This window comes from Lolium perenne, chromosome 3 (assembly GCF_019359855.2).
Source record: "Lolium perenne isolate Kyuss_39 chromosome 3, Kyuss_2.0, whole genome shotgun sequence".
NCBI classification, from domain to species: domain Eukaryota; kingdom Viridiplantae; phylum Streptophyta; class Magnoliopsida; order Poales; family Poaceae; genus Lolium; species Lolium perenne.
The window spans coordinates 7,595,577-7,667,178 of record NC_067246.2 but is presented as its reverse complement, the minus strand read 5'-3'; the positions used below and the strand labels follow the sequence as shown (position 1 = coordinate 7,667,178).

General features: G+C 47.1%; 4 protein-coding genes across 4 annotated transcripts; 1 reads left to right on the top strand and 3 right to left on the bottom strand.

The window, feature by feature from the left end:
- Window positions 1–33,688: 33,688 nt before the first annotated feature.
- Window positions 33,689–51,831, bottom strand: LOC127325630 (uncharacterized protein At2g39795, mitochondrial-like). The gene is made up of 3 exons (XM_051352437.2): window positions 51,818–51,831; window positions 51,473–51,611; window positions 33,689–34,118 (listed from the first exon to the last, which is right to left on the bottom strand). The coding sequence occupies exons 1-3, from the start codon at window positions 51,829–51,831 to the stop codon at window positions 33,741–33,743; spliced, it is 531 nt and encodes a 176-aa protein (XP_051208397.1). The 3' UTR covers window positions 33,689–33,740.
- Window positions 51,832–52,617: 786 nt separating this feature from the next.
- Window positions 52,618–55,215, top strand: LOC127325574 (multiple C2 domain and transmembrane region protein 6). Its single transcript, XM_051352358.2, has one exon. The coding sequence runs from the start codon at window positions 52,678–52,680 to the stop codon at window positions 54,934–54,936; it is 2,259 nt and encodes a 752-aa protein (XP_051208318.1). The 5' UTR covers window positions 52,618–52,677; the 3' UTR covers window positions 54,937–55,215.
- A 1,752-nt stretch (window positions 55,216–56,967) lies between these two features.
- LOC139830046 (uncharacterized protein At2g39795, mitochondrial-like) lies at window positions 56,968–59,760 on the bottom strand. Its single transcript, XM_071827043.1, has 3 exons — window positions 59,654–59,760; window positions 57,551–57,984; window positions 56,968–57,361 (listed from the first exon to the last, which is right to left on the bottom strand). The coding sequence occupies exons 1-3, from the start codon at window positions 59,735–59,737 to the stop codon at window positions 57,202–57,204; spliced, it is 678 nt and encodes a 225-aa protein (XP_071683144.1). The 5' UTR covers window positions 59,738–59,760; the 3' UTR covers window positions 56,968–57,201.
- Window positions 59,761–61,242: 1,482 nt separating this feature from the next.
- On the bottom strand, window positions 61,243–65,052 carry LOC127325607 (uncharacterized protein At2g39795, mitochondrial-like). The gene is made up of 3 exons (XM_051352418.2): window positions 64,768–65,052; window positions 61,861–62,237; window positions 61,243–61,749 (listed from the first exon to the last, which is right to left on the bottom strand). The coding sequence occupies exons 1-3, from the start codon at window positions 65,050–65,052 to the stop codon at window positions 61,554–61,556; spliced, it is 858 nt and encodes a 285-aa protein (XP_051208378.1). The 3' UTR covers window positions 61,243–61,553.
- Between the last annotated feature and the right edge of the window lie 6,550 nt (window positions 65,053–71,602).

Here is a 71,602-nt window from a genome sequence, read left to right as displayed (position 1 = left end):
AGCTTAAACATGAGCACAACAATTGCCAAGTATCACATTACCCAAGACATTTATAGCAATTACTACATGTATCATTTTCCAATTCCAACCATATAACAATTTAACGAAGGAGAAACTTCGCCATGAATACTATGAGTAGAAACTAAGGACATACTTGTCCATATGCTACAGCGGAGCGTGTCTCTCTCCCATAAGGTGAATGCTAGGATCCATTTTATTCAAACAAAACAAAAAACAAAAACAAACCGACGCTCCAAGAAAAAGCACATAAGATGTGATGGAATAAAAATATAGTTTCAGGGGAGGAACCTGATAATGTTGTCGATGAAGAAGGGGATGCCTTGGGCATCCCCAAGCTTAGACGCTTGAGTCTTCTTGATATATGCAGGGGTGAACCACCGGGTGCATCCCCAAGCTTAGAGCTTTCACTCTCCTTGATCATGTTGCATCATACTCCTCTCTTGATCCTTGAAAACTTCCTCCACACCAAACTCGAAACAACTCATTAGAGGGTTAGTGCACAATATAAATTGACATATTCAGAGGTGACACAATCATTCTTAACACTTCTGGACATTGCATAATGCTACTGGACATTAGTGGATCAAAGAAATTCATCCAACATAGCGAAAGAGGCAATGCGAAATAAAAGGCAGAATCTGTCAAAACAGAACAGTTCGTATTGACGAATTTTAAAATGGCACCAGACTTGCTCAAATGAAAATGCTCAAATTGAATGAAAGTTGCGTACATATCTGAGGATCACTCACGTAAATTGGCTTAATTTTCTGAGTTACCTACAGGGAGGTGGACCCAGATTCGTGACAGCAAAGAAATCTGGAACTGTGCAGTAATCCAAATCTAGTACTTACTTTTCTATCAACGGCTTAACTTGGCACAACAAAACACAAAACTAAGATAAGGAGAGGTTGCTACAGTAGCAAACAACTTCCAAGACACAAAATAAAAACAAAGTACTGTAGGTAAAAACATGGGTTGTCTCCCATAAGCGCTTTTCTTTAACGCCTTTCAGCTAGGCGCAGAAAGTGTGTATCAAGTATTATCAAGAGATAAAATGTCAACATCATAATTTGTTCTAATAATAGAATCATAAGGTACCTTCATTCTCTTTCTAGGGAAGTGTTCCATACCTTTCTTGAGAGGAAATTGATATTTTATATTACCTTCCTTCATATCAATGGTAGCACCAACAGTTCGAAGAAAAGGTCTTCCCAATATAATGGGACAAGATGCATTGCACTCAATATCCAAGACAACAAAATCAACGGGAACAAGATTATTGTTAACGGTAATGCGAACATTATCAACTTTACCCAAAGGTTTCTTTGTAGAATGATCAGCAAGATTAACATCCAAATAACAATTTTTCAGCGGTGGCAAGTCAAGCATATTATAAATTTTCTTAGGCATAACAGAAATACTTGCACCAAGATCACATAAAGCATTACAATCAAAATCTTTAACCTTCATCTTAATGATGGGCTCCCAACCATCCTCTAGCTTTTTAGGAATAGAGGCTTCACGCTCTAGTTTCTCTTCTCTAGCTTTTATGAGAGCATTTGTAATATGATGCGTGAAAGCCAAATTTATAGCACTAGCATTAGGACTTTTAGCAAGTTTTTGCAAGAACTTTATAACTTCAGAGATGTGGCAATCATCAAAATTCAAACCATTATAATCTAAAGCAATGGGATCATCATCCCCAATGTTGGAAAAAATTTCAGCAGCTTTATCACAGGCAATTTCAGCGAGTTTTAGCAAGTTTCAGTGCAGTTTTTCGCTTTGCATTAGAAGTGGAAACATTGCTAACACCAATTCTTTTATTAGTATTAGTAGGAGGTGCAGCAACATGTGTAGCATTAGCATTACTAGTGGTGGTAATAGTCCAAACTTTAGCTACATTCTTCTCTTTAGCTAGTTTTTCATTTTCTTCTCTATCCCACCTAGCACGCAGTTCAGCCATTAATCTTATATTCTCATTAATTCTAACTTGAATGGCATTTGCTGTAGTAGTAATTTTATTATGATGATTCTCATTAGGCAAAACTTTTGATTTCAAAAGATCAACATCAGCAGCAAGACTATCGACTTTAGAAGCAAGTATATCAATTTTCCCAAGCTTTTCTTCAACAGATTTGTTAAAAGCAGTTTGCGTACTAATAAATTCTTTAAGCATGGCTTCAAGTCCAGGGGGTGAATTCCTATTATTGTTGTAAGAATTTCCATAAGAATTACCATAGCCGTTGCCATTATTATAAGGATATGGCCTATAGTTGTTACTAGAATTGTTCCGGTAAGCATTGTTGTTGAAATTATTATTTTTAATGAAGTTTACATCAACATGTTCTTCTTGTGCAACCAATGAAGCTAATGGAACATTATTAGGATCAATATTAGTCCTATCATTCACAAGCATAGACATAATAGCATCAATCTTATCACTCAAGGAAGAGGTTTCTTCGACAGAATTTACCTTCTTACCTTGTGGAGCTCTTTCCGTGTGCCATTCAGAGTAATTGATCATCATATTATCAAGAAGCTTTGTTGCTTCACCAAGAGTGATGGACATAAAGGTACCTCCAGCAGCTGAATCTAATAAATTCCGTGAAGAAAAATTTAGTCCTGCATAGAAGGTTTGGATGATCATCCAAGTAGTCAGTCCATGGGTTGGGCAATTTTTAACCAGAGATTTCATTCTTTCCCAAGCTTGAGCAACATGTTCAGTATCTAATTGTTTAAAATTCATTATGCTACTCCTCAAAGATATAATTTTAGCAGGGGGATAATATCTACCAATAAAAGCATCCTTGCATTTAGTCCATGAATCAATACTATTCTTAGGCAGAGATAGCAACCAATCTTTAGCTCTTCCTCTTAATGAGAAAGGGAACAATTTTAGTTTAATAATATCACCATCTACATCTTTATATTTTTGCATTTCACATAGTTCAACAAAATTATTAAGATGGGCAGCAGCATCATCAGAACTAATTCCAGAAAATTGATCTTTCATGACAAGATTCAGTAAAGCAGGTTTAATTTCAAAGAATTCTGCTGTAGTAGCAGGTGGAGCAATAGGTGTGCGTAAGAAATCATTATTATTTGTGCTAGTGAAGTCACACAACTTAGTATTTTCAGCGTTGGCCATTTTAGCAATAGTAAATAAAACAAACTAGATAAAGTAAATGCAAGTAAACTAATTTTTTTGTGTTTTTGATATAGCGAACAAGATAGCAAACAAAGTAAAACTAGCAACTAATTTTTTTGTATTTTGATTTAGTGCAGCAAACAAAGTAGTAAATAAAACTAAGCAAGACAAAAACAAAGTAAAGAGATTGAGAAGTGGAGACTCCCCTTGCAGCGTGTCTTGATCTCCCCGGCAACGGCGCCAGAAAATATGCTTGATGGCGTGTATTTCACACGTTCGTTGGGCAACCCCAAGAGGAAGGTATGATGCGCACAGCAGCAAGTTTTCCCTCAGAAAGAAACCAAGGTTTATCGAACCAGGAGGAGCCAAGAAGCACGTTGAAGGTTGATGGCGGCGGGATGTAGTGCGGCGCAACACCAGGGATTCCGGCGCCAACGTGGAACCTGCACAACACAACCAAACTACTTTGCCCCAACGAAACAGTGAGGTTGTCAATCTCACCGGCTTGCTGTAACAAAGGATTAACCGTATTGTGTGGAAGATGATTGTTTGCAGAAAACAGTAGAACAAGTATTGCAGTAGGTTGTATTTCAGTAAAGAGAATTGGACCGGGGTCCACAGTTCACTAGAGGTGTCTCTCCCATAAGACGAACAGCATGTTGGGTGAACAAATTACAGTTGGGCAATTGACAAATAAAGAGAGCATGACAATGCACATACATATCATGATGAGTATAGTGAGATTTAATTGGGCATTACGACAAAGTACATAGACCGCCATCCAACTGCATCTATGCCTAAAAAGTCCACCTTCAGGTTATCATCCGAACCCCCTCCAGTATTAAGTTGCAAAGCAACAGACAATTGCATTAAGTATGGTGCGTAATGTAATCAACAACTACATCCTTAGACATAGCATCAATGTTTTATCCCTAGTGGCAACAGCACAACACAACCTTAGAACTTTCTGTCACTGTCCCAGGTGTCAATGCAGGCATGAACCCACTATCGAGCATAAGTACTCCCTCTTGGAGTTACAAGCATCTACTTGGCCAGAGCATCTACTAGTAACGGAGAGCATGCAAGATCATAAACAACACATAAGCATAACTTTGATAATCAACATAACAAGTATTCTCTATTCAATCGGATCCCAACAAACGCAACATATAGAATTACAGATAGATGATCTTGATCATGTTAGGCAGCTCACAAGATCCGACAATGATAGCACAATGGGGAGAAGACAACCATCTAGCTACTGCTATGGACCCATAGTCCAGGGGTAGACTACTCACACATCACACCGGAGGCGACCATGGCGGCGTAGAGTCCTCCGGGAGATGATTCCCCTCTCCGGCAGGGTGCCGGAGGTGATCTCCTGGATCCCCCGAGATGGGATCGGCGGTGGCGGCGTCTCTGGAAGGTTTTCCGTATCGTGGCTCTCGGTACTGGGGGTTTCGTCACGGAGGCTTTAAGTAGGCGGAAGGGCAGAGTCGGGGGCCAGACGAGGGGGCCACACCATAGGGCGGCGCAGGCCCCCCCTGGGCCGCGCCGCCTTGTGGTGTCGCCACCTCGTGGCCCCACTTCGTGTGTTCTTCGGTCTTCTGGAAGCTCCGTGGAAAAATAGGCCCCTGGGCATTGATTTCGTCCAATTCCGAGAATATTTCCTTACTAGGATTTCTGAAACCAAAAACAGCAGAAAACAGCAACTGGCACTTCGGCATCTTGTTAATAGGTTAGTTCCAGAAAATGCATGAATATGACATAAAGTGTGCATAAAACATGTAGATAACATCAATAATGTGGCATGGAACATAAGAAATTATCGATACGTCGGAGACGTATCAGCCACTCGCTGCAATTGTTACTTTCGCACTTTACTTACTCGTACTTTATTCAACTGTTACATCTAAACCCCCTGAATACTTGTCTGTGAGCATTTACAGTGAATCCTTCATCGAAACTGCTTGTCAACACCTTCTGCTCCTCGTTGGGATCGACATTCTTACTTATCGAAAATACTACGATACACCCCCTATGCTTGTGGGTCATCAAGACTATTTTCTGGCGCCGTTGCCGGGGAGTGAAGCGCTATTGGTAAGTGGAATTGGTAAGGAAAACCTTTACTGTTGTGCTGATTTTATTTCTGCCTGCTACTATAAGTCATTATGGAGAGATCTTCTCTTCAATTTTTATTTGGGAAATCTACTACTACTGCAACGGTAGTGGATGAGGCGCCAGGTGAGGAAGTGATACCATATAAAATACCTATGAAAATTATTGAACGTGTTATGGATAACCGCTATGAAGGGGATGGAACTGTCCATCCTGGTGATCATTTACTGTTTTTGCATGAATTATGCGATTTATTCAAATGTGCAGGTATTGCTATGGATGAAGTGAGGAAGAAACTATTCTCTTTATCGCTGTCCGGTAAGGCGGCGCATTGCTATAAATTACTGGATAATGGGGATTCTCTTGAATGGAATGATATTGTGCCCCGGTTTTATTCGAAGTTCTATCCTCCAAGTGAAATTCATAAGGATCGGAATCGCATATATAATTTTTGGCCTCATGATGGAGAGAGTATTGCCCAAGCTTGGGGGAGATTGAAGTCTTTAATGCTCAAATGCCCCATTCATGAGCTTCCTGGTAATGTTATTATTGATAATTTCTATGCAAGACTTTCTTTTCAAGACAAGACCTTGCTGGATACTTCTTGTTCTGGATCATTTACACGCAACAAAGAAGAGTTTAAAAGGGATCTTCTTGATCGGATCCAAGAAAATACTGAAGGTTGGGAGAACGACAAGGATAGAGAATCAGGTATAATTTATGATTATAAATGCATTGATGCTTTTATGGATACTGATAAATTTCGTAATATGAGTGCTACATATGGTCTTGATTCTCAAGTTGTTGTAAATCTTTATAAAGCTTTTGCCTCTCATTATGAATTGCCAAAGAAGAATTTTGATAAGTATCATGAACCGTATAAAGATAAAATTGATTCATCTATTAATAAATGCGTTGTAGTTGAAACTGCTGATCATGTTATTCCTGAAGCTTATATTGAAAAACTCCTTTCCTCGCTAAAATGAAGGAGTACTGTTATAAATAGTGCGGTTCATAAAAGTGAAAAGAAACCTGTAGAACCTGAAGAACAAATAAAAGTTGAACCTCGTCGTTGCAATAGTTAAAGATCTTGTGACTGAAAATGTAGAGGATGGTCATATTATTTTCTGTGAAGATGCTTCTAATATTGTTTCACATCCTAATAAACCCAAACAAGCTAGTGTTCCTATGCTATCTGTTAGAATTGGTGATCGTTGCTATTATGGATTATGTGATATTGGTGCAAGTGTTAGTGCTATTCCTTATGAGCTTTACACGGAGATTATGCACGAAATTGATTCTTGTGAACTTGAAGATATTGATGTGGTTATTCAGCTGGCTAATAGAGAAACTATTTCTCCAATTGGTATTGTTCGAGATGTGGAAGTTTTATGCGGTAAGATTAAATATCCTGCTGACTTTTTGGTACTTGGTTCTGCTGCTAGTGATTATTGTCCTATTATTTTTGGTAGACCTTTTCTAAATACTTGTGGAGCTATTATAGATTGCAAGAAAGAGAAAATTTTGACTAAATTTGCTGGTGAATCTTATGAGTTTAACTTCTCTAAATTTACTAAAACTCCTTATAAAGCTGATTTGCCTAGTGATGATTTTAAAATGGAACAGTGTGCATCTATTGTTCTTGTTCCTAACAATCCTTTGCAGCAACATTTGGAGGATAGCGAGAGTGAAGTCTTCAGGAAAGAAAGAGATGAGCTTGAGGAAATTTTTCTCCGCCAACCTATTCTGAAGCTTGATTTACCGGTGGAAGATTTGGGTACAACACCACCACCAAAGGAAGATCCTGTTTTTGATTTAAAGCCTTTGCCTGATAATCTTAAATATGCTCATATTGATGATAAGAAAATATATCCTGTTATTATTAGTTCTAAGCTTTCAGAGATTGAAGAAGAAAGGTTATTGGAAATATTGAAGAAGCACCGAGGCGCTATTGGCTACACTCTTGATGATTTGAAAGGGATTTCTCCGTCTATTTGCCAACATGCTATTAATATGGAAGATGATGCAAAGCCTGTTGTTGAACATCAGCGTCGTCTAATTCCAAAGATGAAGGAAGTGGTAAGGAATGAGGTATTAAGACTTCTTGAAGCTGGTATTATATATCCTATTGCTGATAGTAGATGGGTTAGTCCTGTGCATTGCGTTCCCAAGAAAGGAGGAATGACTGTTGTGCCTAATGATAATGATGAGCTCATCCCTCAAAGAGTAGTTGTAGGGTATAGAATGTGCATTGATTTTCGAAAAGTTAATAAAGTTACTAAGAAAGATCATTACCCTTTACCATTTATTGATCAAATGCTAGAAAGATTATCTAAAAATACTCATTTTTGTTTTCTTGATGGTTATTCTGGGTTTTCACAAATTGCTGTTAAAGCTAAAGATCAAGAGAAAACCACTTTCACTTGTCCCTATGGAACTTATGCTTATAGACGTATGCCTTTTGGTTTATGTAATGCTCCTGCTACTTTTCAAAGATGCATGTCTGCTATTTTTCATGGTTTTTGTGAGAGTATTGTAGAGGTATTCATGGATGATTTTTCCGTCTATGGGAATTCTTTTGATAGTTGCTTACGAAACCTTGATAAAGTTTTGCAGAGATGTGAAGAAACTAACCTTGTTCTTAATTGGGAGAAATGTCACTTTATGGTTAATGAAGGAATTGTATTGGGACATAAAATTTCTGAGAGAGGTATTGAAGTTGATAGAGCTAAAGTTGAAGCAATTGAGAAGATGCCCTATCCAAGGGATGTTAAAGGTATTCGTAGTGTTCTTGGTCACGCTGGGTTTTATTGGAGATTTATTAAAGATTTCTCCAAGATTTCAAAGCCTCTTACTAATCTTCTTCAAAAAGATGTACCATTTGTTTTTGATGATGATTGTAAGGAAGCTTTTGAAACTCTTAAGAAAGCATTAACAACTGCTCCTATAGTTGAACCTCCTGATTGGAACTTACCCTTTGAGATTATGTGTGATGCTAGTGATTTTGCTGTAGGCGCTGTTCTTGGACAGCGAGTAGATAAAAAACTGAATGTTATTCATTATGCTAGTAAAACTCTTGATGCTGCTCAAAGAAATTATGCTACAACTGAAAAAGAATTATTAGCTGTAGTCTTTGCTTGCGATAAATTTAGATCTTATATTGTTGATTCAAAAGTTACTATTCATACTGATCATGCTGCAATTAGATACCTTATGACAAAGAAAGATGCTAAGCCGAGGCTTATTAGATGGGTACTTCTTTTGCAAGAATTTGATTTACATATTGTAGATAGGAAAAGTGCTGATAATCCTGTTGCTTATAATTTGTCTAGATTGGAAAATATTGCTTATGATCATGTTCCTGTTAATGATAGTTTTCCAAATGAACAATTGGCTGTAATAAAGGTGAGCTCGCGAGACAGTCCTTGGTATGCTGATTATGCTAACTTTATTGTTTCCAAGTACTTGCCTCCAACCTTTTCAGCTCAGCAAAGGAGGAAATTCTTTTATGACTTGAGGCATTATTTCTGGGATGACCCACACTTATATAAAGAAGGAGTGGATGGTATTATGCGAAGATGTGTTCCCGAATATGAACAACAAGAGATATTGAGTAAATGTCATGGTAGTGCTTATGGAGGACATCACGCCGGAGAAAGAACCGCGCAAAAGGTTTTACAATCAGGTTTTTATTGGCCAACTCTCTTCAAGGATGCGAGGAAATTTATTTTATCTTGTGATGAATGCCAAAGGGTTGGTAATATCTCCAGACGTAATGAAATGCCTATGAATTATACTCTTGTTATTGAACCGTTTGATTGTTGGGGATTTGACTTCATGGGACCTTTTCCGTCTTCAGAAGGTAACACTCATATACTTGTTGCTGTTGATTATGTTACTAAATGGGTGGAAGCTATACCTACAAAAAGTGCTGATGGTGAGACCTCTTTAAGAATGCTTTTAGATATTATTTTTCCTAGATTTGGAGTACCTAGATATATTATGACTGATGGAGGTTCTCATTTTATTCATGGAGGTTTTAGAAAAACTCTTGCTAAGTATGATATTAATCATAGAATTGCTTCCGCTTATCATCCTCAAACTAGCGGTCAAGTAGAATTATCAAATAGAGAGATTAAATCTATTTTGGGAAAGACCGTTAATAAAACTAGAAAGAATTGGGCTAGTAAATTGAAGGATGCACTATGGGCTTATAGAACTGCTTATAAAAATCCCATGGGAATGTCACCATATAAAATGGTTTATGGGAAAGCTTGTCATTTACCTTTAGAACTAGAGCACAAAGCTTATTGGGCTGTTAGAGAATTAAATAAAGATCCTAAACTTGTCGGTGATAAGAGGTTGTTGCAATTAAGTTCTCTAGATGAATGGAGAAGTGAAGCTTATGAAAATGCTAAACTCTTTAAAGAGAAAGTTAAAAAATGGCATGATAGAAGGATTATCAAAAGAGAATTTAATATTGGGGATAAAGTCCTATTGTATCGGTCTCGCCTCAGATTCTTTGCAGGGAAATTACTCTCGAAATGGGAAGGACCATATGTTGTCGAGGAGGTGTATCGTTCAGGAGCAATCAAAATTAGCTCTCTCCAAGGCAATGCCACGCAAGTGGTGAATGGACAAAGACTCAAGCATTATATCTCGGGTGATTCTTATAATGTTGATGTTGATATTATTCAAGTGGAAACACCGGAGGCTTTCATCAAAGGGCAAATTGACAGTCCGCCAGAACTCGACTTTGAATAGGTAACAGTACTGGTAATGAAAAGTACGCAATTTACTTTCCGAACAATATTTTTGCTGTTTTTAGAAAATATGAAAAATTATGAATTCGAAACGGAGTGGAAAGGACGCACGAGGGGGTGCCACCATAGGGCGGCGCGGCCTGACCTGGGCCCGCGCCGGCCTATGGTTTGGCCGCCCCGTCGCCCCTTTTCGACTCTGGTTCGATCTGGTACTTTCCGTTTGTCGCGAAAATTTTTGCTATATAATACCCCGGATCCCTGGAGGTCCGTATATCGTGTTCTCGACGTATTTTGTTTCGAGCTGTTTCTGCCAGGATCTGTTTTCGGTCTAGAAGCACCATGGTCTCCAAGAACAAGGGCAAGGAGTTTCCGGATGAAGATGATCGAGATCTTGGGTGGAAAGAGGAAGACAAGGACGTCAAGGAAGAGGATGAAGAAGAGGTGGAGGAAGATTCGCGCGCACACCCGCGTGCTACTATCGCAAGCATCAAGGTGGTGGACAACCCTTTTAGTGCAAACAAGAGCGCAAGAATTCGCACTGGAGGAGCGGTTCCACGTCATTACCTAGCTCCGAAGTCATCCTTATCAGGCACTCATCACCCCTTCCACAATCTAATTTTCAATAATCAAATTGAAGGGACTCCCAAGGCAGCATTGCCTAGCCAGTGGGATATAGATCGCTCTAACACTGCAGGAGAGAAGGAGCCTGAGGCTGAAGAGTGGAGAAATAACTCCAAGAGCTGGGACTCGCCGTCGGACAGACTCTTTAACCACGTCGAGCACAATTCAGAGATGATTCGCAATCTCATATACAAGATTGATGAGCTTCAGGAGCTTATTGAGAAGCTTGTCAGGAATTCATCACCACCATCGCCGAAGGAGTAATTCATCATCGGTATTGGCATCCCCTTGGTTTGTTCCAAGCTTGGGGGAGTGCCGCGGTATCACATTATCACTACCTTTTACTTTTATTGTCAAGTAGTGTCATATCATGAGTAGGGAAGTTATCATATAAGATGGGTTGCAGTTTGGAAGTATCTCTCCTTTAGTTGGTTATCTATGTATCCCTTGGTGTGAGTTATCGTTATGGAATATTAATGAGAAGTCTTATCATTTACATATTGCACATCTTATTCTAGTTTGCAATCTCTATCATATGATTTACCTTGTTGTTAGTATTGGTATCACTTTGGGAGCATTGAATAAATCTATTTGGTTTTGGCAAACTTAGCATTGGTCAATAGCAACAACACTTTGAGGTTTAAGTAGAAAAGAGAAATACATGTAGATGTTTCATTGTCTTTCTTGTTAGCTCATAGCTTATTATTCTAAAGTTAAGATTGTTTGTGCTTACAAGGAAGATGCATGATTGTTTCTATCATATGTATATTTGTTTGTTTCCCTCGACTCTTATGCTTGCTAATTAACCTTGCTAGCCAAAGACCTGTACTGAGAGGGAATACTTCTCGTGCATCCAAACCTTAAACCAAACCTATGCCATTTGTGTCCACCATACCTACCTACTACATGGTATTTTCTGCCATTCCAAGTAAATACTTCATGTGCTACCTTTAAACAATTCAAAACTTGTTATCTCTTATTTGTGTCAAGGTTTCATAGCTCATGAGGAAGTATGTGGTGTTTTATCTTTCAATCTTGTTGGGCAACTTCCACCAATGGACTAGTGGCTTTATCCGCTTATCCAATAATTTTGCAAAAAGAGCTGGCAATGGGATTCCCAGTCCCAAATTAATCAAACAAAATAGACACTCCTCCATGGTATGTGATTGATGGACGGCACCCGAAGATTCGGTTAGCCATGGCTTGTGTAAGCAAAGGTTGGGGGGAGTGTCATCATCATAATAAAACTAAAATAAAAAGGCACTCCTTCATGGTATGAGATTGTTGGAAGGCACGCGAGGATTCGGTTAGCCATGGTTTGTGAAAGAAAAGGTTGGAAGGAGTGCCACACAAAATAAAAATAATATGGGAGCCGCTCTTTGAAGGTTGTCTGGCAAGGGGGTTAGAGTACCCGCTATCAGTCGTTGACAACAACAGACAGCTCTCAAAATGTTACTTTTATTATCTTTATATGATTGCAAAACTGAAAAAGCTCTAGCACATGATTTAATCCCTGCTTCCCTCTGCGAAGGGCCTGTCTTTTACTTTATGTTGAGTCAGTAAACCTATTTCCCTCCATCTCAAGCAAGCATTTGAGTAGTTGTGATCAAACCATTACATTGTGATTTGCTTCATTATGTCTTTTATTCTTCTTTGTTTAGTACAAGTTTTATCTGAATGAATATAGCTTTGCACGTTATCAATGATTATGAAGAGACCATTATGATTGAGTATGCAAGTTGTGCCTTATAAACTTTAACATGAGAGCGCTGCTCAATGAGATAAGTATAATCCGTTAATTGTTCTCCGACCAAGAACGAAGTTTGCCATCACCAATTATGATTTCTTATGCACCTTTACTTGTGATTACCTTATACTTGTTTCAAGTTGAGTTATAAGAGGTTGTTTACTATAATGTCTTGTGTGAATGAATATGATGCTTCTTGTCCGTATTTTATTTATCGACTCTTCACTCCATAAACATGTGGTCCTGTTTATCGAGCTCAGTTTCGCTTGGGGACAAGCGAAGTCTAAGCTTGGGGGGAGTTGATACGTCCAATTTGCATCACTATTTTATATCATAATTTGCTGTTATTCATTGATATATTTCATATTGGGACACAATACTTATGTTATTTCATCTATTTTGCATGTTTCATCATTATTGGAGGATCAAGCACCGGAGCCAGGATTCTGCGGGAAAAAGCACCGTCAGAACGCAATATTTCGGAAGATCAACTGTGGAAGGAAATTATACCAAAAATCCTATTTGTCAAGATGACGAAGGAAGCCAGAAGGAGGAGCCAGGAGGACCCAGGGTGGGCCCACACCCTAGGGCGGCGCGGCCCATGCCCTGGCCGCGCCGCCATGTGGTGTGGGGGGCCCACGGCCCCTTTCGCCTCCTTTTCTTCGCGAAATCCTTCGTCCCGAAAACCTAAGCCACAGAGTGTACCTCGCGAAGAGTTACAGCCGCCTCTGCGGGGCGGAGAACACCAGAGAGAAAAGAGCTCTTCGGCGGGCAGGAATCCGCCGGGGAAATTCCCTCCGGGAGGGGGAAATCGACGCCATCGTCACCGTCATCGAGCTGGACATCATCACCATCACCATCATCATCATCTCCACCATCATCACCGCCGTCTCCACCGCTGGACACCGTCATCGCCGTAGCAATTTGGGTTTGATCTTGATTGTTTGATAGGGGAAACTCTCCCGGTATCGATCTCTACTTGTTATTGATGCTATTGAGTGAAACCATTGAACCAAGTTTATGTTCAGATTGTTATTCATCATCATATCACCTCTGATCATGTTCCATATGATGTCTCGTGAGTAGTTCGTTTAGTTCTTGAGGACATGGGTGAAGTCTAAATGTTAGTAGTGAACTATGGATGAGTAATATTCAATGGTATGATATTTAAGTTGTGGTGTTATTCTTCTAGTGGTGTCATGTGAACGTCGACTACATGACACTTCACCATTTATGGGCCTAGGGGAATGCATCTTGTATTCGTTTGCTAATTGCGGGGTTGCCGGAGTGACAGAAACCTAAACCCCCGTTGATATATCGATGCAGGAGGGATCGCAGGATCTCAGAGTTTAAGGCTGTGGTTAGATTTATTCTTAATTACTTTCTTGTAGTTGCGGATGCTTGCAAGGGGTATAATCACAAGTATGTATTAGTCCTAGGAAGGGCGGTACATTAGCATAGGTTCACCCACACAACACTTATCATAACAATGAAGATTATTTAGCCGTATGTAGCGAAAGCACTAGACTAAAATCCCGTGTGTCCTCGAGAACGCTTGCTCATTATAAGTAAACAAACCGGCTTGTCCTTTGTGCTAAAAAGGATTGGGCCACTCGCTGCAATTGTTACTTTCGCACTTTACTTACTCGTACTTTATTCAACTGTTACATCTAAACCCCCTGAATACTTGTCTGTGAGCATTTACAGTGAATCCTTCATCGAAACTGCTTGTCAACACCTTCTGCTCCTCGTTGGGATCGACATTCTTACTTATCGAAAATACTACGATACACCCCCTATACTTGTGGGTCATCACTCGCTCCATTGTACCAGAGAATGGAGTCCTAGTCATTTTTCCCATTAGACATGCTTCGCATCTATCAAGTGACTCAAGAAGTCCATCAGAATGGAGTTTCTTCATGCGCTTCACTCCAATATGACCAAGACGACAGTGCCACATATAAGTAGAATTATCATTTAATTTAATTCGCTTAGCATCAATGTTATGAACATGTGTATCACTACTATCGAGATTTAACAAGAATAAACCATTCATCTCAGGCGCATGGCCATAAAAGATATTATTCATATAAATAGAACAACCATTATTCTCTGACTTAAATGAATAACCGTCTTGCATTAAACAAGATCCAGATATAATGTTCATGCTCAACGCAGGCACCAAATAACAATTATTTAGGTTTAAAACTAATCCCGAAGGTAGATGTAGAGGGAGCGTGCCGACGGCGATCACATCGACCTTGGATCCATTTCCAACGCGCATCGTCACCTCGTCCCTCGCTAGGTTTCGTTTATTCCGCAGTTCCTGTTTCGAGTTACAAATATGAGCAACCGAACCAGTATCAAATACCCAGGCACTACTACGAGAACCAGTAAGATAGACATCTATAACATGTATATCAAATATACCTTTCTTTTTCTTGACAAGGCCGCTCTTCAGATCAGCCATGTACTTGGGGCAATTCCGCTTCCAGTGCCCCTTCTCCTTGCAGTAATAGCACTCAGTATCAGGTTTAGGGCCAGCCTTAGGCTTCTCAGGAGGCGCAGCAACTTTCTTGCTACCCTTCTTGAAGTTGCCCTGCTTCTTGAAACTAGTGGTCTTGTTGACCATCAACACTTGGTGCTCTTTCTGTATTTCCACCTCAGCAGATTTTAGCATGGAGAAGAGTTCAGGTAACTCCTTGTTCATGTTCTGCATGTTGTAGTTCATCACAAAGTTCTTGTAACTAGGTGGCAGTGATTGGAGTACACGATGAATACCCAGCTTGTTAGGAATCACTATCCCCAAGTCACTGAGCTTCTTCGCGTGCCCAGACATAGCGAGCACATGCTCACTAACGGAGCTACCCTCTTCCATCATACAACCAAAGAAGTGTTTCGAGGCCTCATAGCTTTCCACGGCCGCATGAGTTTCAAAAATAGTTTTTAGCTCATGGACCAGCTCATAAGGGTCGTGGTGCTCAAAACTCTTTTGGAGCTCCGCCTCTAGGCTGCACAGGATGGCACACTGAACTTGAGAATACCGAGTTACCCGAGTCTCGTAAACATTCTTTTCGTCCTCGGATACTGCAGGTGGTGGTGGGGGACCTAGCGGTGCTTCGAGCACAAATTGCAGATTTCCACCATTGAGGAAAATCCTCACATGACGGAACCAGTCGGTGAAGTTGCTACCATTGCTTTTAAGCTTTTCTTTCTCTGGGAACTGGTTAAAATTGATGGAGGGGGACCCCATGATCTACAACATATTTGCAAAGAGTTTAGACTAAGTTTATGATCAATTGAGTTCAAATTTTAATTCTTAAATTAACTAGGTGAACTCCCACTCAAAACAATATCCCTCGCATTGTCTTAGTGATCACACGAACCAAATCCACTACACCAATTCCGATCATCACGAGAAAAGATGTAGCTTCAAAGGCGAACACACAAAGTGTTCATCATATCATCCATATGACTCATGCTCTACCTTTCGGTATCCCGTGTTCCGAGACCATGTCTGTACATGCTAGGCTCGTCAAGGAAACCTTAGTATCCGCGTGTGCAAAACTGGCTTGCACCCGTTGTATGCACATGTAGAATCTATCACACCCGATCATCACGTGATGCTTCGAAACGACAAGTCTTAGCAACGGTGCATACTAAGGATGAACACTTTATTATCTTGATATTTAGTGAGAGGGATCATCTTATAATGCTACCGTCGCGATCTAAGCAATATAAGATGCATAAAAGGATTAACATCACGTGCAATTCATATGTGATATGATATGGCCCTTTTGTCTTTGCGCCTTTGATCTTCATCTCCAAAGCACGGACATGATCTCCATCATCAACGGGCATGATCTCCATCATCGTCGGCGTAGCGTCAAGGTCAATGGCGCCGTCTTCATGGTTGTGCTCCCATGTAGTAACTATTACAACTACTTTGAAATAATACTTCAACATGAAATTTAAAGACAACCATAAGGCTCCTGCCGGTTGCCACAATACAATAATGATCATCTCATACATATTCATCATCATATCATGGCCATATCACATCACCAAACCCTGCAAAAACAAGTTAGACGCCTCTAATTTGGTTTGCATATTTTACGTGGTTTAGGGTTTTCGAGTAAGATCCAATCTACCTACGAACATGAACCACAACGGTGATACTAATGTTGTCAATAGAAAGAGTAGATTGAATCTTCACTATGGTGGGAGAGACAGACACCCGCAAAGCCACTTATGCAATCCAAGTTGCATGTCAAGCGTGGAGCAAATCTCATGAACGCGGTCATGTAAAGTTAGCCCGAGCCGCTTCATCCCACCATCCCACAAGATGCAAAGTACACGAACTAAAGACAACAAAAGCATCAACGCCCACAAAACCATTGTGTTCTACTCGTGCAACCAATCTATGCATAGACACGGCTCTGATACCACTGTTGGGATTCGTAGCATAGAAAACAAAAAATTTCCTATCGCAAGAACGAAGAACAAGCCAAGATCCAATCAAGAAGATGGTAGCAACGAGGTGAAGATCAACATACCCTTGAAGATCACAAAGTGTTAACGAGATCAGATCTTGTGGTGGATGTAGACGATCACTTGCCGCTTGCAAAAGCGTGTAGAAGATCTTCGGTGCCACGAACGGGCAGCACCTCCGTACTCGGTCACACGTTCGGTGTTGATGACGACGTCCTCTTTCCCGTTCCAGCGGGCAGCGGAAGTAGTAGATCCTCCTCGAAATCCCGGCAGCACGACGGCGTGGTGGCGGTGGTGGTGGAGATCTCCGACAGAGCTTCGCCTAAGCTATGTGGGAGAGAGAGGGAGGAGGGAACCGCTAGGGTTTCTGGGAGAGGGGGCTCTTGGGGGGCTGCGGCCAAGGTGGTGGTTGGTGTGGCCGGCCAGCCCCTCCCCTCCCCTCTTTATATAGGTGGAAACCCCCAAGAGTTGTAGTCCAAGTCTTCGAATAAGACCCCAACAACAAAACCTCCCATAGGTGGGAAACCTACTCAAGGGGGGAGTCCTACTCAAGGTGGGACTCCCACCTTTCCTTGAGGGGGGCTGGCCGGCCACCTAGGTGGAGCACACCTGGGACTCCTCCCCCCTAGGGTTTGGCCGGCCATGCAAGGTGGAGTCCCTCCGGGACTCCACTTTCCATGGTGATTTCTTTCGGACTTTTCTAGAACCTTCTAGAACCTTCCATAAATGCACCGGATCATTTCCAAACTTGGAAAGTGACTTCCTATATATGAATCTTATTCTCCGGACCATTCCGGAACTCCTCGTGATGTCCTGGATCCCATCCGAGACTCCGAATCAAAACTTCGAACTCCATTCCATATTCCATATCTACTTAAACGATATCAAACCTTAAGTGTGTCACCCTACGGTTCGTGAACTATGCAGACATAGTCGAGACTCTTCTCCGACCAATAACCAATAGCGGGATCTGGAGATCCATAATGGCTCCCACATATTCAACGATAACTTAGTGATCGATTGAACCATTTACATATGATACCGATTCCCTTTGTCACGCGATATTTTACTTGTCTGAGGTTTGATCATCGGTATCTCCATACCTTGTTCAACCTCGTCTCCGACAAGTACTCTTTACTCGTACCGTGGCATGTCATCTCTTGTGACCAAGTCACATGCTTGCAAGCTAATCAGATGACATTCCACCGAGAGGGCCCAGAGTATATCTATCCGTCATCGGGATGGACAATATCCCACTCTTGATCCATATGCCTCAACTCATACTTTCCGAATACTTAATCCCACCTTTATAACCACCCATTTACGCAGTGGTGTTTGATGTAATCAAAGTACCCTTCCGGTATAAGTGATTTACATGATCTCATGGTCGAAGGACTAGGTAACTATGTATCGAAAGCTTATAGCAATTTGAACTTAATGACGTGATCTTATGCTATGCTTAATTGGGTGTGTCCATTATATCATTCATCTAATGACATAACCTTGTTATTAATAACATCCAATGTTCATGATCATGAAACTATGATCATCTATCAATCAACAAGCTAGTTATACAAGAGGCTTACTAGGGACTCCTTGTTGTTTACATAACACACATGTATCAATGTTTCGGTTAATACAATTATAGTATGGTATGCAAACATTTATCATAAACATATAGATATATAATAACCACTTTATTATTGCCTCTTGGGCATATCTCCAACAGCCCAGACCAGAACGCGCTCGCGACACCCCGAAATGCGCCAGAGCGTGCATGGACACGCCCTGGACACGCCAGAGAACGCGCTCGACCCGTCGCCTCCGTCCACGCCTCGCCATCCGCTCCCGCCCTGAGCATCACCCCGACACCAGGAGTCCGCCAGACACGCTCCCCTGCCCGCTCGAGCCCGGTAGCCAGCATCCTCGTCGACGACGTCCGCCGCAGTACCACGGTACACGCACATGACGCCATCGACCCAGACCCCCCTCCACGGCGCCCTGACGCGCGTTAGGTCCGCTGTGACATCGCCAACACGATGCGCCCCCTTCCTTGCTTTCTAGCGACCCCTAGCGCCATAGCCACCATCGACCTGCCCCGTGCGCCTCGGCCACCCCTCGCCCCTATAAATAGAGGCCACCCCTGGAGGACTTCTTCACCCCACCTTGCTCCCCTCCTTCCTCTCGCTCTCCTCGACCACTTCCTCGTCCACATTATCGCCGGAGCTGCTCCAATTGCTCGCCGGAGTCTGCGGAGCCGCCGCAGAAGGAGTCGACGCTAGGAGCCGCCCCAGGAGCCGCCGTTTGTACCAGGAGAACCACCGTCGACCGCAACATCGCCCTGCCTCCTCACCGACGATCGCCGGAGCCCAGGTGACCCTCTGACCCCCTAGCCTCGCCGCCAGTAGGTTTGCCTCTCGCCGTCGACGACGACGACTGTGCGCCGTTCGATCTGATCCTAATCCAACGGCCAGCAGCGCGTACCGTTTCGGTAACGTGAAATAGCCGCTGATAGGAGGGACCCCCCGTCAGGCCTCCAGCGCATGCGAGACACGCAGCTGGGCCGGCCCATTCACTGCCTCACTGGCCCATTTCCTTTTCCCGGGCAGCCCACGAATTTGAATTCGTTTAAATTGATTTTTACCCAAATTCAATACTGATGCTTTGCTAGAATTTGAATAAAACAAAATCCACCAATCCAATTTGAGTGAATCCAATTTTGTTGGAAAGCTTATGAAATTATCTAGCCAACCCCACCGGTTTCAAACCCTAATTCATCATAGATCACTTGCCACAAAAATAACAAAGCAGGGCCTTTTCAACCTTCAAACAATTATTAAAAATCAACCATGAATGATTTTGAGTTGATTCCAACTCTCAAAAATCACATTTCTTATACTATAATTGTTTATGCAAAAATATGACATGGTTGCTGCATATGATCATGGGCTAGAATAAAATAATGGCTATGTAGCTATTTCTAGTCCATTAAAATTACCCAAATTTATTTAATAAATAGTATGAGAGGTTTCCTCTCATTTAAATCTTTGTCTCAAGTAATTCAATATGAGGTAATGACCTTGGTCTATATAATCTCATATTGTATTATTTGGTGATATTAAATGGTTACCAGGTTAGTGTTAAATTGCATGAGGGGTAGTACCTCATTTAAATCATTTTCCCAAATGATAAAGATGAAGTGTTGACCTTGGTCAACATGTGTTCATACTTTATTAATTGAGGAGATTAAATCTTAACAAGATTCAATGAGAGGAAATTATTTCTCCAAAGAACTAAATGGAAACCCTAAGAAATACTTTCAATTAGAGGAAATTATTTTCCTTAACAAGAACACCAAGTCAACCCACATGTTAATAACGTGGTGGTGCTAGAATAGCTTATGTGAACCATTTGTGTGTTTAGTCTAGCCCCTAAGAATTGTATGGTGATTATATGCCTCGTATCCGTTGATAGACGCTAGTACCGAGGACTACCAGGAGGAGGAGGTCTTCTACGAAGAAGAAGGAGAAGAAAACTTTGATCACTGTACCAATCAAGGCAAGCTATACTCTTGCAAGTCACTCTAATGCCAAGCTCTACTAGAGCAAGGCACCTTTGCACTCTTACTTTATGCTTACTGATCCAATCCCAAGATTTTAACCTTACAGGTTTTTACTTTGTTTCTCAAAGCTTACTTTTATAGTTAACTTTGGTCTAAGTATAGAGTGGTACAAGAGTATCAAACTTAGCCTAGATAGCTAAAACTTAGTTAGCACCTCTCATGACTAGTGGCTACTGCTAAAATTAAAATTGACTACCCTAGGTGGAGCTAGTGTTTTCAACTGAATTGAAAACCTTGGAATGATGAGGCATTCCATTGAAAAGTTTTGTAGGTGAATATGACCACTGAATGACCCGGTGTTTCTGACAAAAACTGATGGTTGGGTTCGGATGCGATACCATTCCAATTTTAGAGTACCCCCACAATACCTGATTATGGGTAGGGCTTAACTGGAAGTTTATGTACTTTAGTATGGGTTCCCTCTGAACAAGCGTCATAGGGGTTACACCGAGGCTGCCTCCGTGGAATGGGAAATGATGTGAGATTGAGGTGAATATCCTACCCAAGCCCTGTGCAGTTCCCAGGATAGCAGATGGTTATCACTGGGAGGCCAAGCTCATGGGGAGAGGTGCCTGTACTATGGTATGTAAGTGAAAGGTTATGGTTGATGATCCGCATACTGAGTATGATTATTCAGGGCTATCCCTGACGGATGAAATCAAACGTTGTGGCACAAGAGTACAACCTCTGCAGAGTGTTAACCTATTCGAATAGCCGCGTCCGCGGTCATGGACAGTTGGAAATGCCATATTGTTCCGTCATCAGAACTTTTCAAATGGTGATTGGTGATTTGTGACTTGAACTTGAAAGGTGACTTTGACTTGAGTCAACAGAGTGGTGGGAATGACACTAATGTTCCCACTTGAGTTAAGTTAGGCAAATGAAGAGTCTTTGATTATTAAGTGCTTACGAAATAAAACTAGCTTTTTGCAAATAAACCTAGAGCTTAGAATCCTCTTGCTAAAACTGTTAGTACTTACACTAGTATTAGTTTGCGAGTACTCTAAAGTACTCATGGCTGTGTCCCTGACTATTCAAATGGCCAGACTATGAAGAAGAGTAGCAGTATCAGGATGACGGGCAGCAGGACGTCTACGACAACTAGGATCGTCTTCTAACGTCAAGCGTTGCCTGTGGATTAGATGGACTACTACAACTTCGCTTCCGCTATGTGTTGTGTGTGTGTTGATCATTAGATCAACTATTATTGTAAGTGTGGATCATGTGATCTATTGTTGTAAGACGACTATGGTTTGTAATGAATGATGACTCTATGATATTCAACTGTTATGTCTCTCAAAAACAATCTTCCTGGGATTGCGATGTATGGCATAATAGGCATCTGGACTTAAAAATCCGGGTGTTGACAGTGGTGGTGTTGGTTTGTAAAATGGACAAGGTTTTGTGAAATCCAAATTTGGTATAATCTGAAATCTGATTCAATGTTGCCACTTGGCCTCCTTATATTAAGCGATTGAGAAAGAATTTGCATGGTTGGTTAACACCAAAAGTTTTCACCTTGATGTGCTCTTGGATGAGGAGAAAAGAGTTGGGAAAGTTTAGTTTAGGAATTTCTTAATACAAGGGCTCAAAGTGGGTATCATGTTAACAATGGCAGATTTGACCATTATCACATGTAACTTGTTTTTGAAATTTCCTTTGATTTGTTTTGTGTTTCTTTGAGTCAAAAGGTAGTATTTTGGGCTTAGTAAGGTTTCCAAACCATTTACACAAAGTAGAATGGCCTAGGTTAGGATTTTACCAAAAATGGCCATAGGCTCATATGTGATGTTATTTTGATTTTCTTTTCTTTTTCTTTGTCCCTCTTTGATTCCATTTGGCATGGTTTAGGGTTTAGAACATGGTTAAACACTTCAAACAATCATCATGGCAATAACACAATCATAAAAGCATGAACACTAAGTACCACACCATGAATTCAATTAAAGTTTTTGTTGGCTCCAAAATTTGGAAAAAGTGAGTTGATCTTCTTCATTGATTTGAAAAGTTGGGATGTTACAAAATGCCCGCAACAACTAGAGGGGACTAATCTATGTGGATACTACATTTGCGAGTACATCCAGAGAATTGTCAGCGAGAGAACGAATAATGAAACAAATAAAGAGGTACAAAAACAATATTCACAAATTTATTTTGTTACCATAAGTTGTGCTTAGTTTGAGTAATAATTGTTTGATTGTGATTAGATATATATATATGCACACACACATAGCTCATGTATTCATTTGTATCTCATTCTTTTACAGTTGGCAAGAAAGCGGGACAGGATCTCAATCGAGGACCGATTCAAAGCAATTGGCGATGAATTGGCGGGATTTTTCCTTCGGGACGTCATACCGCCATTCGGAGAGTTCCGCTATGAATGAAGATCTACATGTAACATATAGTTTGACTCGGAGAGTACCACTATGCTACATGTAATAGATAGTATGCCTCGGAGAGTACCACTATATATGCATGAAGATCGATCTTCATGCATGTACTACTTAATTTGTGATCTTATGCAATTACATGTGTTATATTATATGCACCAAGTTGATATGCATCACCTTTATCTTTATGTACTACCTAAACCCAAACGCGAAGCAGGCGCATCGACGCGATATGAAACGGTCTGATACCCCTAAACCCCTCCTAAAACCCTAAACCATAAATTCTCTGCCGCGGCAGAGATTTATGCATTTTCTCTGCCGTGGCAGGTAGCCTTTGGTACCGGTTCGTATTACAAACCGGTACCAAAGCTCCCTCGCCCTGTGCTCTCCTGCGTGCCCACGTGGAGGTGCCTTTAATACCGGTTCGTAAGGAACCGGTACCAAAGGGGGGGTCTTTTGTACCGAACCTTTTGTACCGGTTGCTTAACCGGTACGAAAGGCCCTCTGGAACCGGTACTAAAGGGGGATCCTCTACTAGTGCGATCGCTGCTAAAGCGGCGCCATAATCGGTGCGCCTGCGCGAGCAAAGGTTGTGGTTTGATAGAAAGAGTAACAATGTCTTCTGTAGCGACGATTGTAGGATTAAGTAGGAACGCAACAGGTTTGTGAGACTAGTAGATGAACTTTTCTAGATGCCAAAATGGGTAAACTACATTTACGACGTTGCCTATTTGGCAGTGCAGATAACAGTACCACACTTTGCAATTCGGAGCTTAATCTACATCATTTATTTTCACAATTTCCTGTATAAAATTGATCACAGTGATCAGCAAAAACAAGTCAACGAACACCATAATAGATCAAGTAGATCCCACAAACATGTTGGACAAACAGCACGAGGAAAGTCCACCACAATGCCATGCACACATTTGCACGTTGCCATGCCATCGTAATAATACCAGAAATATATTTCAAGTACATGCTGAAATAGAGTAAAATAAAGCACGGACTAGGAAAAAACCAAAGCAAACAGTATAGTGCACAAATATCTCGTAGAGAATAATTATTTATTCAGTGGCGGCATATTACTCAACGAAGTATTGTATAAGAACCTCTCTAAATTCTAACATCACGGTAGGATAAATTGAGATATGAATACTGTTAGCGTTGTATAGTCCCTTTTCTTGTATTCCCCAGTGTATGAGGGGCTTACCTGCACATTGTCACACCTGTACATGTACTGGCCTATGGCCCTATGTGAATACTAGTTGTCATTTCCTAACATGGTATCCAGAGCCATGGTTTAGCTCCTCTTGCACGTAGCAACTCCGTGCTGCCGCCGACGATCTTTCCGGCGAGCTTTCCGGCCATCTTGGCCTGCCTCTTCTTCTCTTCTCCCGGTCGGCCCTGCCCTATCTCCGGCCGACTCCGTCCAGCCCCGGTCGTGCCAGCCCGTGCAGCAGCCATCACCGGCCAGATCCGGCCGCTCCGGCCCTGCCCCGTCTCCGGCTGCCTCGGTCGGCCCTGCTCCGCCTCCGGCCGGCTCCGCCCTGCCCCGGCTGGCTTCGCCACCATCTCCGGCCGCCCCGGCCGACCCTGCCCCGCCTCCGGCCTCCTCCGCCCCGCCCAGGCCGGCTTCACCTCCGGCCGGCCCCTTCCCGGTCGCTGCTCGGGCTGCAGCTGCGTCTCTGGCCAGTTCTGCCAGATCTAGATCTGGTTCCAAAAAAAATGGCATCCTCCGCATCTGGCTATGTCAGTATTCCTCGGTGCCCAGTGATCTTTGACGGCACCAACTATGGGGAGTTTGCTGCCTTTATGCGCATTCACATGCGTGGTCTTCGGCTGTGGGGTGTTCTTACCGGCGAGGTCTCTTGTCCGCCGCACCCCACTGCTCATGTGCCTCCTACTCCACCGTCCGTGCCACGGGCCCTTGCTGAGGATGCTACTCAGGCTGATCGGGATGCAGCCAAGTCTGCTGAGGCTGCTACTGATGAGGCATATGAGGAGCAGGTACTTGCCTATTCAGAGGCTCTTGGCTCCTACCACGATAGTTAGGCTACTTTTACTCAGTGGTGTGATGAGGATGCTAGAGCTGCCGCTGTTCTTTCGCAGAGTATTCAGCCACAGTTTGCTTCTGAGTTTATGGGCCTCGCTACTGTTGCCGAGATGTGGTCTCACCTTCATCAGCGCTATCAGCCTTCTGGGGATTCTCTGTACTTGTCTGTGTTGCGTCAGGAACATGATCTTCAGCAGGGTGACTCTACTGTTGATGAGTTCAACACTCAGAGTGCGACGATCTGGCGCCAGCTCGACTCCCTTCGCAGTGATGTCTGTGGTACTTGCCAGTGTTGCCGGACAGTACGTTCAGATATGGACTTTCAGAGGATCCATGAGTTCCTGTCTAGACTTTGTCTAGAGTTTGAGCCCCGTCGTGCTCAGTTGTTTGCTCGAGGCCGTCTTCCTATCTCAGAGGTGCTGACTGAGCTTCGTGATGAGGAGACTCGTCTGCGTGGTGCTGGACTGCTTGGGACACCTTCTGTTCTTGCTGCTCGAGTTCCCACTGCACCTGCACCGCCGCTTTTACCCACACCAGCGCCGGCTGCTTCTGGAGGAGCCCGCCCTTATCGCGGTGGGGGTCGCCCTCGTCCTCCTCGGTTCTACACTCACTGTCGGAGGCCTGGTCACCTTGAGTCTGACTGCTATCAGAAGCAGCGGGGTGTGCCTCCTCGTGCTCCACCTTCAGCTCCTGTCACCACCGGCTTCACTGAGCAGGATATAGCGAGACTTTAGCGTCTTCTTGCCTCCTCCGGCTCTGCTTCGACGGGTACTGCTGCCTCCGCGGCTGTTTCCTCGACACCGTCAGGTACATCTTCGTGGGTTCTGGATTCTGGAGCTTCTTTTCACATGTCTCCTGATTCTTCCTCTCTTTCTTCTCTTCGTCCTCTTCCTCTTCCTGTTCGTGTTCTTACTGCCGATGGTACTTCTCTCCCTGTTGCTGGTCGTGGCACTCTTTCTACTCCCTCCTTTTCTGTTCCTAATGTTTCTCATGTTCCCCGTCTTACCATGAACTTATTTTTCGCTGCTCAACTTACTGATTCTGGTTGTCCGGTCATTCTTGATGTTGATTCTTGTTCTGTTCAGGACACTCATACTGGGCACTGGTTGGGGCTGGCGCTCGGTGCCGTGACTCCCAGGGACTTTGGGAGCTTGATTGGCTTCATGTTCCTTCTTCCACCACTTCACCACGTGTGCTTGCTGCTTCCACTACCGTCTCCTTTCAGCAGTGGCATCATCGTCTTGGTCATCTTTGTGGTTCTCGCTTATCGTCTTTACTTCGTCGAGTTCTTCTAGGGCCTGTCTCAGGAGATGTCTCGCTTCAGGGTTGTCATGGTTGTAGGCTTGGTAAACAAAATCAGTTACCCTATCCTACTAGTGAGTCTGTTTCTCAGCGTCCTTTTGATTTGGTCCACTCTGATGTATGGGGTCCCGCTCCCTTTGCTTCCAAGGGGGTCATCGCTACTATGTTATTTTTATCAATGATTTCTCTCGTCACACTTGGATCTATTTTATGACTTCTCGCAGCGAGGTTCTCTCGATATATAAGCGTTTTGCTGCCATGGTACATACTCAGTTTTCCACGCCTATACGTGTCTTTCGGGCTGATTCTGCTGGTGAGTATATCTCCCAGCTGTTGCGTGATTTTCTTGCTGAGCAGGGCACTCTTGCCCAGTTCTCCTGCCCTGGCGCCCATGCCCAAAATGGTGTGGCTGAGCGCAAGCATCGCCACCTGCTTGAGACGGCTCGTGCGATGATGATCGTTGCCTCTCTTCCTCCTCACTTCTAGGCTGAGGTTGTGTCTATTTCCACCTATCTCATCAACCTTCAGCCCTCCACAGCCTTGCAGGGTGGTATTCCTCTTGAGCGTCTTACTGGTCACACTCCTGATTACTCGACCCTTCGTCTTTTTGGTTGCGTTTGCTATGTTCTTCTTGCTCCACGTGAACGCACCAAGCTGACTGCTCAATCTGTTGAGTGTGCCTTCCTTGGCTACAGCCCCGAGCACAAGGGATATAAGTGTTGGGATCCTATTGGTCGTCGGATGCGCATATCTCGAGATGTCACTTTTGATGAGTCCCATCCTTTCTACCCGCGTCCCTCCTCCTCTTCCTCCTCGGTGGATGATAACTCTTTTCTCATGTTCCCAGCCTCACCTCCTCCTGTGCCTCAGGTCCCTGCTACACTGAGTCTCTCACCACCTTCTCCCTCTTCACCCACCAGTCCCCCCTCTCCACCTTCCCCACACTCCACACCTTCCTCTCCCATGTCACCTTCCTCGCCTACGGTGGTCCCTCCCTACCCCTTTCACTATTCCCGTCGTCCACGTGAGGATGATACTGCTCCTCCTGACATGCCCTCCACCTCTGGTGTGATGCCCTCTCCGTCCGAGCCGACTCATCATCTTCGTGCTCATCCTCGTCCCCCTCCTGACCGTTATTCTCCCACTCACTACGGTCTTTCTGCTGTCCTTGAGTTGACCTCTTATCGGGATGCTCTTGCTCATCCCGAATGGCAGTTAGCGATGGCTGAGGAGATTGCTGCTCTTGAGCGTACTGGCACCTGGGATGTTATCACTCATCCTTCCACTGTTCGTCCCATCACCTTCAAGTGGGTCTATAAGATCAAGACTCGCTCCGATGGGTCTCTTGAGTGCTACAAGGCTCGTCTTGTCGCTCGTGGCTTTCAGCAGGAGCATGGCCGTGACTATGATGAGACCTTTGCTCCCGTGGCTCACATGACCACTGTTCGTACTCTCCTTGCCGTTGCTTCTGTTCGTCGCTGGTCTGTCTCTCAGCTTGATGTGCAGAATGATTTCCTTAATGGTGAGTTACGTGAGGAGGTATACATGCAGCCACCTCCTGGCTACTCTATTCCCGATGGCATGGTCTGTCATCTCCGACGCTCTCTCTATGGCCTTAAGCAAGCCCCTCATGCCTGGTTTCAGCGTTTCGCCTCTGTGGTGACCTCTGTTGGTTTTGTCCCTAGCGCACATGACCCTGCGCTCTTTGTTCACACTTCTTCTCGTGGTCGGACTCTCCTTCTCCTCTATGTCGATGACATGATCATCACAGGTGACGACCCTGAGTACATTGCCTTTGTCAAGGCCCGTCTTCGTGATCAGTTTCTCATGACTGATCTTGGTCCTCTCCGCTACTTTCTTGGGCTTGAGGTTTCCTCTACCTCCGATGGCTTCTATATCTCCCAGGAGAAGTATATTCAGGACCTTCTCACTCGTGCCGCTCTTGGTGATGAGCACACTGTCGAGACTCCTATGGAGCTCAATGTCCGCCTCTGTGCCACTGATGGTGATCCTCTTCCGGACCCGACTCGCTATCGTCACCTGGTTGGGAGCCTTGTCTACCTTGCTTTCACTCGTCCTGACATCTCCTACCCGGTCCACATTCTGAGTCAGTTCATGTCTGCTCCCACTAGTGTCCACTATAGTCATCTCCTTCGTGTCCTCCAGTATCTTCGTGGCACTATCTCCCGTCGTCTCTTCTTTCCTAGCTCCAGCTCCTTACAGCTCCAGACCTACTCAGATGCTACCTGGGCTAGCGATCCAGAGGATCGCAAGTCTCTTTCTGCCTACTGTGTCTTTCTTGGTGGCTCTCTCATTGCTTGGAAGACCAAGAAGTAGGTTGCAGTCTCTCGTTCGAGTGTCGAGGCTGAGTTGCGAGCGATGGCTCTCTTGACGGCTGAGGTGACTTGGTTACGCTGGTTACTTGCGGACTTTGGTGTTTCTGCTGACGCCCCGACTCCTCTCTTATCGGATAGTACTGGTGCCATCAGCATTGCGCGTGATCCGGTGAAGCACGAGCTCACCAAACACATCGGTGTTGATGCCTTCTATGTGCGTCATGCTGTGCAGCATCAGGTTATGGCTCTTCATTATGTGCCTTCAGAGCTACATCTTGCTGACTTCTTCACGAAGGCCCAGACTAGAGCACAGCATGGTTTCTTTCTCTCCAAACTCAGTGTTGTTGATCCACCATGAGTTTGAGGGGGGTGTTAGAGTTGTATAGTCCCTTTTCTTGTATTCCCCAGTGTATGAGGGGCTTACCTGCACATTGTCACACATGTACATGTACTGGCCTATGGCCCTCTGTGAATACTAGTTGTCATTTCCTAACAAATACATCGGTGCATGTATACTCTCTAGAACATAGTTCAGAGGTCTCAAAACAGAATGTGCAAAGCACATTCATTGGCTCATCTTGTGCTAGGTGGACAGTAGTTCTAACTACCTCTACTGTTTGACGAAGTCCTTGAGCTTGTTCCCGGCTGATGTGGGCATAACCCTTCGGGTACTCGACATTACCATACCCGGTGCAAACTATGAAGCTGGAACAGCACAAGGACTCAACAAGCTGGACCCACAAGGAAAATCAACTTGGACTACAAGGAAAGAAGACTCCAATACGAATCCTACTAGGACTCTTGTAAACCCTAGCTTGGCTGATATATAAAGCCAGGCAGGGGCACCCCTTAGGGACACATATTGAGAAACATAAATCATAGAGGCGACACGCCTAGACATCGCAACCCGCAGATTAGAACTAGACTAGATACAACAACTCTGCCTATGGCGGCCCCCTGTACACATATATTCATATAGTGGATTGCTAGCGGGACGTAGCGATCATCCACCGCGGGGACGTGAACCTGGGTACGTCATGTCTACCCTCGCTCCCGGAACTTCCATCGTCGCCTTTATCTAAAACCCAAGCCCCTCATGGTGGGCGTTGCCGAGGAACCGCCTCGTCAATTGGCGCCGTCCGTGGGAAACGCGACGCTGGATTTCGTCATCCGGGCGGGATCCTTCATCAACAACAATCGGCTAGATTACATCTGCCGCATAGTTCAAAACCGACGATCAACTTGGAAGAACGGAAATTTTCAGTCATGCCGTGGTTCATGATCCAATCCATCCAAGATCGATCAAGCCGAGTTTGTACAGGACTCGGCTGCGTTTCACGTAGAAGAAAAAGAAGGCTGGACCAAGTAGACTGGAGGACTATAGGATCCAAAAGCAGCAGCCGCGGCAGATCAAGTCCCAAGACCCCGTTCCAGGAAGACAAGAAGGTCATTTACGTGAAGCTATTGCCATTGAATCTGTGTATGTGGAGCTGACACGGGAACAACACAAAAATATCAAGAACAGCGACTTGGCCGCCAGCCGAATACACTTCGACTCCACGATACGAACCAGATGGCAGTCATCCACCACCAGCGCTCCCAAGGAAAAGATGAATCAGGACTATCAAGATGAATCGGTCTGATGCGTAAGGCATGCAGGAATTGTCTGGTCTAAAGCGAGAGTGCAAGTCCCAAGGGAAAGCAATGTGTGAGGGACAATTCTGAAGAAAACTACACCTGCCGAGTCGATCGGAAGACGTGACGGTTCACCATGCTCGGGGACCCGTCAAGTTCGCGAGTCCGCCCATCGTTCACCCGATACAAATATATCAGGTGCTATTTTTCAATTAGCTACTATTTACAACATTTATTTCGCCAAATATCTTTCGGCTCGCACTATCATTTGCATGCAGGTTTTTGCACCGCAATATAACTGCAGATTGAAACGAAGTCTCAACTATTCTGCTCGGATGACCGCGCCCGCTGTCACGCACTCGTCATACTAGGGGCTCGCATGTCATGGACCCGATGGCACGGACTTGATATATTCGGGTGCTCTCCCGTGGCGGACATATCAACTACGTCTTCTTTATCGGCAACGCTGGCCAGGCGCCGCGCGGCTACATCAATTATTTCTGGCTGGGCGATTACTTCGACTATGCCCGCCACATCAATTATTTCTGGCCATGCTATTATTTCGACTGCGCCTGCCACATGGACTAACTTTGGTGGCGCCAACTATTTTGACTATGCCCGCCGCATGGACTATCTTTGGTGGCGCAACTATTTCGACTTCGCCTGCCGCATGGACTATCTTTGGTGGTGCAACTATTTCGACTGCGCCCGCATGGACTATCTTTGTTGATGCAACTATTTCGACTGCGCATGCCGCATGGACTATCTTTGGTGGTGTAACTATTTCGACTGCGTCCGCCACATGGACTATCTTTGGTCGGATGATTACTTCAATTGCGCCCGTCACATCAAATATTGATTACCTCGACTGCGTTCGCAATGCAACCCGCTTCCATATTGGCCTCGCCGCAAGCCGAGCTAAAGGATTTATCTTCTTCGGCTCTGGATATATCTTCTCCCAATAAACTCTCGGGTCAATGTCTTCATCACCTATGGTTAACAATGGATATCATCTTATATAAATGATTCGATGTACTCCCGGGTCGGTGGCTTCATCATCTATGATTCTCAATGGATTTATCTCCTATGGCTATATAATATTGATCTGTTACATTCTCGGGTCCATGGATTCATCGTCTGAAATATTCAATGGATATCAACTTATATAATATTGACCCGATGCGCTCCCATCGGGAGCGCTGGAATTACTCAGGGGCTCCTGGAATATCTTCGAACTATTGCATTTACTCCTATCGGGAGCACTGGAATTCAAGAAAATATGAAGATCTCCGACTATTTTTACTACTCCTGACGGGAGCGCTGGAAGACATGAAGATCTCCGACTATTTTTACTATTCCTGACGGGAGCGCTGGAAGACATGAAGATCTCCAACTATTTTTACTACTCCCAACGAGAGCGCTGGTTCGCTGGAATTCAAGCAAATTTAAAGACTCTTTATACCTAAAGTTATCATCTAAAAAAGCCTCTGAAAATACGAGCGCTGCAATAGATGGTAATCAACGGGACTTATAACATATAAATATCCTTTTGCTAAAGGCTCAAGATTACGAGAGTGCTGCGAATAGCAAGGATACACAATTATATACTTACAAACAAGGCCCATGCCGGTACTTTAAACTACAGAAGTACTAACAAGCGACGGAGTCGATGGCAGGCACAGTCCCTTCGATTTAATTCAAAGGCTGCCGCCCAAACATACATCATCGGTTGAAGCGAAGTTGCGCATTACTACGGGTTCAGCGAACCTGCAACGTGAGCTGATCACTCAAAGAAATTGCTCCCGATAACTTTCATACAATTATCCTCTGCTGAAGCCTCAAGAATAAGAGAGTGCTGTTAATGGCAAGGATAAAAACTACTTGCAAAAAGACCCATGCCGGCAGGCATAGTTCCTTCGATTCGTTCGGGGGATGTCGCCAAAACATACTTCATCGGTTGAGCAAAGTTGCACATACGACAGGTTCATCAAACCTGCAACGCGAAATTGCTCCCGATAACTTTCATACAAAAGCATCATAATACCGATGCCAAGCGAAAGAGCATCAAGGTTTGTTAAACAAACAATGTGTCTACGGCACCTGAAGATAATTATAACATCGAGTTGCTCGACTTGAGATTACACACGGTTGCAAGCATCCGTGCCTAGACTCGGGGGCTACTCCCATCGGGAGCACTGGAGGCGCACCCGATAAAAATTATCGACTCCTCCGGAATATCATCTGAATTATCGACTCCTCCGGAATATCATCTGAATTATCGACTCCTCCGGAATATCATCTGAATTATCGACTCCTCCGGAATATCATCTGAATTATCGACTCCTCCGGAAATCTATGGTATTCGACTCAGCATTTTTAACACCCTATACATGACTATTTCATATTCATCTACAAGCTCGGGGGCTACTCCCATCGGGAGCGCTGGTCGCGCACCCGATAAAAAATGGCAGCTTCGTCGACAAAGAAGAATAAACCAGAAGACGTCGGCACCAACATCAAGATCTTCGAGTAGTACAACTTGAGTCTATGCGCGGCTGTAAGCACCCGTCCATAGACTCGGGGGGCTACTCCTATCGGGAGCACTTCGCGCACCCGACCAAAAGCAACTTCGACTCGACATCAAGCACAAGATTCAACATCCAAGACATTCGGACAATGACAACTTTAGTCCCTGCCCGAAGCTTCACTTCGGCCAGACACTCGGGGGCTACTGATGTGGGCATAACCCTTCGGGTACTCGACATTACCATGCCCGGTGCAAACTATGAAGCTGGACCGGCACAAGGAAAATCAACTTGGACTACAAGGAAAGAAGACTCCAATACGAATCCTACTAGGACTCTTGTAAACCCTAGCTTGACTGATATATAAAGCCAGGCAGGGGCACCCCTTAGGGACACATATTGAGAAACATAAATCATAGAGGCGACACGCCTAGACATCGCAACCCGCAGATTAGAACTAGACTAGATACAACAACTCCGCCTATGGCGGCCCCCTGTACACATATATTCATATAGTGGATTGCTAGCAGGACGTAGCGATCCTCCACCGCGGGGACGTGAACCTGGGTACGTCGTGTCTACCCTCGCTCCCGGAACTTCCATCGTCGCCTTTCTCTAAAACCCAAGCCCCTCATGGTGGGCATTGCCGAGGAACCGCCTCATCACCGGCTGTCCTTGTTGATCATGTACTCATGCAGGAAGTTAGTAGTCAAGGGTGAGATTGCACGCAGCTCCAGGTACTTTGTGGAATGCCCTCTGAAGGTTCTCGTCGAGGTCGCTGCACAAGACAGACCAAGTGGAGTACAGCACCAGCAAAGCAATTCTTAATCAATCAGTAGGGTGTTCGGTTAATCAGGAAAGTGAAAACAGAGAAGTGTTGTTTCCTCAGCAAGTTTGGTTATAGCATGAGCAAGCAGTTGTTAGCTGGGAAATTAAAATGGTTAAGCCATGTTTTTGTGTTCTTACTTGAAATCGGGGCCCTCATATGCGATCAGCTCCTCCTCATCGTTCGCTGCAGGCTGCTTCACGGGCAGTGTGTCAATCATGATCTCGTCAGGGTAGGCGGTGCAGGTGAATTCGAGGCTCGGGCCATCGCTCTTGGAGACGGTGACTGTGAGGGGGATGGTGGACTTCGGAGCCTTCTCGCCATCTTCCTGATCATCGTCTTTCTCTTTGTCATCCTCATCCTGGTCATGCTCCACCTCATCTCCGGTGACTAGGCTGGGCATGGAGACCAATACCTCGATCTTCTCGCCCTGGTAAGTTCTTGTGAGATTGATCTCATTGAGCCCCTTCTTGTCGGTGATTTTGAAAGGGAAGTTCTCTGGGATCTCCTCAACCTGTTTAACATGGAAAGAATGAGGTTCTGGATGATAACTCAAAACTCCTAAACTGAACAGAAAAGATGCTCATAGTAAAATCAGAAGGAAAATAATAGTGTTCGCTGCAAGACAAGCATCCCAGAAACCAATTATTTTCCAACCCTCATGTTTGCCCTTTCAGTCCGCACCACTTAGACTAAATCATGCCAATTCATGGAATAGATACCAAGCAAAGACAGAGCAAGTTGCTTGAATTCCTTCGAACCCTCATGTTTCCCCTCTCATTGTGCACCATTTATTTTTACTAAATCATACCAATTCATGGAATAGATAACAAGCCAAGACAGAACAAGTTGCTTGAATTCCTCAACCTTTAGACCCTATACCTTCTGTCCTACTACATCTAAAGACAACATCTTGGTTTCTCAAGCAGGATTTAAGGAATAAGTGAATCCTTGCTTTTTTGTTGGAACCCAACTCAAATGACCAGGAAGTAACTAGACCACCGATTCATTGTCCCATAAACTCGACTCACTGTATGAGTTGACTGGTTCAGGAAAGCAACCAGTACCCCTTATCATAACAGAGAAAGACATAAAACCATTCAGAGCATTTAACAATTCATCATTTTAAACAGCAGAACATAGATGGTTTGGTATGGTTAGCATGCGAGGTGTACAGTGACAAGGTAAAAAAAAATGGTAAATAACATTCCACGCAAACATATCACTCAAATTGTACTGGCATAGAACCTTCTGAATGGAGTGGAAATGTGGGACGGTTGAGGAAAGCAACCAGTACACCTCATCATCTCATACAAAGAGATAAAACCATGCAGCGAATTTAACAGTGTGTCACTTTAAACAGCAGAGGCCAGAGGCATGCGAGCTGTGAAGTCACAAGAAAAACGACATTTGAAGTGCGAAAATTCAGTCCAGCCAAGCACATACACTGTAATACAAATGGTAAATAACATTCCACGCAAACATATCACTCAAATTGTACTGGCATAGAACCTTCTGAATGGAGTGGAAATGTGGGACGGTTGAGGAAAGCAACCAGTACACCTCATCATCTATACCTAATAATAAAGGGAGGATTGTTTCCGTCGTCCAACACTTTTTTGGATAACTTTACCCTCCCACCACCGAGAACAAAATTTGGTACGTCAAAAAGACTGGTCGTCTGTGTTGCCCCTACATCGTCGCGCACCTACCTATCTTGCCTCCTTCTCCTGATCGGTAACCACAGGCGTGTTAGGTTCGATCTCTCCCAAAAAGAGTCCAGATCGAAGTATGATTGCCGTATGTAACGTAGGCTATGTTGCCGGAGGCCAAGAAATCCAACTCCCTAAGGAGAGAAGAACTCCAGATCGGTTGCACAAGAAACAATCGTAGGCAATAATCACCTGTTCCAGGTAGGCGAGCTGGATGTCGCAGACCTGGAGCAGTGCCCGACGGCGGCCACGGTGCCATGCACTATCCACGTTTCTCCCTTTATGCTAGAGTCCGGCACTCCGGCGGGCAGCAGAGTCCTGCTCGAGACGCGGCAGCAGAGTCCAGTTTATAGGCTGTCGATATACTGCTCTCATATGAGAAATCAGTCGACGTCGGGATGCTCGAGGAGGCCACACAGCCGGGGGATTTCCTTGGGAAGCGGCAACGAGTTCTCAGACGAGCACAAATAGGGACTGGAGCCGGACACGAGGACGACCATGGGCTGCTGGACAAGGCCACAACGCCGGTGGCTCGCCATGGCAAGTGACAACGAGGATTCGATCCGGGGCGGCGCTGGCTCTTCGGATTTTCGCCGGCGGCGGAGGTGATAGCTACGGGAGAAGAGAACAGTACGGGCCGCATCCCGTGTGTGTATGTACGAGTACGACGGCAGCTCCCATGGAACCCGCGTTCGCATGCTTTACTCGTTGGCCCCGACCGCCCCAACGCCGATCAGCGGATGGCCCTCGCGGCGGACCGCGCTCTGGGGTGTTCTTCCAGATGAAACGTATGAGTCCTCGCTCGCGCACGTCAAGTACCGGCCGTCGGAGGTGTACACTGCAGCCATCGTTGCTCGATCGTGTTGTTGATTCCTGCACCATCCATGTGATTCCGGTTTAATGCTTCTTCAGAGGAATCGGATTTTACTATAGAAGAAATCCATCGACCATCGTCGATCATATTATAAGACGATCAATCGGCTATGCTCTTGTACAGTTGCATGCTGCGAGCCTCCAGGTCTGGCATTTTTCCGGCTGATGTGATTACAAATGTTGATGTAGGGTGCATCGGCAATTCGGCATGATTGCGTTTATGTTGGTGAAGATAACTCTGTCAAGTGTAGCTCAGAGTGCAGGTACCATCCCAGAATGGCAGAATCCATCTTCGGCCTAACACTGAACCAAGACCAGATTTCACAATTAAGGGTATTCTTGCCTAGATGCAAGATCCGGGACAGGTTAAGACGTTGCTGCTCATATTGATCGATACATTCTGCAGTGTGTACATGCAGGAACTCCCAAGATCTGAAGACTGACTGACTAGCTAGCTCTATGCGAAGGCCACAGGTTAGATTGAAATATTGAATTCATCGCCAGGCTATACAGGTATACCGGATAGTCCGATTTTTTTATTATTATCTGTTAAGTATCAAACATAATCACTTATTGGTTCTCTTATTATTAGGACTAGCTGTAAAGAACAGAAGACCTCTTTAGATAAACCTCTTCCATATTTAAAGAACTCTGTTAGCTACTGATTTATTATACTAAGGAGTAAATATATTGGTTCCGTGTAAAAGGTGTAGTAGTGAAATGCTGTTGGGGTTAAACTAAAACCATCATGTTCCACTCTTTTTATTTAATGCATATGTTAGTTTATATGGATTTTTTAAAGATATCTTGTTTTTCTTACTAATTATGAGATGCAAATATTGTCGTTGTCTCATGGTCACAAAACTAAAAATCACATAAATAATATATCCGTATTCCGTAGCAACGCACGGGTATTTTGCTAGTCTCATACAAAGAGATAAAACCATGCAGCGAATTTAACAGTGTGTCACTTTAAACAGCAGAGGCCAGAGGCATGCGAGCTGTGAAGTCACTAGAAAAACGACATTTGAAGTGCGAAAATTCAGTCCAGCCAAGCACATATACTGTAATACAACCTAAGCAGGATCAAAATAATAACAGCATCTCGACCATTAACAGAGCCATACTACAGCAGTAAGGCTACAGTAAGATGTCACAAGACCCAAAAGTAGAGAGTTCTCATGGTAGCGAAGGCAGATGCAGATGCAAATCCTTATGCAAGACAATTGAATTACAAAAACTAATCAACCCACCACTACAGTAGTTCATACGGACTCAGAATAACGCACACTAAAAGTGAAATCTAGCGAGATTGATAAGAATCGCAATCAACACGGTCAGCAGTAAACTAAAACAAATAGAACATAACCTATAATCTACCATGACCATGACAGGAATTGCAGTTGTCGTTGCCTATTCGATGGTGCTCCAGAGGAGGGATCCTCATGGAGGGAAGAAGAAGTAGGGACCATCGGGCGGAGAGTCCTCGGGACGGTGGTACGCGATTTACCTAGCTTCGGAACACCTGCACGATGACAGGTGATGTGGGCATAAGCCTTCGGGTACTCGACATTGCCATACCCGGTGCAGATGATGAAGATGGACCAGCAGAAGGACTCGACGATCTGGACCCACAAGGAATATCAACTTGGATTACAAGAAAGAAGACTCCAATACGAATCCTACTAGGACTCTTGTAAACCCTAGCTTGGCTGGTATATAAAGCTAGGCAGGGGCACCCCTTAGGACACATATTGAGAAACATAAATCATAGAGGCGACACGCCTAGATATCGCAACCCGCAGATTAGAACTAGACTAGATACAACAACTCTGCCTATGACGGCCCCCTGTACACATATATTCATATAGTGGATTGCTAGCAGGACGTAGCGATCCTCCACCGCGGGGACGTGAACCTGGGTACGTCGTGTCTTCCCTCGCTCCCGGAACTTCCATCATCGCCTTTCTCTAAAACCCAAGCCCCTCATGGTGGGCATTGCCGAGGAACCACCTCGTCAATTGGCGCCGTCTGTGGGAAAGCAACGATTGAATTTTGTTATCTGGGCGGGATCCCTCATCATCATCGACAACGTTCAGATTGCATCGTAACAGAAGATCTACTCTGACAAATTCTTCATCGTCTCGAATAGATGGGATCCGATCTATGCGACTAATGCTGTCATCACGCTAGAGCACTGCTATTTGCGGCCGACTTCAGCCCTGGATTGGAGCATCAGACTATTTCTCTTGGGCGGTAGTGGATACTCAACGAGATTGATTACCACGCCTCGAATTCCAAGGACAAGCAGAGACCCAGCGGATAGCTCTAGGATGGGAAATCCAGAATTCGTTTGGCTGTGTACTTTCATGAAATCGCCAGGTGCAGCAGAGACAAAATCAGACCATGCAGCAGCCGCTGCATTTCGTCCCAAAGAAGATTGCTACTTCACGTGAGCAGAAAATTGAATACTCATTGCTACTTCACGTGGAGCAAAGTCAGATACTGCATCTCTTGCAAGACAAAAGCAGTTTAATTGGATCAACGTTTTTATACTTCACCGACAAGTTACGGGTCTTCTCTCGGGAGCTCGCCTATCGAGGATCTGTCACGTTAGCTGTGCCCTCTTCATCGACTACTACTCCCCTTTATCCAATAAAAAAAATCAGGTGCTATATTTCCAACTTCTTACTATTTGCAAATTTATTTCGCCAAGTATTTTTTGGCTCGTACTATTATTTGCGCGCAGACTTTTTACGCCGTAATATAACTGCAGATTGAAGCAAAACTTCGATTACTCTGTTCGGTCGACCGCGCCCGCTGTCATGCACTTACCGTACTCGGGGGCTTGCGTGTCACAGACCCGACATTACGGACTCAATATATTCGGATGCTCACCCGCCGCGGATCGGCCATATCAACTGCGTCCTCTTCATCGGCCACGTCAGCTAGGCGCCGCGTGGCTACATCAATTATTTCTGGCCGCGCAACTATTTTTACTGCGCCCGCCGCATGGACTATCTTTGGTAGCGCAATTATTTCGACTGCGCCTGTCGCATGGACTATCTTTGGTGGCGCCAACTATTTCGATTGTGTCCGCCGCATGGACTATCTTTGGTGACGCAACTATTTCGACTGCGCCCGCCGCATGGACTATCTTTGGTGGTGCAATTATTTCGACTGCGCCTGTCGCATGGACTATCTTTGGTGGCACCAACTATTTCGATTGTGCCCGCCGCATGGACTATCTTTGGTGGCGCAACTATTTCGACTGCGCCCGCCGCATGGACTATCTTTGGTGGTGCAACTATTTCGACTGCGCCCGCCACATGGACTATCTTTGGTCGGATGATTACTTCAATTGCGCCCATCACATCAAATATTGATTACCTCGACTGCGTTCGCAATGCGACCTGCTTTCATATTGGCCTCGCCGCAAGCCGAGTTAAAGGATTTATCTTCTTCGGCTCTGGATATATCTTCTCCCAATGAACTCTCGGGTCGATGGCTTCATCACCTATGGTTAACAATGGATATCATCTTATATAAATGATCCGATGTACTCCCGGGTTGGTGGCTTCATCATCTATGATTCTCAATGGATTTATCTCCTATGGCTATATAATATTGATCCGATACATTCTCGGGTCAATGTCTTCATCACATATGGTTATCAATGGATATCATCTTATATAAATGATCCGATGTACTCCCGGGTCGGTGGCTTCATCATCTATGATGGATTTATCTCCTATGGCTATATAATATTGATCCGATACATTCTCGGGTCCATGGATTCATCGTCTGAAATATTCAATGGATATCATCTTATATAATATTGACCCGATGCGCTCCCATCGGGAGCGCTGAAATTACTCAAGGGCTCCTGGAATATCTTCGAGCTATTGCATTTACTCCCATAGGGAGCACTAGAAATTCAAGAAAATATGAAGATCTCCGACTATTTTTACTACTCCTGACGGGAGCGCTGATTTGTTGAAATTCAAGAAGACATGAAGATCTCCAACTATTTTTACTACCTCCAACGGGAGCGCTGGTTCGCTGGAATTCAAGCAAATTTGAAGACTCTTTATACCTGAAGTTATCATCTAAAAAAGCCTCTGAAAATATGGGCGCTGCAATAGATTGTAATCAACGAGACTTATAACATACAAATATCCTTTTGCTAAAGCCTCAAGATTACGAGAGTGCTGCGAATAGCAAGGATATACAATTATATACTTACAAACAAGGCCCATGTCGTTACTTTAAACTACAGAAGTACTAACGAGCGATGGAGTCGATGGCAGGCATAGTCCCTTTGATTTAATTCAAGGGCTGCCGCCCAAACATACATCATCGGTTGAGCAAAGTTGCACATACGACAGGTTCATCAAACCTGCAACGTGAGCCGATAACCTTCATATAATTATCCTCTGCTGAAGCCTCAAGAATAAGAGAGTGCTGCTGATGGCAAGGATAAAAACTATTTACAAAAAGACCCATGCCGGCAGGCACAGTTCCTTCGATTCGTTCAGGGGCTGTCGCCAAAACATACTTCATCGGTTGAGCAAAGTTGCACATACGACAGGTTCATCAAACCTGCAATGCGAAATTGCTCCCGATAACTTTCATACAAAAGCATCATCATACCGATGCCAAGAGAAAAAGCATCAAGGTTTGCTAAATAAACAATGTGTCTACGGCACCTGAAGAAAATTATAACATCGGGTTGCTCGACTTGAGTCTACACACGGTTGCAAGCATCCGTACCTAGACTCGGGGGCTACTCCCATCGGGAGCGCTAGACGCGCACCCGATAAAATTATCGACTCCTCCGGAATATCATCTGAATTATCGATTCCTCCGGAATATCATCTGAATTATCGACTCCTCCGGAATATCGTCTGAATTATCGAATCCTCCGGAATATCGTCTGAATTATCGACTCCTCCGGAATATCATCTGAATTATCGACTCCTCCGGAATATCGTCTGAATTATCGACTCCTCCGGAATATCATCTGAATCATCGACTCCTCTGCGACATCATCCAAATCATCGACTCCTCTATCTATAATATCATCAAAATCATCCCCGTCATCGAGAGCATCTAAATATTCTTGGAACTCGAGGAAATCTACGGTATTCGACCCAGCATTTTTAACACCCTATACATGACTATTTCATATTCATCTACAGGCTCGGGGGCTACTCCCATCGGGAGCGCAGGTCGCACACCCGATAAATAAATGGCAGCTTCGTCGACAAAGAACAATAAATCAGAAGATGTCGGCATCAACATCAAGATCTTCGAGTAGTACAACTTGAGTCTATGCGCGGCTGCAAGCACCCGCCCATAGACTCGGGGGCTACTCCCATCGGGAGCGCTTCGCGCACCCGACAGAAAGCAACTTCGACTCTACATCAAGCACAAGATTCAACATTCAAGAGATGATCAAGACATTCGAACGATGACAACTTTAGTCTCTGCCCGAAGCTTCACTTCGGCCAGACACTCGGGGGCTACTGATGTGGGCATAACCCTTCGGGTACTCGACATTGCAATACCCGGTGCAGATCATGAAGATAGACCAGCAGAAGGACTCGACGAGCTGGACCCACAAGGAATATCAACTTGGATTACAAGAAAGAAGACTCCAATACGAATCCTACTAGGACTCTTGTAAACCCTACCTTGGCTGATATATAAAGCTAGGCAGGGGCACCCCTTAGGACACATATTGAGAAACATAAATCATAGAGGTGACACGCCTAGACATCGCAACCCGCAGATTAGAACTAGACTAGATACAACAACTCCGCCTATGGCGGCCCCCTGTACACATATATTCATATAGTGGATTGCTAGCAGGACGTAGCGATCCTCCACCGCGGGGACGTGAACCTGGGTACGTCGTGTCTTCCCTCGCTCCCGGAACTTCCATCGCCGCCTTTCTCTAAAACCCAAGCCCCTCATGGTGGGCATTGCCGAGGAACCGCCTCGTCAACAGGGTCTACTGCTGCTTGTCTGGAATTATCTGGGCGCTTTCGTGTTGTTACAATGAGTTGTGGTTGTCCCTCTAGTGTTTCCAGGATCCAGCTTATAAAGGCGCACGGATCTAGGGTTTACAGGGAGAGTCCTAGCCGGAATACAAGTTGCCTAACTACGGTATATTACATTGCCGTGTACGTCAAGGATCCGCCTTTCCTTATACGTTGTATTGGATCTGGCTACCCCTGATGGGCCAGGCCGGATCCGACTTCCAGGTTCGGTCGGTGGATCCGGCTTCCTGTTCCTGGGCTGGACTTCATCCTTCTTGATCTACAGCAACTGGGCCGCCCGATGGGCCATATGCCACCATCACCGTCTATGGGCCACCCGGGCTTGCCGGATCTAGGCACTGTCGATGGTACACCTATGAAGTATACCCACAACAGTAGCCCCCAGAGTTATCTGAGATTCACCTCTTGTTTCCGCCTTGCTTGAATTCATCTTCACTTCCGACAATCCTTCCGGTAACATGAGGAATATTGAAGAACTCCAACTTCGTGAATTTTTTCCTTTCCAGCTTGCATGCCGGAAAAACCCTCATCACGCGGGACTTCATCCATCGACTTCATCTTTTCAAAGAATCTCCGGATTACTCCCCTGCTGAGACAATGGTTATTCGTTTCCCAATTCTTACCCGGAACCTTGAGCCGTTCGAACGGCTTCGCCAATCTTGGCGCCATTTTCGGGTAATTTGAGCGGAAACTTATCCTTAGCCATTTTTACCGTTAGGGTTTTTGACACGTGTTAGCCATCCAACGGCGCTACGCTTGCGTTCCGACCATAGGATGCGGAGCACGAATCTCATCTCCCGCCTATAAATATCTCACCGCTCACCCCTTAATCACCCATTCTCCCCCTTTTCACCTCTCCTTCCAGCGCCGCCTCGGAGCTTCTGCCCTCCGCCGCACCGGAGTCTGCCGGAAGTTCGCCGGAGTTCAGCGCCACCATAGTGAGTTCATCGAGTTCGTCGAGTTCTTAAGTCCGACGAGCCACCGCGGCAAAAACCTCACCGCCGGCGTCTCCGACCACCGCAGAAACCATTCCGGTAAGTCCTTCGACCTCGAGCATTTTCGTCGATGTTGGTAGGGATGACTAGGGTATAATGAGCGATTCCGGCTAAGTTTAGTTACTCTGCAACTTCTCAGATGTCTTTCTCGACTCCACCTCCATCGCAGTCAGAGCCTATTGCGGCGACCCCCATTTCCTCCGCTCCTCCCCCCTTCATCCCTGTTCAGCTGGATCCTTCCAAGGACTCCGGCAAGAATATCGAAGGGACATAGGCCAACCCGGAAGAGAGGGCCGGATCCAAACAGATGGAGAAAAATGTGGAAGAGGCCGCCGCCAAAAAGTCAAAGGCCTGATCTCACGAAGGCGAGGTCAAGGGGCAATGGTGGCCTTGTACTACTACAGAGAACGAGCTCCGCAACCTCGAGGCGGAAGGCTTCTTGCAACCCGGATCCTGGCGAATGGTTTCGGGTGCCCTGATTCCAGCGCCCGAAGCCAGAGAATGGGTGATGACCAAGGCGCTGATCGAGCGGGGGTTCTCGCTGCCGCCAAGTGATTTCTTCTCGGAAATCCTTAAGGCGTATAAGCTGCAGCTCCACAATATTTCTCCGAACAGCATCCTCGCCATCAGCAACCATGTCACCCTCTGCGTGGGCCATCTTCGGGTAACCCCCGATTTGCCTTTGTTTCAATATTATTTCTCCGTCAAGAAAGAGACGGTTTCGCAAACCTCCTCGCTAGCCACTTGTGGGAGTATCACCATCAAGCTCCGCCCCGGCCGCGTCTACCCACATACGGATCGCCATGAATCCGTCCGATACTGGTCCGGAGGCTTCTTCTACTTGAAGGATGTCTCCGATCCGACTAGCTCGAAGATGCTGCCGGAATTCAAGGATGGCCCCACTAGCGAGACCCCCAGCAGGTTTTCACTATTTTCTTAGCATCTTCTTTAGTTGTGAGCCAGTAAAATCCCTGCCGGAAAGCTTTTGCAACGAGGGATCTGGGAGCGGCGTGATGCCCGCAATCCCCTGCGTGGATCTCTCTGAGGATTTCGATGCCATCTTGGTTTGAGATGCATTTCAGAAATACCCCGTTTGCGCTTCGCTTGTAGAGCTGTCCATCAACTATTGTGTAGGAACTTGCTCGCCTGATGACCTATCGTGCGAGGACTTCATCCTCCGGCAACTTATTGCGGTCAATGAGGTAGTCCAGGAAAGGTTTGGTCCAAGCCGGAGTGATTACCATCACCTCCTTAGCCGGAGACACATCCACATCTGGATTTTCCGGGTTAGCGCCCTTTACCGAGGGTATCCGCAGATGCTCAAGAAAAATTCCGGGTGGAATGGGTTTCCTGCCGGATCCGAGCTTAGACAGCATATCTGCCGCTGTGTTATCATCTCTCCTGACGTACTTTACTTCATATCCGAGAAAGCACTTGGCGATCTCATCAACTTCGTCTCTGTAAGCCGACATGATGGAGTTTCTAGCGTTCCAGGTTCCGGCTACTTGTTGTGCCACCAAGTCGGAATCTCCACAGGATATGATGTGTTTGATCCCAATTTCCTTAGCGATGCACAGACTGTGTAGTAGAGCCTCATATTCCGCCATGTTGTTTGTAGCTTCGAAGTGAATCTGCAGAACGTACTGCAGTTCTTCTCCGGTTGGGGACTTCAGGGTAACTCCAGCCCCCGAGCCTTGATTTTGCTTGGATCCGTCGAAGTGCATGACCCAAGTTTCAGGTTCCGGCTCAGGTTCGCCATCCAGAGCCTCGGTCCAATCTGTGACGAAATCCGCCAAAATTTGGGACTTGATTGAGGTTCTGGCTTTGTAGTTGATGTCGAAGGCGGATAGTTTTATGCCCCACTTTGCTATGCGTCCTGTTGCATCAGCGTTGTTAAGAATGGTTGACAATGGAGCTTTGCTCACAACTGTCATGGGATGCTCTTGGAAGTAGTGTCTCAGCTTCCGGCTACCTAGGAACACACCGTAGGCTAGCTTCTGAAAGTGAGGGTATCGCTGTTTGGATTCCGTCAGCACCTCGCTAATGTAATAGACTGGTCTTTGGACTCCGTATTCATGACCTTCTTCCTTTCGCTCCACCACGATAACGAGACTGATGACCTTGTTGGAGGCTGCCAGATAGAGGAGCATGGACTCTGACTCTTCCGGAGCTGCTAAAATAGGTGGAAAGGTGAGTATGTCCTTCAACCCCTGAAGTGCTGCATCTGCTGCGTCATCCCAAACAAATTTGTCTGTTTTCTTCAGCAACTTGTATAGAGGTAGTGCTTTCTCGCCAAGACGGCTAACAAACCTACTAATTGCTGCAACACAACCAGTTAGTTATTGCACATCTTTGAGACAAGTTGGCCTTTTGATGCACAGGATTGCCTTGATTTTCTCCGGGTTTACTTCGATGCCTCTGTGAGACACGATGAAGCCAAGGAGTTTTTCGGCTGGGATGCCAAAGACGCACTTCAGCGGATTTAACATCATCTTGTACCGTCGGAGATTTTCGAAGGTTTCTGTGTGGTCGCTGATCAGATCGGATCCTTTCCGGGTCATGACCGCGATATCGTCGATGTATGCGTGTACGTTCCGGCCAATCTGGTCCTTCAAGCACCGCTGCATCGTATGCTGGTAGGTGGCACCTGCATTTTTCAAACCAAAAGGTATGGTGACGTAGCAGTAAGTGCCAAAGGGTGTGATGAACGAGGTCGCCTTTTGGTCGGACTTCTTCATCCGGATCTGGTGATACCCGGAATATGCGTCGAGAAAACACAGAAGTTCCGCCCCTGACGTCGAATCAATGACTTGGTCAATGCACGGTAAGGGGAACGGATCCTTCGGATAATGCTTATTCAAGCCGGAGTAATCGATGCACATTCTTAGTATTTCAGAATTTTTTTTGGGTACAAGGATGGGGTTTGCGACCCAGTCAGTATGGATAACTTCTACTACAAAACCTGCCTCTAGTAACTTTGCTAATTCCATCCCTATGGCGCAGCGCTTCTTGTCTCCAAAGCGTCGCATAGCTTGCTTCACCGGTTTGGCACCCGGATTTATGTTGAGGTAGTGCTCGGCGAGTTCCCTTGGTACTCCGGACATGTCAGAAGGTTGCCATGCGAAGATATCCATGTTAGCGCGGAGGAACTCGACGAGCGCGTCTTCCTATTTGGGGTCCATGCTGGCTCCGACCGACACCTGCTTGGAGCTGTCTCCTACCTTGAGGTCGACCTTCTTGGTATCTATCACGGCCTTGAACGAGTTTTTCTATTCGGAGATCTGCTTCTTGGTGGTATGCATCTCTTTTGGATCCACCGCGGCTCTGTAGCCTTGCAGCTCCTCTTCAGATATCACAGATTCTGCAAAGACGGCTTCGCCCACCTTGCACTCTCGAGCTTTCTTGTAGTCTCCGGATACGGTGATCATACCATTAGGACTCGGAATCTTGAGCTTATTGTAGATGTAGCACGCCCTTGCATGGAATTTGTGGTAGGTGGGCCTACCGAAAATGACGTGGTAGGAGCTCTTGAAGGGCACGACCTCGAACGTGATCATCTCTTCACGGAAATTATTAACATCGCCGAAGGCCACGGGAAGTCTGATGCTGCCAAAAGAATTTTTTTTTACCTGGAACCACACCATGAAACTCAGTGGTGTTGTGCTTATGTTGTTCCTTAGTGAGCTGCATCTTCTCCAGAGTCTCGAAGTACATGATATTCAGGCTGGCTCCACCATCCATAAGGCACTTGGAAAAGTCAAACCCGTTGATGCGGGGACTCACAACCAAGGCGTAGCACTCCTTTGGAATGATGGTCGGGTGATCCACCCTATCGAACGTGCAGGGAGTTTCTGACCACCTGACATACTGCGGCACAGCCGGAACTGTGGCGTTCAGGACCCGGAGGGCTAACTTGTTGGCACGGACTGTTGGTGTTCCAAGGAAGGTGTGGTATGCACCAGCACTCTTTTCGACGAAGGGGTTGGATTTGTTAGCTGCGGAAGCCTCTTTGGGATCCGGCGAAGCGTCATTCTCGTCCATCGCCTCGGAACTGTCCTCATCCTTTTCCTTATTCTTGCCCTTGCCTCCTTTGCCACGTGGGCGGTGCTTCCGAGCTCGCTTGTATCCTGCTTCCGGGTCACCTTTTAGGTCGTTGACCCACTTGTTAGTGTGTGAGGACTTGCCCGTAGCCGGATCCATGTGCGCCAGGCATGGCATGTCCCTATACTCTTCGTAGGTTTGGGGAGCGCGGAACCCTGCAGCTGTGACCTCGTCAGCGTGCTGCTGACCCCTGCCAGCTCCACCTCCACGTCCGCGGCCTCTTCCGCCTCCTTGACCTCCGCGTTGGAACGCCATGGAAACCATGTCGGATCCGCCGCTCTTCTGGTCATCGGGGGGATTTTTCCGCTTGTTGATGTTGCTGCTGCCGCCATTGTCACGGTTTTTCTTTCGCTGGTGCAGGGGTATGGCTGTGGCAGTGAGTTCTCCACCTGCGTCATCATCGGCGGCGGTGTGAGTACTTGCAATGCCGATCATGTCATCCAATGTCAAATTGTTTTCATTAATCAAGCAAGTAAGCTTGTGCCGGAGCAGTCCTCCCCTCTGGATGCCACCTATGAAGGCGTGCATAGCTATGAAATTATCCACGTTCTCGCACTCGTTCCTGGTTGCTAACCATCGTGTGAGGAAATTCCGCGATGTTTCGCCTTTTTTCTGGATACATGCTTGCAGGTCGCTTATTGTAGCAGGTCTCTTGTAGGTGCCCCTGAATTGTTTTTCGAAGGTGATCTTCATGTCAAACCAACAAAAGATGGAGTTCTCCGGGAGGTCGCCGAGCCAGGTACGAGCTGGACCAATAAGGTACAACTGAAGCATGCGGCAGGCTATTCTCTGGTTCCCTCCGGTGAAGCTTACTGCATTGAAGTAGTCTTCGATCCAGGTATCGGGCCTTTCGCTGCCATCATAGTGCTTCAGATTTCCGGGTAGCTTAAGGTTCAAGCCTTTTGGATAGGGCTCCTCTCGGATCATCCTGCTAAAGCATTTTGGGCCAATGTATTCAGATATGTACTCGTTAAGACGTTCCCTTGCGTCGCGTGGGCCGTTGCGGGGGAGACTTTGAGCGGGAGTGAGATCTCCGGCCTCCGCCTCCGCCTCCACCTCCTCCACTGGGTGGTGGGGAGGGAGATCTGCGAGGGGGCCTATGGGACCTTTTGCTTCCGCCTTCGGATTCGCCGCGTCCTTCACGCTACTGACTCTGGCTTCGGTGGCTACCTTCCCCATGATGGCGGTCGCCTCCATCATTCCAGCTTCTGCGGGGCTCAGGCTCACGTTCTTCATTCCGGCTCCGACGAGGTTCCGGCATACGCTCTGTGTTCCGATTCCTCTGAGGAACCACGTTGTCGCGGATATTGATTCCGCCAGGCCCATGGGGTCTGGTGTTTCCGACTGGACTACGATGGCGAGGAGGCGGAGGAGGTGGCTGGTTCCGCGGCGGAGGTGATAGGTTCCGGTACTTGTCTCTTCCAGTGTACATCGGATCCTTTCCCTTTCTTGGGTCCTTCGGAGGTGTTTTCGAGGGTACCGGGATCGGATTTGGATGTTCTCTGGTCCTCCTTCTGCGCTCCATGGATCCGGTGCGCGATTCATCGTCACGATGCTGTCTTCCGGAGGCGTCCTTTTGCGCGGTGGATACACATAGATCCGGGTTGAATTCCAACCTGCGAGAAGTGTCTGCCTTACTCTGTTGCTACATTGCTGAAGCTACCAGTGTGCGGAGGTGTGCGATGTCGACTTCCTCATCTTGCTTGGCCAAGATCTCCGCGGCTTTCTTCATATTGTCCTTTGGAGTGGCGAGTGGCTGCTGGTGGGGTTGCAAAATTGATCTTTCGGGGGCCAATGGGCTCTCGACGGATTCTATCTGCTTCCTTGCCAGCATCCTCCATCATGGTTTCCCATTGTGCTCGGAGTTTCTTAGCCTCTTCCAAGCATTTTGCGGCTTCGCGCACTCTCTTGAGGAAACTTTCCATCACTTCTCCTGCCTCCTGCCTTTCCTCCAGCATTGCTGCTGCAATGTTGGCAAATACTTTGGCTGTGGCCAGCAACTCCTTTCTTTTTGCTTCTAGAACTTCAGGATCTGCAGCGTCATCCGGAGTTATTGGTTTGTTGAGGATTTCCGAATGCGCGATAGCGCCCCGGCCTGCCTGTTCGACGAGCTCATCTGCGGACATGTACTCCTGGTGCCCGGAGATGTGTCCTTCTCCAGAATCCGGCACAACGCGGTAACGAGGACGCGAGGGCGGAGTCGCTGAAGTGGACGGGCCTAGGAGTCCGACGTCGGTTGGAGTCACTTCTTCGTCGGCTTCCTGCTCCAGCCCAGTTATGGTTGCGAGGACCTGCTTGGGCGGAGCGGATTCTGCTTCGGCTGCCTCCTCGTCTTCCAACTCCTTCATAGCGTGATTGTACTCTTCTGTGTTCATGGTGGAAACATCGCCTGAGGTTGGCCTTAGATTGCCCAGGATTGATTCCTCCTTGTCTCCGGCATCCTCTTGCTGATCCGAAACATCGCTGTCTCCGGCAGCATCCTACTGATCCGGGGCGTCGCTGTCTCCGGTAGCTTCAACCTGCATGGGTCCGGCTCCTTCCTAAGAAGGGGCGGTTCCTGCGGTATGTGCGAGGAAGTGCACGAAGTGGCACCTTTGCTTCTCTAACACCTGGGAGATCCAGGCGGATCTGCATTGGTCTTCCACCGTAATTTCCTGCTCATGGGCGGATTGGGCAGGTTTTGAAATTTCCAGATTCAAGGCGGAATCTTCCTTAGGAAGTTCCTGCATCTCAGATCGGATCTTCGCGACTGCATCTAGCTCAGCGGCGGTCGCGTCAGCGTGACTTACCAGGGCGTTTTCGTCGGAATCGACGGTCTCGCCGATGAAGATGTGAATGCCGCCGATTGGGACGATGGAGAGCTTGATGGGGTCGGTCTTACCGGAATCCAGCACTCGTCCTGAGGGACGATCGGAAAAATTCCGGCGTAAAGGACACGCCCCACAGCGATGGATTCGTCGTAGCTTTCCATGGCGGAACCCTCCTGGTTCCGGCCTCCAGACGCCGCTGGCCCCACGGTGGGCGCCAACTGTCGTTGCCTATTCGACGGCGCCCCAGAGGAGGGATCCTCATGGAGGGAAGAAGAAGTAGGGGCCATCGGGCGGAGAGTCCTCGGGACGGTGGTACGCGATTTACCCAGCTTTGGAACACCTGCACGATGACAGGGCCTACTGCTGCTTATCTGGAATTATCTAGGCGCTTTCGCGTTGTTACAATGAGTTGTGGTTGTCCCTCTAGGGCTCCCGGGATCCGGCTTATAAAGGCGCACGGATCTAGGGTTTACAGGGAGAGTCCTAACCGGAATACAAGTTGCCTAACTACGGTATATTACATTGCCGTGTACGTCAAGGATCCTCCTTTCCTTATACGGCGTATTGGATCCGGCTACCCCTGATGGGCCAGGCCGGATCCGACTTCCAGGGTCGGTCGGTGGATCCGGCTTCCTGTTCCTAGGCTGGACTTCATCTTTCTTGATCTACGGCAACTGGGCCGTCCGATGGGCCATATGCCACCATCACCGTCTATGGGTCACCCGGACTTGCCGGATCTAGGCACTGTCGATGGTACACCTATGAAGTATACCCACAACAGCAGTCAACTTGGACGGCGAGGAACTGAAATAAAGAGAACAACCTCAAATAGCTAGGTAAGCCTGCAGATCATACCACCAAAGACAACTCTAGACGTCGAACTAAACTAACAATTGCAGCAGGAAGATATGGGCATGACAGGACCAACGAAATTCCTAAATTACCTAAAAAAATCTTCCCTTTTGAATAGTGAATCACAAAAGGTAATTACCTATAAGAGAAAACTGCAGTTAACATGGACAGCTAGGAACTGAAAAAGAAACAAACACAACCTAGATTAGCCAGAACAATCTTCAGAACGTACTACCAGACTGCTCCTAACTTTGAAAATTACAGAACCAACTGCAGCAGCATTGTAAAAAGTCCCTCGTTTTTCGACAGAGGATATCGTATACGTGACCGTTTCCAATCCTACCGCTGCAGGCTGGACCCAACCGACACTGCTGCGAACTAGCTCCCTCTGGAAGGATGTGACTGAAGCAGAACAAGTGATGGGGATTGGGAGGAGGGTGGGCCGTGGGCGGAACGCTACCCGGTCCTGGTCATCGCAGTCCTCGGCGAACTTGATCTCGGACCTGATGACGCGGAGCAGCTCGTCGTCGGAGCTGGGCCTCGCCGCGGCGGCCGACGAGAAGGGCATTGAATTTGCGGCGGCCGCGGAGGATCCGTATCTAGACAAAGTAGAGTCAATTAATTTAGGTCGGAGGGAGTATTGAATTTTCAATTTTGTGAAGCGCGCTGTACCACCTAACCTAGTACTAGGTGCTCTCCCTCGGTCGGAAAATAAGTGTATATTTAACTTTATGCTAAGTTAAACTTTCTTAACTTTGACCAACTTCATAGAAAAAAGTATCAACATTTATAGCATCAAATTAACATCAATAGATCCATCTTGAAATATAGTTTCATATCAATTGATTGGTATGTTGTTTGCAAGGCATTTTTATTGTACCAGGGACCTATGTTTTGTTGTTTTGTTGCATGGATTCCTTTTGCTCTGTTGTTGGTGGTGGTTTCCTGTGACTTTCATAGCATGGATCCAATGGAGTTGCTCTCTCTCTCTCTTAACACACACGGAGTCATGCATATCCTGGTCCAAATGCAGGTCAGGCCAGGCCAACCGATCGATCGAGTAGGAGTGCGTACGAGGGAGAAATGTTCCTCACGGCCGGCCAAGTCTTTCTCAGTTTTTGTTTTTTGTTTTTGAAAGAAGTCTTTCTCAGTTTCCCCCGCAAAAGAAAAATTCTCTGTCTGTTTCTGGGCCAATCGCACCTGAGCAGTGTGAATGAGCAAGACGAGCTACAGCGTTTCGCGACGCGTCTGACGTGGCCACCTCGTACAGTATGTTGGTTGCAAGGCATTTATTGTACCAGCGACGTATGTTTTGTTGTCTTGCTGCATGCATTCCTTTTGCTCTGTTGTTGGTGGTGGTTTCCTGTGCCTTTCATAGCATCGATCCAATCGAGTCTTTCTCAGTTTTTGTTTTTTGTTTTTGAAAAAGAAGTCTTTCAGTATTTCTCTGTTTCTAGGCCAATCGCACCTCACCAGTGTGAATGAGCAAGACGAGCTGCAGCGTTTCGCGACGCGTCTGAGGTGGCCATCTTTCGCGCGCGTTTGCTTGTTTTATTTAATACTCGATCCAGTACGAGGGAGCTAGCAGGCATGCATGCACGCAGCCTCTTCTACTGAAAACCCCGTACGCACGTTCCTTCCCACTGGCCGGTAACCACACCAACCATGACGAAGATCGCTTGGACATACGACATGGTGGAGCCGATGTGGTACCTGTACGTGAGCGTGGTGAAGGCTCGCGACCTGCCCACCATGGACATCACCGGCGCGCTGGACCCGTACGTAGAGGTGAAGCTGGGCAACTTCAAGGGCGTGACGAGGCACCTGGTGAAGAACCCCAACCCGGTGTGGCGGCAGACGTTCGCCTTCTCCCGTGACCACCTCCAGTCCAACCAACTGGAGGTGGTGGTCAAGGCGCACAAGGACGTGCTGTGCGACGACTTGGTCGGCCGCGTCCTCTTTGACATTTCCGACGTCCCCAGCCGCCTCCCGCGCGACAGCCCGCCTGTCGCGCCGCAGTGGTACTGCCTCTCCGACGCCCACGGCAACAAGCTGCGACACGGCGAGATCATGCTCGCCGTCTGGGACGGCACCCAATCCGACGAGTCCTTCCCGGAGGCATGCCACTCCGACGCGCACTCGCTGCGCTCCCAGACCAGCACGCGCCCCAGGGTGTACTACTCACCCAAGCTCATCTACCTCAAGGTCTCCGTCATTGAGGCACAGGACCTGCAGCCGAAGAAGAAGAAGGAGGGCCAGCCTCTCGCACCCACCTTCGCCAAGATACAGATGGGAAGCCAGCAGGTACGGCGGACGAGGCCGCAGGTGTCGTCCAACCCGAAATGGAACGAGGAGTTCATGTTGGTTGCCAGCGAGCCGTTCGAGGACCCGCTGGTGGTGACAGTAGTGGAGGAGCGCGGTCGCGACGACGACCCCGTGGGCCGCGTGATCATCCCCGTGGCGAGCCCCTATGTGCCACGCAACGACCTGGCCAAGCCGGTGCCGTCCAAGTGGTTCTACCTGGCGCACGAGATGACCCTAGACAAGGCAGCGGCCGATGTCACCACGGGCGTCAACAGCAAGGAATCTTCAAAGACGTTCGCCAGCAAGATCCACCTCAGAATGAGCCTGGAGACGGCGTACCACATGTTGGACGAGCCGACGCACTACAGCAGCGACCTCCAGCCGGCAGCGAATAAGCTCCGGAAGAGCGCCATTGGCATCCTAGAGGTGGGCATCCTGAGCGCGCGCAACCTAGCAGCAGGCGTGAAGAACCCTTACTGCGTCGCCAAGTATGGCGCCAAGTGGGTGCACACGCGCACGCTGCTCAACGACACGGCGGCGCCGCAGTGGAACGAGCAGTGCATCTGGGAGGTGTTCGACCTCAGTACCGTCATCACCGTCGCAGTCTTGGACAACCTGCACATCTCCTCCCACGGTGACGCCAACAAGGACCAGAGGATCGGCAAGGTGCGCGTCCGCCTCGCTACGTTGGAGCTGGACCGCACGTACACACACTACCACCCGCTCATGGTGCTCAGCCCGTCGGGGCAGAAGAAGACGGGAGAGCTCCAACTGGCTGTCCGGTTCACCTGCACGGCGTGGGCAGACATGTTGGCGCAGTACGGCCGTCCCCTCCTCCCGAAGATGCACTACACGAACCCCATCTCCGTTCTGCAGCAGGACTACCTCCGGTTCCATGCGATGCAGATGGTGGCGACGAGGCTGAGCAGAGCGGAGCCGCCGCTGAGGAGGGAGGTGGTGGAGTACATGCTGGACGTGGACTCTCACATGTTCAGCCTGCGTCGGAGCAAGGCCAACTTCTACCGGATCACCTTGCTCTTCTCCGGCGCTGACGCAGTCGGGAATTGGTTTGACGGCATCTGCCAGTGGAAGAACCCGCTGACGACAATCCTCGTGCACCTTCTGGTCCTGATCCTCGTCTGCTACCCGGAACTGATCCTGCCGACCGTGTTGCTATACCTGTTCATGATCGGGGCGTGGAACTACAGGCGGCGTGAGCGGAAGCCGCAGCACATGGACACGGTGCTGTCGAATGCGCAGCCGGACGAGCTGGACGAGGAGTTTGACACCTTCCCGACATCCAAGCCGGGGGACATCGTGCGGATGAGGTATGACCGGCTGAGGAGCATTGCTGGCAGGGTGCAGACGGTGGTCGGCGATCTGGCTACGCAGGGGGAACGCGCGCAGTCGCTGCTCAGCTGGCGTGACCCCAGGGCGACGGCGATATTCATCACGCTCTCGCTCTTTGCGGCCATTGTACTCTATGTGACGCCCTTCCAGGTGGTGGCCACCTTCGCTGGTTTCTACCTCCTCCGGCACCCGCGGTTAAGGAGCAAGCAGCCGTCCATGCCCTTCAACTTCTACAAACGCCTACCCGCCAAGGGCGACACGCTCCTATGAACATACACGAGTCTTTTTTTTTTTTGGTACCTATGCGTGTGTGTGTATGTCTTGTCAGAGACTCAAAAATAAGGTTGGTACGGATAGAACCCTTCCATTTGCTCGGAAATTAAGGCCCCTCCCTCCCTCGACTGAACTGACCACGTCACCACCACATTTCACGCTACGATCAGAGCATTTAGTCTCGAGTTGTGGGAGGCAGGCGCCCAACCCAATCGGATGTTAGCTTAATCTTGATTAGAGTTTGTCAAAATATGCAAGTTACCATGTCCTAGTTAAGGTCGGTTTCCATCCTAAGAAAAATCAAGAGTCTTGGAGTACGTCCACTACCGGAAAAACATGCTTTGCCGTGTTCGGCCACCTTTACCGTGTATCAAATACTGCGAAACACTGCAAAGCCGTGTATGTCTACGAGAAGGAACACGGCAAAGAAAAGAGCACGGTTACGGCAAGAAATACGCATGGCAAAGGTTTGGCACACGGCACAATTTTACGAATACACACGGCAAAGAGGCAGAAAAACACACGGCAAAACGACGAGACACATGGCCCTGTTGGCCGCGTTTGACGGAGCCGTGATGGCCCCGTTTTCTTTGCCGTGTACCAGGGAAATACACACGGCAAAGGCCTTACCCCCCTAATTTTCCCTCCGCGACAATTCTTTCCCGGTGGTTTTTCCTGCGGCCATGTATCGGACAAAGAATTCACAACCCACTTGTCCTGCACCGGTTCCCGCTGCCACAACTCCTCTCCCCGCCACCGCCGACCCCGTATGGCCGTTTCCCGCTATAACTCATTTGCCCTAAATGCCACAGAACCTTGTAGGAGGTAGCTCATTTTGTGAAGGGTTTTTCAGATTAACTAACATATTTCAAGTTTGTATTTTTTCCTCGCAACTAGGTCACCTAAAACGACGCCTCGCGAAGGTTCTCCATTTTTCTGATTTTCTTTGAGGGAGTTGTGCTAAAATTGGGACCCGCCGGAATGACTTTTCGCAAGAACGGGCGTTGAGTGGCACACCGGAGAGAACCATATGAAACCGACATTGTATCTTTGATAAAACAACACAATCTGGACCTCAAAATGATTTTTACAAAAAAACTGAAACAAGCGAAAGTAGACGCTTAGTTCAAATTTGGCCCGCTTCCAGCGAAATCGGCAGGACACCTTATAAAATACCATGAATTCCCGGAAAGCTAACGCACGTAGCAGGTATGTGAACCTTAGTGCGGAAGTGGTCTTCTAATTTTGTGCATAGGTTTTGTACCATTGCAGATTGCATTTCTTGTAGATGCTTCACAAAAATAGCCCGTTTCGGCGCTAAAAAAATAAAAAAAAATGGGTTTTATGTGGCTAGAAAAGGATAACTCATAAATCCAACATTGCTTCCCATCCCAAGGCCCATGCGTGTGCGCAATATGGGCTCGTTCCGGCAAACTATGTCATGCCTAAGGTCACGACCTGGCTCGTTAATTTGCCCTAAAATCCATAGAACCTCGTAGGAGGTAGCTCATTTTGTGAATGGTTTTCTGAAATAACTGTTGTATTCCAAGTTGGTAATTTTTATACGCAACCAGGTCACCTAAAATGACGCCTCACAAAGGTTCTCCATTTTTCTTTTTTTTAGTGAATTATGCTCAAATCTTTTCGCAAGAACGGACGCTACGAGGCACACCGGAGGGAACCGACATTGTATCTTTGATAAAATAACACGGTTGAGGACCTAAAAAACCTCTGCCCCCCCCCCCCCCCAAATTTTCCTTCTTTTCCTCCCTGTCAATTTCTTCCCAGCGTTTTTTCCCGTCATCTTTTCGTCCTCGCGCCACTATATATAGCCATTTAGTTTTACAATCTCCTGTATAAAATTGATCACAGTGATCAGCAAAAACAAGGCATGAGGAAAGTCCACCTCAATGCCATACACACATTCGCGCGTTGCCATGCCATCGTAATACCACAAATATATTTCAAGTACATGCTGAAGAAGAGTAAACTAAAGCACGAGCTAGGAAAATAGCAAAGCAAACAGTATAGTGCACAAATATCTCGTAGAGAATAATTATTTATTCAGAAAGAGCATACTACTCAACAAGTATTGCCTATGAACCTCTCTAAATTCTAACATCACGCTAGGATAAATTGAGATGTGCACACATTGGTGCACGTATACTCTCTAGAACATAGTTCAGAGGTCTCAAAACAGAATGTGCAAAGCACATTCATTGGCTCATCTTATGCTAGGGGACAGTAGTTCTAACTATCTCTCTACTGCTTGACGAAGTCCTTGAGCTTGTTCAGCCAGAAGAGGTACTCCCGGCTGTCCTTGTTGATCATGTACTCGTGCAGGAAGTTAGTGGTCAAGGGCGAGATTCCACGCAGCTCCAGGTACTTATGGAACGCCCTCTGAAGGTTCTCGTCGAGGTCGCTGCACAAGACAGACCAAGTGGGGTACACAGCGTCAGCAAAGCAATTCTTAATCAATCAGTAGTGTGTTCGGTTAATCAGGAAAGTGAAGACAAGGAAGTGTACAACCTCAAAAAGTTTGGTTATAGCATGAGCAAGTAGTTGTTAGCTGGGAAATTAAAATGGCTAAGCCATGATTTTGTGTTCTTACTTGAAATCGGGGCCCTCATATGCGATCAGCTCCTCATCATCGTTCTCTGCAGGCTGCTTCACGGACAGGGTGTCGATCAGGATCTCGTCAGGGTAAGCCGTGCAGGTGAACTCGAGGCTTGGGCCGTCGCTCTTGGAGACGGTTACTGTGAGGGGGATGGTGGACTTCGGGGCCTTCTCGCCATCTTCCTGATCATCGTCTTTCTCTTTGTCATCCTTGTCATGGTCATGTTCCGCCTCGTCTCCGGTGACTAGGCTGGGCATGGAGACCAACACCTCGATCTTCTCGCCCTGGTAAGTTCTTGTGAGAGTGATCTCGTTGAGCCCCTTCTTGTCGGTGATTTTGAAAGGGAAGTTCTCTGGGATCTCCTCAACCTGTTTAGCATGGAGAAAATGAGGTTCTGTACACCACTCGTAAAATGAACAGGAAAGTTGCTCACAGTAAAATCAGAAGTAAAATAGTAGTGTTCGCTCCAAGACAAGCATGCCAGAAACTAATTATTTTCCAACCCTCATGTTTCCCCTCTCAGTGTGCACCACTTAGACTAAATCATGACAACTCATGGAATAGATACCAAGCAAAGACACAGCAAGTTGCTTGAATTCCTTCATACCCTCATGTTTCCCCTCTGATAGTGATTGTGCACCACTTATTTAGACTAAATCATACTAATTCATGGTATAGATACCAAGCCAAGAAAGAACAAGTTGCTTGAATTACTCAACCTTCGGGAAGTACTTGAAGATTACATTACTGATTTCACACACCTTTAGACCCTATATACCTTCTTTCCTATTACATCTAAAGACACCAGCTTGGTTTTTTAAGCAGGATTTAAGGAATATAAGTAAATCCTTGCGTTTATGTTGGAACCCAACTCAAATGACCAGGAAATCACTAGACAACCGATTCATTGCCCCCATAAACTCGACTCAGTGTTTGAGTTGACCAGTTCAGCAAAGCAACCAGTACCCCTTGTCATAACAGAGAAAGACATAAAACCATTCAGAGCATTTAACAATTCATCATTTTAAATAGCAGAACATAGATGGTTTGGTATGGCTAGCATGCGAGGTGTACAGTAACAAGACAAAGGTAAATAACATTCCTTGCAAACATAGCACTCAAACTGTACTAGCATAGAACCTTTTGAATGGAGTGGAAATGTGGAACAGTTGAGGAAAACAGCCAGTACACCTCCTCATCTCATACAAAGAGATAAAACCATGCAGCGAATTTAACAGTACATCACTTTAAACAGCAGGAGACAGAAGCATGCAAGCTGTGAAGTCACAACTCACAAGAAAACGACATTTTTTAACTGCTAACATTCAGTCCAGCCATACTACAGCAATAAGAAAACAGTAAAGATGTCACAAGACCAAAAACTACAGAGTTCTGATGGCAGCGAAGGCAGATGCAAATCCTTATGCAAGACAAGTGAATTACGAAAACTAATTCAACCCCCCCACTACACTAGTCCATACGAACTCAGATCATGTACACTGAAAGTGAAATCTAGAGAGACGGTGATAAGAATCGCAATCAACACGGTCAGCACTGAACTAAAACAAATAGAACATAACCTATAATCTACCGTGACCATGACAGGAATTGCAGTCAACATGGATGGCGAGAAACTGAAGTAAAGATAATAACCAAAATAGCTAGGTAAGCCTGCAGATCATACTACGAAAGACAACTCTAACTTCGAAGTATACTACCAGTTGCAGCAGGAGGATATGGGTACGACAGAACTAACAAAATTCCTAAATCACCTAAAAAAATCCCTATTGAAGAGTGAATCGCAAAGGGCAATTACCCATAAGAGGAGCTAACTGCGGTTAGCATGGACAGCTAGGAACTGAAAAAAAAGAAACGAACACAACCTAGATTAGCCAGAACAATCTTCAGAACGTACTACCAGACTGCTCCTAACTTTGAAAATTACAGAACCAACTGCAGCAGCATTGTAAAAAGTCCCTCGTTTTTCGACGGAGGATATCGTATACGTGACCGTTTCCAATCCTACCGCTGCAGGCTAGACCCAACCGACACTGCTGCGAACTAGCTCCCTCTGGAAGGATGTGACTGAAGCAGAACCGCGGCGCCGCGCGACGCGGTGGACGCGCGGAGGAGGGGCAGGGAGGAAGTGGCGGCGCGGCGGGCGGCGGCGAGGAGGGCCATGGCGAGAGGCGGCGGCGGGGCGGCAGTGTGCGTCGTTTTGTTGGCAGGGCCTGTTGAGATATATGGGCCGATATACTGGCTCGCACACAGGCCTGAAATGGACCGCCGACTAACAGGCCGATACTGCCATGGACTAACAAACTAAGCCCGCTGTCTCAAAAAAAACATTAAGCCCGCAACGCACAACATATCGAAACGATCAAACTAGCCTGTTGTTAGTGTCTAGTAGAGTCCGAAAAAATTCAAACCGAAAAGCGCGAGTTTAGTTCACCTAAAATGCTAGTTCTGACGAAATTCGCAGTGGCGCAGAATAGAACCCGTAAAATGGAACTGAAAATAGGAATTCGAATTGGCGCGGGTAATTTTAGTCGATGATCAAAGTTTATAGATGAAATAGATGCTCCGATTGAGCATCGATACTTACATAGTGCGGGGAATTGACATTACTACTGGTACACCGGCAACCTAACCTAGTTAATGAGCGAAATGCGGCCTACTTCTAGCTATGGCGCGCGCGGCGGTGCCGGTGCTCGCGGAGATCGGCGGCGGCGTGAAGTCTTCACGCGTCCTCCTTGTCAAGCTCGACTATTTCGAGCTTGACCTTGCGGACGCGGGCTTCCCGGCGGGCCGCCTCGTACTCCCGTACCTGGCGGACGGCGTCGGCCTCCTCCCGGCGGAAGCGCACCCTCGCCTCCGCCTCGCTGATGGCGAACGTTTGCGCCATCACCGCCTCCTCCTCGTCGCTGCCATGGACGTAGTCCCTGGCGGAGAAGGTTGGCGAACGAGCGGGGACGAGGTCGTCCTCCTCGAAGCTCGCTGCCACGGGCAGCCGCGGTGCGCGGCTCGACTACCCGAAGGATGAGCCCTCGGCCTGGTTGCCGTAGTGGGCGAGCTTCCCTGGGGCGTGAACCCCCAGTTGGTCCACCGGCGAGCGCTCCTCTTGCGCGCGCCCTTGCTCCGCTTCCACTTCCGCCGCTCCGCCTCGGTGCGGAAGACGGGCGGACGCGGCGGCGAATCGCCGCCGCCCAATCCCGCGGCACGGCCCTCCGAACCTCCACGAGAGGCCATCGCGCGGCGGCAGGCGGAGGATCGGTGTCTGGCTAAGCGTCGATTGCTCGTCGGAGCGCGCTACTGGCAACGGCGGAGGGAGAGGAGACGGCGGAGGGGAGTAGGGTTTGCGACCCGAACTCCCCTCCGCGATCCCTTTTAATAGGGGCCGTGCGGGGAGTTTCTCGGGCCCCTAAACTCCGTATTCGAGCCGGGCCACTTTTTCGGTCACTGATCGGCGCGAGTTTCAGCCCGAACCTGTAAATCCGCGGAAAAGTTCAATTCTGGCGGGATTTACGGGCTATGTTAGAAAGCGCATTGTCTAGCTTAGTCATTCTCGTGGCCAACTGAACAATTAAGATCAAGGGCTAGCAGATATGTCTGTTGCCTGCCCTTGCTCTTTTTTTTATTGTTCAAAAAGAAGAGCAAGGGCAGACATATCTGCTAACCCTTGGTTTCTAACTTAATATGTCTGCTCTTACTCAACATATGGTACACCGATAACTATAAGCACAAGGGTTAGCTTCGAAGTAAGCTACACGGTGCCATCTTTACATAGTGTGAGCACAAAGGAACAACAGGAGCAGGTCAAATAGCGAGCAAGACACCCTAAAATAGTTTCAACTATTAATCAGTAGTGCTACCATCTTACTGCCACTAAATACATAGCTACAAAATAGGATATTAAAATAGCAGGCACGTAAGCATGTGTACCACCACTCTAGTCTACAAGATGATACTCGGAGTTCATCTTATGCAGAGGATAGCATCAATCTTTCTTGAGAAAACTGCACAGCTTCGTCAGAAACACGAGATTATTCCGCTTGTCCTTGCTTGCTGTCTTCGGCAAGACGCGCCTGTCCTTGCTGATCATGTACTCGTGCAACAGCTTTGTGGCCGTGGGCGTGATACCGCGCAGCTCCAGATACTTATGGAACGTCTCCTGCAGGTTCTTATCCAGCTCACTGCACGCACCAATAACCAAAGAACAGTTAGCAAGCAGTTAATCCAAGTTTTTGGCTTTACAGAAATCAAATTGTCCAAGGGTCCTAGGTTTAGTCGGCTGCTCTACTTACTGGAAATCAGGACCCTCGTCGTATGTGACTGCATCGCCTTCGTCAGCCCCTGGTGGCTTCCGCCTCATGGACAAGCTCTCAATGACGATATCATCAGGATTAGCAGTGCAGGTGAATACCAGGCCTGAGCCATCACCCTTGGAGACAGTGACCCTGACAGGTAGGCTGTATTTTTCTGGGGGTGTATTGCCTTCATCTTCCTGATTCTCCTTCGAAGATGACAGCAGACCCTCATCGTCCTTCCCATCCTGGTCAAGTTTGGGCATGGAAACCAAGACCTCAATCTTTTCGCCCTTTAAACTTCTTGTAAGAGTAAGCTCAGTAAGCCCCTCCTTTTCGCTGATTTCAAAAGGGAAGTCACTCGAATTCTCCTCAACCTGTTTCAAGATGAATAAAAGTAGAGTTAGAGGGTACAACAACAATTACAAAATGTCGGAGCTTGAGGCATTAAGGGTGTGTTTGGTAGCCCGGGGGAGCACAGATTTTCCCATCTCAACCGAGATATTTGAGAGAGAACGTGTTTGTTAGGTCGGGTCGGGCCTTCCCAGCAGTGGCGACCTCATACGAAAAACGACTCAGAGCCAGGCTGAGGAGCGAAGCTCAAATCGAGCTTCCCTCCTCGCCCGGGCTCTCCTCATCCCGCGAAACACTGTTTCGGGCCCCCACCACACCCCCAGACCCCCACCCGACCCGTTCATTCGCCCCCTCGCACCTCTCGTCTCCTCTCGCGTCCCACCCGCGCCCCAACCTCATCCTCTCCCGTCGGCCAGCAGGAGAACCATGCCGCCGCCTCCCTCCCGTCGGGGACGCGTCGCACCGGCCAGGACGCCGCCTCGACGACGCGCCGCACCGGCCAGGACGCCGCCTCGACGCGCCGCACCGACCAGACGCCGCGCCGCACCGACCTCGACGACGACGCGCCGCACCGGCCGGACGCCGCGCCGCACCGACCTCGACGACGACGCGCGCGCACCGGCCACGATGCGCCGCACCGGCCACGATGCGCCGCACCGGCCAGACGCCGCCTCGACAACGCGCCGCACCGGCAGAATCCGCCGCGACGCCACCAGAACGCACCGCCAGGAAGACGCCTCGACGCGCCGCACCGCCAGGAAGCCGCCGCGAGGACGCGCCGCCAAGACGCGCCGCACCGGTCAAGACGCTCCACCGGGAAGCTGCTTCGACGCGCCGCCAGTGCTCTGCCAGGACGCCGCCGCCAGTACAAGGACCCGATTGCTTTTTGATTTTTTTTCTTAAGGACCTTTGTGTAATTTTTTCCACCCAGCACGTCTCACCCTATACAACCTTTGCCAAACACCATCTGAACTCGCCTTCTGTCAACTGATACAGGCTACCAAACAAGCAACAAATCTGAGTTGAGCATGTATGAGGTCAACATGTATGAGGGGAGATAGAGAATCTGAGATGAGCCGGGCTACCAAACACACCCTAAGTCTCCAACCAGAGGCACTATGTTGCCTTGCTCCCATACACATTCGGAGGAAAAAGGTGAAAAAAGGACTTGCGTGATGCGTGCAGATGACAGTTTAAAAACAAGGCCAAAACTTGTGAAACCCTAGCACTGCACCTTCTTCTCTCCTTGCGTTGAAGTCCCTCTTCTCCCCGATCCCTTCCCTTCCTCCCTCTCCTGCCCTAGTGCTGCTGCAGGTCTCATCCTTTATCCGCCTCTATGGCTGCCTCCCATCCCACAGCACCGGCGCTACACTGGACGAAGGGAAGAGTGGCCACCCGAGGGTCCTCGACAATTCTATGGCTGCTTCCCACCCCACGTCACCAGCACTGCGCCGAGTGTGGGGAATAGTGGAGGACACGCAAGGGCCAGCAAAAAGCGCAATAGAAGAGGCTTCCCAAATGTGGCATTCCCGGTTCAGGTTGTGGTGCGCCTTGTGCGCGACGAGATTGAGCAGCGGGCCTATGCCTTTACGGAGGACCCATGAGACTGTTCAGGCAAGAGCGTTTTTTGCGCCTTGCGGGGTTTTTGCCGATTTTGTCCTCTTTTCTTTTATCTGATCTCCTTTTAGATCCCCATGTACTACTTGCTTTCCAGTCTAATCGAATGGCATAGCGCCTGCCTTTAACCCTCAAAAACAGCAGAAGATAGGCATAGAGAAGTTCATGCACTGAATGCAGCATTTTGCTGCAGTGCAAGCTACTATTTCCAGACATGGTTGCTCCCCTGTTCTATGTGGTTCCCTTAGGTACTTATATTTCGTTTTCCGGCTCAATGGTCGCCAGTAATAGCTTAAAAATAATGTCTCCATATCATACTAGATGATGCAAAGTTATTATATGTTAATGAAGGATTCTTCAATGCCCCCTCTAGCGTCATACAGATCCGGAATAAAGAGAAAATGCTAGAACCTATGAACATGAAAACCAAACTTTTCTAGGAAATCTGAAGGAAATTTAAATCTCTGCAGGATTCAACTCCTCATGGCTTTTATTTTATTTTTGGACTGGTGTCTAAAGCTTTACCCCTGTATAATGCCAATATCTTATCAGGTTTGCTTTTGTTTAAGAAAAAACAAGAAGTGAATGAAGTGAGTGCAGTCAAGAGTCACTGTTCTTCTTAGGCATAGATGGCACAGACAACGGACGTGCTTTACTGAAGAAGAAAAATGCAGCTATGTATGCCTCTCAGATCTCACTTGTATCATTTGACCAAGACGAAATTTGAGCCCAGTGTTTGGTGCTTGCCACTAGTTTATAGGTTCGGTCAAGATTGCTTCTCTTTATATTAGTGTTCAGAAGATGGTGACAACATGGAGGTAAATCTCTACAAAATTTGGTGTCACAAGTGCAGCAGGAGCGCCGGCAAGGACCAATCCGGTACTCTCTCAATCTCGGAGCGCGAGTAGCAGGGGGCAGATTGTGGGGTGCACGTACCAGGCCGCGGCGCTGGGAGCGTATGACGTTGTCGATGACGCGGAGGATCTCGCCGTCGTGGGTGGCGGCGCGCACGGAGTCGGCCTTGTCGCGGACGGAGCCGCCGGAGTAGTTCTTGTCGGCCTGGGCGGAGGCCGATATGTCGCGGAGGCAGGCGACGAAGGCCTTGTACTCCGCCTTGGAGGAGAAGCGCGCTGCTGCGGCGGGAGCGGGCCGGAGGAGCGGCGCGGCTGCGGCTGCGGGGCGGAGGAGAGCGGCGGCGCGGCGGGCGGCGTGGAGGGCCATGGCGCGGCGGCGGTCGACCGAGGTTTAGGCGAGTTCGATTCGAGGTGCGGCTCTAGTTTAGTCTAGAGAAAAAAAGAGAAGTCCATATTACACCCCTAAACTTGTTCTAAAGTTCAGTTTACAACCCTTAATTTTGATTTAGTTCAATTTTTAACCTTAAACTTTGAAAACCGTTTGGAACTACCCTTTGTACCATTTAGGCTGGTTGTAAAAACCGGTTTTTGTTTCCACGTCAGCCTTTTTTTTCGTATGCAACACATCATTCGGTATAAATAACACAAGATTAGGCCGTACATGTATTCCGAGGTTCCCCTTCGTACATCAACCACAGATGAGTGCCTCGGTTGGCTAGAAGCACGCGGCTCTGGCGTTCGCCCTCAAGCTGCATGGTGATCTCACCTGCATCCGCCCTCCATATCTCTTTCCTCTACGATGCATCAGCATGAAGAGACTACCACAAATGTTCAGTTTCGAACCTTTTGACTTCCATGAATCTACTTTGTACGTACGTTTCTTGATCGCTTCGCAAACACGCATAAAAATATCAACTGATTGATCACCAATTTAGCATTCACCTAGGCAGGCTAGAACGGAGAGAGATACCGTACTAGATCTAGGGCGACGTAGTACCAACCGTAGCAGCGGCAACCTGGGCAACGACGGCCGACTGCCGACGGCCTGGCGAGAGTGGGCGACGACATGAGTAGGGGGCGGCAACCTTGGCAGGAGCCGGCGGCGCTCTGAGCAGGTGGAGGCGGCGGTCGATTGATACTGGCCACCTTTCTCGAACTAGGGCAATCGTTTCTCAAAGCTTTTCTAACGCATGCATGTACAAGTATGAGGGACGTACGGAAATACATGTATACGTCTTATTTGAAAAAAAATGTATTCGGAAGAAACGTTGACGTGGCGGAAAAATCCAGGTTAAATTGAAGTAGGGGGTAGGTCAGAACGGTTTTCAAAATTTGAGGTTGAAAATTGAACCAAATCAAAATTAAGAGTTATAAACTGAACTTTAGGACAAGTTTAGGGGGTAATATGAACTTCTCTCAGAAAAAAAGGCTGAGGGGGTCGAGCGACCCGACACGACCTGACCCCAGTGGTAACGTGTGTTCGCTCCAGATTTGGCTTTGGATTCGGAATCACATTTTGTTTTTGCATAATTTTGCGAGCGGGGGGACGCAGGATAGTATTAATGTGCCCACATGATAAGAGGAAAAGCAATCGTAACACTACTAAGTTAATCATCTGGACGCCTGTCATTCAAGATGACATGGAATGGAACAATGCATCATCACATCTCAGAATCAATCACATATACAACCCGGTGGTTTTTGGCCGGAGAGCGATCGGGGTCGCGGGCGGAGGGAGGCAGAGGAGGCGCGAAAAAGCTGCAGGTATCATCATTTAAATTTCTTAGAGCTAGCTGGTTATCAATTAGCTATCGTCTAAATTTTGCATTGCTTACCTGAGCGCGCGTCATGATAATGTGATGTCTCTCGTCTTACACATGCGGAAGAACAAAAACTACCAGATCGAAAATCACCTACATGCTGGTTCCAATAACTATTTTTCACACGATGCCGACTAGCCATGCCTACCCACAATACGTTCGAGACAATCTATTATTACAAGGGTTGTGTGCCATACAATACATATGTTCGCTATAGGTCGTGCACTTTGTACATGTACGGATGATTGGACACCTTGTGGCGCCATGTGGCTAGAAGAGAGGAGAGGAGCGAAGAGGAGGATAAAGAGGGAAGAGCAGGGGCGAATCTAGATAAAAAAAGTGTCAATGGTGTCATCTCTGTATCCTCTTCATTTCATCGGTGTCATCCTCTATAAATGAACTGTAGTTAACGCTGAATAGTGGAGGATTTTCTAACTTTGATTAGGGTCAGCGGACCCCCAGTGTGCCAAAGGCAGCTCTGTCCCTGGAGAAGGGCTTGTCTGTCAATGAAGCGGCGACGACGAGGTGGTGGCGCACGGGCTTTCTGGCGGGTAGTAGCACTTTTTATGTTGTTGAAAGAACGTTTGGTTTTATGGGGCACAACGACATTCCGACGATGCATATGTTAGGGTTGCTAACTACGAGAATGAATCGAGGATGACAAGATAGGAAGGTGAATGTACAAGGATGTCACCTAGAGGGGGTGAATAGGCGGGTTGCAAAAACTTCTACTTCCCCTCTTGTCATCCTCGATTCAGCACTAGTAGACATGGTTAGTATGTTAGTGCACTAAAACAAATATATATGGTGGTACTCTCACAACTCACTCAAAACTGATAAGAAAAGGAAATCTTACCGCTCCACAGTGAATTAGTATTGCTTACCACTTGTAGTAACAACTAGTGCATGGATGTAGCGAAGCGAATATCAAGGGTATAAGAACAATCACACGACAAAGCAGGATATATGTGGGGCTGTAGGTAGGCTACCTATTTGCACCAATAACAAGCTCTAGCGCTGACCGTACACAACCAAAAATACTCACACAAGGTGATAAATGTGGCAATGCAACTATATGGATGAAAAGGTTGCAATGCACTCGAGAGACGCTAGCAAAGCTCAACGGGACATTCACAAGATTGCTCAACTACGGGTGCAGTTAAAGAAAACTTAGGCCTTCACTTGATTCTACTAGCACTTCACTTTTCTTTTTGGATTTTCTTTTGTAACACACGCAGCGATGTAGCTCTTTTTGCTTCTTTTCTAATATTTTTTGATATTTTGACACAATTCCTTGATAAGACGGCCAACAAGATATGCAAAGCACCAAAACCGTAATGAGCAGCCTGTCGAGCGGTAAAACTAGTCTCTTCTGGGGAAGTTCCTAGTCACTTGTATCGAAAGGCTGTAGCTATGGTTTGGACAAACACACTGTATGCTATGTGGACTCGGAGTAAACAAAAAAAACTGAAACTAGATGATAGCAGAGACTCAAACCCTAACAATACTAGATGGAAGAAAAAGATACGAAAAAACAACTACGAAAAGCAACTAAAACTCAAAATTAGTGCAATCTAAGGCTATGGCAAACCCTAACCCTAATTTTTTTGGCTTTTTCTGTATAGGAAACACTCACAACTCAACTATGGGATGGATTGTGGATGGCTTACCGAGGAAACACTGAAATCTGATACCAAGATGATAAGGGGTGGCCCGATCTTCTCAGTAAGCAACGGTGGTGATGATGATCACGGGATGAACACAGCGGAGATACATGACGATGTAGTAGAAGATAACTTGTATGACGCAACGAGATCTCTCGATTGGTCCCTGTCGCCAATGCAACAGCTCTCAACCCTGCAAGATATTCGCAACTCCACACACTTGCGCACGTAGCCGCCGACCATGAAGCAGTAAGTTGCAAAATTCTAATTCCCAATGGAACAGCAGATCACACAAGACTTTCAGAGGTTCCACACCAAATCAATGCAATTGGATGTAGAAATTCAATAGAGTTGCAAAGCAATCAACTATGAACTAGTGTTTATCTTAAACGTGGTCTAAAGCTACTTTGGGGGCGTCCTGGGCACTTATATAGGAGTTCAGGATGACCTCAGGTCGAAAAAGTACGAAAATAACCGACCCAGAATAGATCTGGTCGAGATAGACTCGGACTCGACCGGTCTGGAGGCCGGTCGATCGGGCCTGGGACCGGGCCAGTCCGGTTCAAACCGGGCCTGGCGCCGGGTGCTGACCGAGCGCGGGAAGTGCTCTGCAGTACCCCGTCCGGTTGCCATCAGCGTGTCGTCCGGTTGGCGCCGGGTTGGATCCGGCGTGCCGCCCGGTTGGACCGGGCCAGAGACCGGGCGCGCCGGCGTGGCGGCCGGTCTGACCGGATGCTGGGCCGGCCTGGACTTCTTCTTCTTCTCTCGTGCATGCCTCCCGCTCCTCCATCGCACGTCCATGGAATATCTTCATGTCCAGCTCCGTGTCCAGCTTCACGTCCATCTTCACGTCCAGCTGCTCCTCTCCTCCTCGTGCGATGCTTGCTCCCTCCTCATACCTGATCATACATAAGTAATAGCACTTAGGCAGTATAAAGTTCTCATCAATCAAAGTATCATTTAGGAACAAGTTCACCTGTTGTTTAAGTAGCTTCGCTCGAGCCCTTGTAATAGGTTCAATCCTAACTTCATTGGACTTGAGCTTCACAGCAGGTTCATCTTCATCGATCAATGACGGAGGTAATAGTGAGGTAGGGATGTCCTCATCAACAAACACACATACTTTGCTTGGTCTTTGTTGTGTGAAGGTACACGTGATTTGTGGATGAGCGTCAACGAATGAGTTCAACCCCATACATCTACTACACAAAATCTCTCAAGGAGAGCACACCGGCATCTTGCTAAGGTGACCTCCTTCTACTTGCGCTCTCTTGTTCAACCCGTGGAACATTGGCTACGCTTTGAGTGTTGCTTTGCTTTTCTTGTGCTATGCATAGGGCTCTTTACAGGTGTTGGTTTCATCTACCTCCTCTACACATTCATGAAGAGCTATCGTCGAGGATGACTCTTTTTCAAGTGGGGGAGATGATATGGGGCGACTTTCGGTCTTCTCCGCATCATGTGCTTCCTCGTCAAGACGGCACGCAAAGGTGAATCTTCTCCTTTACGCAAAGGTGAAGGCTGACGGACATAGTTCTTCTGAATAAAAGCAACCTCATGAAGAAATGTTTATCAAAACATACATTGGTATTAGACTTTCTGGTCTAATATCGTAGCTAGTACATTAAACATCTCTTTTCTATAATGAACTTGTTGAGTACGCTCGTACTCATACCACTCTTAAATCCCCTGCTTAAATTGTCTGAACCATTTGGAGGAGGACAACGACAACCCTGAAGGAGCCGACATCATCGGCTATGAAGAACCAGACCTCTCTGGAGGTGTCGAAGGTGTAGACTACCTTATAGTCTACGGAACCGGGGAGGGTTCCGGAGGAGAGCAAGCTTAGACCGATAAGTAGTAGTAGTATCCGAGAAGTACGAACTCTTAGTACTTAACTGCTCGAGGGAATAAATGTATCACCTAGTAAGACTGTTATATTGTAAACTAAGGTGGGTTCGCCTCGAACCCAGGAGTATCCCTCTTAGGACCCAAGAGGAGCTCCGAGATGATATGTACATTATGCTTGTAATAATAAATGAATGAGTTACGGACCTGCTATGTTCTGTTGTACTACTCTGAGGGATGTAATATTTGTGGATTGGTACTTCATGAATGTTATGTCAACAACTGGCATACTACAACATGCAGTGGTATGCAGGGTCACCACATAATTAAAATTTGGAAAGAAGAAAAAAGTTACGTTGGAGTTCTTCAAGTTCCCCATGCTGCTGAGGAGAATGTCGAAATACACGAAGCGTTACCAAGGCGGAAACAAGAGGTGAATCTCGGAGAACTCTGGGGGCTACTGTTGTGGGTATACTTCATGGGTGTACCATCGACAGTGCCTAGATCCGGCAAGCCCGGGTGGCCCATAGACGGTGATGGTGGCATGAGGCCCATCGGGCGGCCCAGTTGCCGTTGATCATGAAGGACGAAGTCCAGCCCAGGATCAGGGAGCCGGATCCCACCGACCTACGAAGGAGGCCAGATCCGCGGAGGCCCATGAGGAACCCGGATCCAGTACGACGTAGATGGAAGGCGGATCCTTGACGTACACGGCAATACTTTGTACCGTAGTTAGACAACATGTAATCCGGCTAGGACTCTCCAATGTAAACCCTAGATCCGTGCGCCTTTATAAGCCGGATCCTGGGATCTCTAAAGGACACAACCACAACTCATTGTAACATCGCGAAAGCGCCCAAATAATTCCAGACAAGCAGCAGTAGACCCTGTCTTCGAGCAGGTGTTCCGAAGCTGGGTAAATCGTGTATCACCGTCCCGAGGACTCTCCGCCCTATGGCCCCTACTTCTTCTCCCCCTCGTGAGGATCCCTCCTCCGAGGTACCGTCAAATAAGCAACGACACACGGTCTTGGCGGCGCACGCTAGAGCCCACTGACGGCGAGCCAGGAGAGGTAGGGGCGTAGGGCGGTTTGTGCTGGAGACCCCGACGGCGAAGAGGTAGAGTAGGGACGGCGCGCGCTGGATTCCCCCGATGACCAGGAGGGAGAGTTAGTGGAGGCACGGAGACGGCGACCGAGAGTTAGTGGAGGCACGGAGACGGCGACCCCTGGCGGTCGCCGGCACTTAAGCTCGTGGTCGTGGGTCCAGCGTAATGTTTAAAATAGCCGGCTACAGGATATAGCCGCCGCCTTCCAAAAAAGCTATAGCTCGTAGAACACCTTTGCACACCTTTTAGCGGGCTAATGCAGTTAGCTGCACCATACGGGAAAGGCTATAGCTAGCTCGGCTATAGCCGGCTATTTTAAACTATGGTCCATCGGCGGAAAAATCCACGGCCGACGCAGGCTCGTAGAGGATGGCGGCAGGGAAGAGCTCGGTTAGCAGCCGGAGATGCGGGGCGGCGCACGGAGAAATCAGCGCCGCCATCGGACTCGTGCGCGTGCTGCAGACGCCCATGACTCTTC

What these genes read in the sequence shown, in the direction of transcription:
- LOC127325630 (XM_051352437.2), bottom strand. An exon ending in ACTGCGATGACCAGGACCGG is followed by an intron (nt 34,119 to 51,472) that starts GTAGCGTTCCGC and finishes CATGTTAAACAG; the next exon opens with GTTGAGGAGATCCCAGAGAA.
- LOC127325574 (XM_051352358.2), top strand. Translation starts at nt 52,678, where the DNA reads ATGACGAAGATCGCTTGGACATACGACATGGTGGAGCCGATGTGGTAC.
- LOC139830046 (XM_071827043.1), bottom strand. Translation starts at nt 59,737, where the DNA reads ATGGCCCTCCTCGCCGCCGCCCGCCGCGCCGCCACTTCCTCCCTGCCC. An exon ending in CCGCGTCGCGCGGCGCCGCG is followed by an intron (nt 57,985 to 59,653) that starts GTTCTGCTTCAG and finishes TTTTACTGTGAG; the next exon opens with CAACTTTCCTGTTCATTTTA. An exon ending in TATGAGGGCCCCGATTTCAA is followed by an intron (nt 57,362 to 57,550) that starts GTAAGAACACAA and finishes TGTCTTGTGCAG; the next exon opens with CGACCTCGACGAGAACCTTC.
- LOC127325607 (XM_051352418.2), bottom strand. Translation starts at nt 65,052, where the DNA reads ATGGCCCTCCACGCCGCCCGCCGCGCCGCCGCTCTCCTCCGCCCCGCA. An exon ending in GCTCCCAGCGCCGCGGCCTG is followed by an intron (nt 62,238 to 64,767) that starts GTACGTGCACCC and finishes ATCTTGAAACAG; the next exon opens with GTTGAGGAGAATTCGAGTGA. An exon ending in GACGAGGGTCCTGATTTCCA is followed by an intron (nt 61,750 to 61,860) that starts GTAAGTAGAGCA and finishes TGGTGCGTGCAG; the next exon opens with TGAGCTGGATAAGAACCTGC.